Source organism: Amblyomma mixtum, chromosome 10 (assembly GCF_055824585.1).
Source record: "Amblyomma mixtum isolate Tamu chromosome 10, ASM5582458v1, whole genome shotgun sequence".
NCBI lineage: Eukaryota > Metazoa > Arthropoda > Arachnida > Ixodida > Ixodidae > Amblyomma > Amblyomma mixtum.
This window is the reverse complement of record NC_143021.1, coordinates 2,738,244-2,810,332: the sequence shown is the minus strand read 5'-3', so window position 1 is coordinate 2,810,332 and position 72,089 is coordinate 2,738,244. Positions and strand designations below refer to the sequence as shown.

Here is a 72,089-nt window from a genome sequence, read left to right as displayed (position 1 = left end):
ATGTGAGCATAGTCCACCAGAGAACAAAGGCGGCATTGCCATTAGCAGCTAATGTAATACAGGATGTTTCACCTAAGCTTTTGCATAATTTTTAAAAATCGGCTTTCTGAGTTAGATTAACGCTTTTTTCGGCATAGCATTGTCAGCGGTGTAATATAACAGAATACAGCTAAAATGCGCTAACTAGCAAGGTGGTTAAGTATATTTTGTAATGAACCTTTTAACTATTACTGATAGACGCCTTAATAACTGAGCGGCGTGTAGCCCGCCGTAAGTAATATCAATACCAGTTTTTGGGTTTCCCTCGGTGCTGTCGCCTAACAAATTTTTGCTGCATCGCGGCAAAATACATGATATTGATACGTGGCGGCTAGAAGCAGCAATAGAAACAGCAGAGGTAATCTGCTACGCAAGGGACCGACGGCTTGGAGTAGTCTCACAGCACACAAGCTCGCACCTCAGCGTCGTCTTCGTAACAAAACCACTTCGTCGTCCTCCCAGCGTCCGTAGCATGACCCCCCTCGCGAAAAAAAAGCACCGTCCCGGTGCGCACTACACACGCCAGCTAGACGGCGAGTTGTAAGGTTTGAGGCGGGACACATGGACGATGTCGGTGCGGGGTGCAGCGGCCGGGGATGGCGGATGTAGCGGGGTGATCTCGTAAGTCACCGCGGTCACCAGACGTACGACCCGATAAGGGCCTGTATATCGGGGGAGCAGTTTTTCACAAAGGCCCACACGGCGGGAAGGGACCCAGAGTAAAACAAGAGAGCCAGGAGAGTAGGTGACTTCACGACGGCGACAGTCATGACGTCGTTTCTGATTGACTTGGGAGGCCGACAGCCGCTGGCGGGCGACAAGACGGGCAGCGTCGGCGCGAGCGATGGCGTCCCGAGCGTAAGGACTCGTGGAGGCGGTGGCGGGCAGCACACTGTCGAAGGGCAGCAAAGGATCGCGGCCAAAGAGAAGATAAAAAGGGGAGAAACCGGCTGTATCGTGACGCGTAGAATTGTAGGCGAATGTAACAAATTGGAGGCTAATATCCCAGTCGCGGTGATGGTCGGAGACGTACATGGAAATCATGTTGGTGAGGGTATGGTTCAGACGTTCAGTGAGCCCGTTCGTCTGCGGATGGTAGGCCGTGGCGAATTGATGACGGACGGAGCAGAAGCGGAGCAGTTCGGCGACCACTTTGGAAAGAAAGCAGCGGCCGCGATCGGTGAGCAGGTGACGGGGAGCACCGTGGTGGAGTATGACGTCGTGCAGGAGAAAGTCAGCGACATCAGCTGCGCAGCTGGTTGGGATCGCTCGCGTAATAGCGTAGCGCGTGGAGTAGTCCGTCGCGACCGCGATCCATTTGTTTCCCATAGCAGACACCGGAAAAGGGCCGAGCAGGTCGAGGCCGACACGGGAAAATGGGTCTTCGGGGATGGAAATCGGCTGAAGGTGTCCGGGAGGGAGAACCGAGGGCGTCTTCCGTCGTTGGCACAGCTCGCGTAACAATATGTCCAGAAGCTAGCATGTAAAGCAGCCTCTCCAGCTCTCCAGGGCTCGTAACTCGTCGAAATAGCCAAATTTGTTGGGCCACAGCGTCGAGTGTAACCGTGTTTCTGAATTTCTAAAAACTACTGTGGTTATTATTTCCGATGGGCTACACGCCTCTCAGTAATTAAGGTGCCTATCAGTAATAGTTAAAAAGTTAACCATTCATTATTATTTAACAATCCTGCTAGTCAGCAAGTTTTCAGCTTTATTCTAATGTGCAGTGCTTGCCAAAACTAACCAGGCTGACCGTACTGCACGGTTTTCTTCTGGGTCATATATTAAAGCTGTTACGGCAGCCCTCAGGCTCTAAATCTCTGTATGGTAAGGAGAACCTATGTACTTACCTTCAAAGAAATTTTTAAGGCGAAAGCCTTTCTTTAATGGCTCATTCTCCCATCCTTCCGGCGTTACATCCAGAGCCTGGGGTGAATCATCGGCGAGCACAGCTGACGTCATCAAAGGGATGACGGGTGTCCACCGCGTTATGTGAGACAGTTATTGCGTCATTTCCTTTCCTCAAACACAATTTTCATTTTCTTCATTACGGCCCCTCTTTCTCTTTCTTCTTTGACTCCTACTTCCTCCCTTCCTCTACAAACAGATGACGAGTGTCCACTGAGATGTGTCAGACAGCTACTGCGTAATTTCCTTTCCTCGAATACGATTGCCATTTTCTTCATTACGGCTGCTCTTTCTTCTTTCACTCCCACTTCCTCCCTTCCAGTGCGGAGCGGTTCGGGTGCCCACCGAGATGACAAAGAATTACTGCGCCATTTGATTTCCTCAAAAAGCGTTGCGTTCAAAGGGCAACGCGACGCGCCGAACGCTTGGTGGCGTTCCGTGGACTCCCTGGCAGCGCCATAACACGCGGTCGCATTCCATTCCTCAAGGCGAAGCTTAAGCCTCATTAATTATTAGTTAATTAGTACTAGGAATTCATCAGAAATGAGCCATTAAGTAGTAATTTGTCATTACTTCTTAATTAGTCATTAACTATATATGTGATGTCATCCAGTGGTGACGTCACCATTGCCAAAGAGGCAGTAAAAGTGGTGCGGAAAACGCTTTCGCCTCTATGGCGACAGTTAAAGTGCACCGTGAATTTTTTTATCTTCATGGAAGCTGTAAAGGCTCCACTTGCGAATGAGAAGCACGCCATACAGCTTGATTATACTTTGTCAAAGGATGTGCTACATCACAGATAATACTGTGCCGAAAAAAGAACTCTTCCAACTCAAAAACCATATTTTTAGAAATTTCGTAAATTCTTCGGTTAAACATCCTGTATACCCCAAGAGCAAAGAATAACTAGGGGCTAGTTTGTGCGGCAGCCGCACCAATCACGCCGCTTAACATAGAACTGGTAGCTGTGAATTTACACCGATGGTCTGACCACTTTGATTGTTTAGAGCAGAGGTGCTTAAACTCGCTCCTGGCGTTTCGTGGGCTCCTTTTTTGAGTACCGCGGGCACCGCGTTCGCCTCTGCTGCCTTTCTGGAGGGTTGCGCGGAGGAGGCACAGTACCTGCTTTGTTAAAACTCATTTCATAATGTTAGCTCTTCTCAGCTTCTTCCTCGGTTTTGCGGTGTGGGCGTCGGCGCCGTCCGCAGCACAGACCATGGCAGCACGCCAAGATCTGGCGCGCCGGCAACATCTCTGCGTGTTTTTGTTTTGAGCCAGCGGCGGTGTCTCGCCCGGCAGACTTGGCAGCGCGGCAAGACCCTGCTGCGCCACTGCAAGTATTTACATCGCCGGCATTTCGCAGGTGCATATGGCGCACAAAGCGGCGCCGCGTGTTGGACTACTTGCACACATGCGCGTGGAGACCGAAGGCGTGGATCGTACCCCCAAGCTAGCCGGCCCAAGCCGAGGCAAAAGAAGTCGAGAGACATTGAAGGTTATCTGCCCCGCCGCGGTTGCTCAGAGGTTACGGCGCTCGGATGCTGACCCGAAAGACGCGGGTTCGATCCCGGCCGCGGCGGCCGAATTTCGATGGAGGCGAAATTCTAGAGGCCCGTGTACTGTGCGATGTCAGTGCACGTTAAAAAACCCCAGGTGGTCGAAATTTCCGGCGCCCTTCACTACGGCGTCCCTCAAAGCCTGAGTTGCTTCGGGACGTTCAACCTCAATAAACCAAACCAAACCAAACTTAACGTTATCTGTAAGGGTATGTCGCGATGGCGCTAATGGTCGCCTTCAGCTGCCTGTGGTCCTGCTTGCATATCATAAGTTGATGCTAAGAACGGCTCAGTACATGAAAGGTGCATGCAAATAACAGGTCAGGCGCCAACTTACAACCCTGGTTTAACCACCCACACGCTCCACCCACCACACACCCACACACCCACCAAGCCATATCACAGAATCCTTTCATATGGCTCTTGTGATATGGATCGGTTTGGTGAAAATCCTCGGCGTCTTTTCAACCACTCTGCTAAAGAATAAAATACGAAAGCAATTATTTTTATGTTCTGTACAGCTCAATGATGTTAAAAAAGTGTCTAAGGCTCTCCTTTCGATTTTCCCGCCAAAACGCTAGTTGGAACCGGCTCCATTGCTCTTATATGATAGGCAGAAATCATCACCTTCTGGAATGCCCCAGTACCTTCCATTTGATGGTCATATATCATTATACTAATCTCACTTATTAATCCAGCTTGTTACATTTTGTGGGGTGGACCTACTTGCAAAACATTTGGGGTCCTCAATAATTTTTGGCTGTGGCCCACCTCCAAATTCCGGTCACCCTCATAAATTCGACTTCGGCGCTGGCCTGTGAACGGTCCGCTGGTGGTCACGTGGTGTTGATGACGTCACGACGCTCTCAATCGCATTCATAGTTCAAAAGTATCTTCTGGCGGGCTAGTTGGTTTGAATCATTCATAATTAAAACTGCGCGAACAAAAACAAGGACACGAGCAAGAAAAACAGCAACACACACGCATTCATAGATCGCGGTGAATTTTCATACCCCTACTGGAGCAGTGGTGCAGCAGTTAAGACATGCGGTTTTTTAAAATATGAGCACACACGATACAGGACATGAAAGTGACAAACAAAGGCCCAGACTTCAGCTGGATTTTGTTGTGATCGCCAGAAATGTATGTGCTTTCACAATAATGATGGTTATTCTGACATGAAAAGTAGAAAAGATTCTTTGCCACGCGTGCCGAAAACCTGATGACACATGGTCATATCTGTTCCCCACAAAAGAATTTCTCTTCTTTATCGAGATCTTGCTGTTGGGCGAGTTGCTTTGTTTCCATGCTTGCAGGAGACACAGCGCAATAACGAACGAAACTATGAAACAAGCAGGACGAAAGTACGGAGCGCTCAACTAACAACTTCGAAAAGAGGCGAACCCGTATTTAAGGGATGCATATCAGGCCGCATGACCAAGACAAAAACGAATGCAAGAAACTAAAAACAATAATGACAAAGAATTTTCAGTTGTAATGAACCTGTGACTGGTTTGGTTTGGTTTATGGGGTTTAACGTAACAAAGCGACTAAGGCTATGAGAGACGCCGTAGTGGAGGGCTCCGGAAATTTCGACCACCTGGGGTTCTTTAACGTGCACTGACATCGCACACTACACGGGCCTCTAGAATTTCTCCTCCAAAGAAATTTCAACCGCGGCGGCCGGGATCGAACCCGCGTCTTTCGGGTCAGCAGCCGAGCACCATAACCACTGGGCCACCGCGGCGGGGCAATAAACCTGTGACTGAAGAGAAAGAAACTGTACAACAATAACTGATGGGCACGTTGGTCTGACATGATTTCTTGTGAAACAGCGCAAGGGCACACGGCCAGAGGAGAAGAAAGAACGATACACAATCCTGCTTTTGTCATACAGAGGCCTCTGTATGACAAAAGCAGGATTGTTGATAGACACAAAGATCAGCTGACTAGAGAAATTATCGAAGCGTCTGAGATCTTGAAGCTGGGTCAGAGGTGTGTAAGCACCCCTTCTGTCGCTATCTTGCAGAAAGAGCATGAATTTTTGCACACGTGTTAGCCTTGTGTTATCAAATACGTGCCTGGTCGGAGGGATATCTGTCACGGTTCTGTGTATTTTTCTGTTTTTCAGTGTCCCTGGCGCCTTTATAAGCATGGCTTACTGAATAAACATTCTGTTGTTAGTCAGCGCTGTGTATCGTCCTTTCTTCTCCTCTGGCCTTGTGGTGCCGTTGCGCTGTTTCACAAGAAAGAAATGTCATGACCGCAAGTAAACTATAATCTTAGCAGGGAGAAACTCAAAATCATTTTTTATGAAAGGAAAAGGTGAAGCTCTGCCAATGGATAAAAACTTCAGCTGACACGATAGCTCCAGAACAACCACCACTCCCACACAACGCAACCAACTTTTGAAGACATTTTTTTTTTCAAAGAGCAACCAAGAACGGATCAGTTCCACAAGAACATACACCCAAAGGAAGGAAAAGGATCATATTTGAAGGCTGAACCGTGAAGCAATAAAAATATTTTTATCTCAAGAAAGATAAAAAATGGCTAAAAATGCACAATGTTGTAACCGCAGTGGAATGAAGGGTAACATTGTGAACACGAAAAATGATCAGAGGATTAAAAGAGCATGGCTGAAATCAAAAACTGCGTTGACCGGGTAAAAGCCTCACTGGTAGGCATGACTATAAAAAGGATAAAAACCCAACGAAAAACACGGCCAAAAAAAAAAAAACGGTACACCATCGATGATCAACTCCAGAAAAAAAAAAACAAAAAAATAACTTGTAAGCAAAAATTAGCCTGCTAAGAAATGATGGTACAAACAAGAATTTGTTGAGAAGAAAGCTGCTTTTACTTCTGACAAGGAAAGTGTAGACATGCTCCCGCACTGATCATTCAAGTCTTTTACGCTGGTAGCCTCCATAACCTCGCATGTTAGCTTTTGAATCTCAGATTTCTTTTATGCGCACAGAAAGACGACACAATAAGACAAGGTAGACAGGACGGAGCGCAAACTTTCAACTGTTTTATTCCGGAAAAAGTACATGACATTTATACCAAAATGAATGGATAGTCATCAGTGCCACGTGCAAGCCAACACCCGGGAAAAACACATAGGAAGGGCACAGGTGACTTACCTCTTATGTAATTTATCAAAAAAGGCAAAATCTTTATCATATATTGTCACAGATGGTGCACTGACACATGAACTACCGCTTTTCCTTATATGATAGGTCTCAGCCAATTCTCGCGCAAGCGTGTCAGTGCTCCTGCACAAGATGCTGGTGCCTTGGAGCGTTGCATCACACAGTTTTCGTGCTTTCTGTTTTTTGTCGTTATCTTTTCCACACTCACTGATGTGCGCCGGCAGGTGCGAACCGGTACCGTTCTTCAAAGACAAATTGTGTTCCCTTAGCCGCTCATTAACACATCGGCGAGACTGCCCAATGTACACCTTTCCACACTTCAACGGAATTTTGTACACTACCCCTTTATCACACTTCACAAAATTATTAACATGTTTGGTTTAGTTTGGTTTATTGGGGTTTAACGTCCCAAAGCAACCTAGGCTATGAGGGACGCCGTAGTGAAGGTCTCCGGAAATTTCGACCACAGGGTTCTTTGACGTGCACTGACATCGCACAGTACACGGGCCTCTAGAAGTTCGCCTCCATCGAAATTCGGCCGCCGCGGCCGGGATCGAACCCTCGTCTTTCGGGCCAGCAGTCGAGCGCCGTTTGATTAACATGTTTGATTTCGCAGTCTGAGTTGTGGCTACCATCTTGCGAAACTAGACGACACAGTGTAGAGAGTTCCCTTGGGGCCGAGAAAACCAAGGGTACCTTAAACTTGTTAGCCACGCGCTTGAGGTTATGAGCCACTTTATGCTGATTTGGGATGACCACAGGTTTTACTTTCTTTTTTGCAACTGCAACCATTGTCTGGTTCCTATTCCTTTCTTGTTTGATCTTCTTGAGAAGAGCTTCAGCAACTGAACTCACTACTATCTGGGGAAAGCCTGCCTGTTTTAGCTTAGCGATCTGATCGTGAAAGCTTTCCTGCGCCATGTGACAATAGGACTTTCTTAGAGATGACTCAAGGCACATCAAAGCGATAGCACGTTTAACAGTTTTCGATTGCTTGGAATCAAAAGGCAACAATTTCTTCTGTGCACGCGGTTGGTACTTCCAGCAAAAGCCTTCGTCCTTGAGGGTTATTTTCAAATCTAAAAATTGCAAACAGCTGTCATTGGCGAGTTCAAAAGTAAAATTCAATCTTTTGGAGAGTCGTCTAAAATTAGTAAGTACGTCCTCCACGACTTGTGGATAGGTCAAAGGTGATAGTTTCTTCGAAACAATAAAAAAGTCGTCTACATATCTAAAAATCTTTAGCGTGCTACCGTTTTCAAGCGCCTCGGCCAATGATCTGTCCATACCTGGGAGAAAAATGTAGCAAAGCACCGGGGCCACGCACGATCCGATACAGATCCCATTTCTTTGTACATAATTATACCCTTTAAAAGAAACAGTGGTGTAACTGAGGTAAAACTCCAGGAGTGCAAGGAAGTTGTCAAACGACATACCAGGGCTGTTTTGAAAAGACACCGCTCCGTTCATTTCTATGCACAACCTGACAGCAGCCAACAGCTCGCTCTGTGGAATAGAATATAACAGGTCAACAACATCTACAGAACACATATGTCCTGAAGATTTTGTTTCATGCAAAAATTCAACAACCTCAAGACTATTTTTAATGGCAAACGGGTCTACTACAAGTCTGTTAAGTTCCTTTAGCAGGAACCGGCTTAGTAGGTTCTGCCAGGCACCCCTTTCGCTAACTATGCACCTAAACGGAACACTTTCTTTGTGGTTTTTTGCAGTGAAAAAAACATGCAAGCTATTACCTTTGGTGTTCTGAATACTACTGGCTAACTTCCGTAGACCAAGGTTTTCGCATAACGAAATGGCTCGGCTTTTTACCTTTGCTGGTTTTTGTTCAGTCTTCTCAAAATTCTTGCGGATAGCCTCCGAGCCTTTCTTGTCGTACGTTCCCGACAGCATAGCGACAAAGCCCCCTTCCTTATCCGCCTGAACGAGTTGCAGGTCGTTGTCCTTAAAGAAGCGCACAATTTTCTTGTTGGCGCCTATCCACAAGTCGTGGAGGACGTACTTACCAATTTTAGACGACTCTCCAAAGGATTGAATTTTACTTCTGAACTCGCCAATGACAGCTGTTTGCAATTTTTAGACTTGAAAATAACCCTCAAGGATGAAGGCTTTTGCTGGAAGTACCAACCGCGTGCACAGAAGAAATTGTTGCCTTTTGATTCCAAGCAATCGAAAACTGTTAAACGTGCTATCGCTTTGATGTGCCTTGAGTCATCTCTAAGAAAGTCCTATTGTCACATGGCGCAGGAAAGCTTTCACGATCAGATCGCTAAGCTAAAACAGGCAGGCTTTCCCCAGATAGTAGTGAGTTCAGTTGCTGAAGCTCTTCTCAAGAAGATCAAACAAGAAAGGAATAGGAACCAGACAATGGTTGCAGTTGCAAAAAAGAAAGTAAAACCTGTGGTCATCCCATATCAGCATAAAGTGGCTCATAACCTCAAGCGCGTGGCTAACAAGTTTAAGGTACCCGTGGTTTTCTCGGCCCCAAGGAAACTCTCTTCACTGTGTCGTCTAGTTTCGCAAGATGGTAGCCACAACTCAGATTGCGAAATCAAACATGTTAATAATTTTGTGAAGTGTGAAAAATGGGTAGTGTACAAAATTCCGTAGAAGTGCGGAAAGGTGTACATTGGGCAGTCGGGCCGATGTGTTAATGAGCGGCTAAGGGAACACAATTTGTCTTTGAAGAACGGTACCGGTTCGCACCTGCCGGCGCACATCAGTGAGTGTGGAAAAGATAACGACAAAAAACAGAAAGCACGAAAACTGTGTGATGCAACGCTCCAAGGCACCAGCATCTTGTACAGGAGCACTGACACTCTTGCGCGAGAATTTGCTGAGACCTATCATATAAGGAAAAGCGGTAGTTCATGTGTCAGTGCACCATCTGTGACAATATATGATAAAGATTTTGCCTTTTTAGATAAATTACATAAGAGGTGAGTCATCTGTGCCCTTCCTATGTGTTTTTTCCCGGGTGTTGGCTTGCACGTGGCACTGATGACTATCCATTCTTTTTGGTATAAATGTCATGTACTTTTTCCGGAATAAAACAGTTGAAAGTTTGCTCTCCGTCCTGTCTACCTTGTCTTATTGTGTCGTCATTCTGTGCGCATAAAAGAAATCTGAATATGAACCAACTAGCCCCACAACGCATATTATTAGCTTTTGAAGATTGTAAGGGATCAGTGGGCTTCTGCCGATCCCTAGAGGGCGTTAGTAACGATTGCTAGTACTCGTCGCCCATAGTTTACCAAAGTAGGAGGGGAGGCGGTTTGCAAACGCTTTTGGAGATCATTACGAGCACCCGTCCTTCTTTCTCCTGTGTCCCACCGCTGCCGGAGGCCCCCCAGTGGGAGGCGGCAAGTAGCGCTCAAGGCAGGCAGCAGCCAGAGAGGGAGCGGCCGGTTCGCCCAAGCCTCCCTTTGTCCCCTTGGGGGGAAAGGCACGAGAAGAGACACTGGTCGCGGGGTTTGTTTCGGCACGGCGCCGCTTCGCGTCAGACACTGTGTCGCACGCCGACGGCTCACCGCGTCTTGACGGATGCCAGGGGCTGTTCAATCTAGCCGCGAACGTTTCGTTCGGAGGTTCGACAGCTCTTTTGAACACGCAACACTGCTGGACGAAGCGGGGTAGGGCGCGTACAGATAAATGGGAGTTGTCGGCGACAGTGCGGCTGGCTGGTGTTCTGTGATAGCGCCAAAACAGTAAAGTCAGAACAACAGCGGTTCTCGAGAAACGGGCGTGCTCAGGAGACGCCACCGGACACAGCGAAGGCTGCCGCTTGCTTAAAGACAGTGACGTTCAGTTATGACACCGACCGGACCCCAGGGGGCGGCTGCTGGGTCAGCAGTCCAGGGTAGTTCTACTGGCATGGGGCGCGGTTCGGCGCTCCCGGTAGTTGTGCGCGACGGTCTCGGCTTGCGTTTGGGACCCATAATTACCCTAATTTCGAGAGCCGTCGAGGTAGTGGGTCCTGGAGAGACCAGCGCACCCGGGGAAGTGTTTTGCTAGGTTGTTTTTAAGTGTTTCGCTTATCTTTCCAGCGAGGAGAGAGTTTATGTAATACAGTGAAAGTGTGGGGCGTGGCACGTAACCCAGGGAGCCAATCCGTTTGTGTGTCCATTCTGGGAATGTACGACTTTGAAGTGAAAATGATGTCCTTATTACACTATGTATGTTTGAGAGAGGGTTATGTGCCTTAAGGAAATTTGAGGGCGGGTCACATGAATAATGACCAATCGTATTAAGAGTTTGACACGAATGGATGCTGAAGAATGTGGGCCGGGTCCATATGTCTTTAGAACTGGGTCCCGAAGCCCGGGAAAAAGGGTTCTGTGCTACGGGCAGATGTAACGCATCTTCGGCTATGCCGATTAAGGGCTTCCCCTAATGTTAGCCAGATCCATGCTCAACTTGTTGTATATATGTAAATTCACGTATATAAAACTTCAGTTTTTATCCCCTGCAAGTTCTGTGTTGGTGCCGAGTATTGTCTGGTAGACCTTCAGCCTTCAAGACAACAAGCCGTCTCCTACGGGGCACCCCTGATGCAAAGACGAAGGAAGAGGAAGCAAAGAACCTTCGTTTTTTTTTAAACTTTGCTGGCACAGCCGACAGGGCCCTGTTGCTGTGCGAAGAAAACACAGAAAAAAAGAGAAGGCAAGAAATAGAGACGTCTCTAATTAGTTCGCGTTAGGGGAATGAACCATTCATCGCGGTTTCTTACGGAATGAGTGCGTTCTGTTGGTGTTAGATGAGACAAAGTTTCAAAAAACTTACGGTAGGTATTACTTCTCCTATATCGTATTATTAAATTGAGATTATATACCTCGTGTATTGAAGTTATGTGGAGAACATTAAAGAGAGGTTTGGTCGTAACTTCGCGGGGTATGTTTTCAATGCTTCTTATCGCTCGTTTTTGAATGACTTGTAAGCTATTTAAATTTGGGAGCATAATAGTTCCCCGTACGGTGAAACAGTAGTTTAAAATGGAAGCGATCATGGAATTATAGAGAAATAATTTCACGTTTTGTGCCAGAAAATTGCGCAGATTAGTCAGGACATTAGTTACTTTTGATGAATTGGCAGTTATTTTATCAACATCTGTTGATCACGACAAATGCTTCTCAAACTATACTCCAAGGCTTTTTACGACGGAAACAACTTCCAAAGGAAGAGACCCAATCCGAAGTGAAATGTCGCTATCGCACAGTCTTATTTCTTGGCCTAAAAAGCACGGGTTTTGTTTTATTTATGTTTATAGATAGTGAGTTTACGATAGACCAATAATTTAAAGGATGTAAACACGTGTTTGCTTGTGCAGTCAGATTATGTGTACTGCCGGAGTTGAAGAATAGGCTCGTATCATCAGCATATATTATAAATGTTGCATGTGGGTCGATCAGAGCGATGTCGTTTATGTAGATAATAAAAAGTAGGGGCTCCAATATGCTTCCCTGTGGTATTCCTGCTGAAACTGATTTTGGGTCCGATAATTTATGGTTAATTACAACTTGCACTCGCGCTGATGCATAAGAGGTTAATATTGTTACGTGGCCCGAAGTCTATGTCGGCACAAGGACGACCGGAGCACAGGGTACAGATCACAGCTAGCCCCAAACGGCAAGCGCGCACACACCGGGCACTTCCTCTGCGTCGTCTTCACCGGTCGTCCTTGTGCCGACATAGACTTCGGGCCACGTAACATCTTATCAAGAAAAACGCCACGGAAGCCATAGAACTAGAGTTTAGCAAGCATTGTCTGGTGATTAATGAAATAAAACGACTTTGAGTAATCTACAAATATGCCTAGACTTAATTGGTGCTGTTCAAAAGATTTTAGGATCAGTTATTTTCGAGTTAAAAGCGCTGTGTCTGTGGAATGTCCTGTTGTGTGAACCCATGTTGATGAGGGGTCATTAAAGGGGTCGTGAAATGTTTTCCGAAAATTTTGAACGACGTGTGTATTTGGAATTCTGACCCTTCATTCTATAGTATACCTTGGTTCGTTTCATCGTCTGGGTTGATTGAATAGCGAAAAAAACTAAATTTCGGTTTCCCAGCGCGCGTGCCCCTCAACTCACAGCAAACGTCATTTTAAGAAGCCAATCAGAGGCTTCTGTCGTCAACACAACATGGCGGCCTAGCGAGGCCTGTTTAGCCATAGTTGACTGAGGTTACAACACGTATATTGACTCGAATGTGGCACCGTCGTCTGCTCAGAATGGAGTCTGCTAGCTGTCAAGCTGACGCATGTGCGAAAACTTGGCCGGCGCACCGCACCAGGCGCTGCTTGTGAACTGCCGCCGTGCCGCCTACTACAAGCAGGGACACGGAGCGGCAAGGATCTTTGCGCTGCTAGACTCATGCCCGGCCCACATCCGGTGTAACACCTTGCCACCGCACACCAGCGCCTGCGCGCTGCTTGGCTACTGAAGTTCGCACCAGAAAAGACAAAATAGCGATGTTATCAGAAAGGCTGCCGGCTGTACTCGGGCGGCGACAAAGCATGCCTGCCCACGTAACGCGCTTTCGGCAACGGCGCTGGACGCGGGCGCTCCGGGCGACGAACTGCACTGCTCTCCGGCTGCCCTGGTCGTCGCTAGGCCTGTTTCTCATCGAAGCCGCAGTGGACAGCGCTTCGGAAGTAGCCTGGGTTATAATAAAATGCCTGCTTTTGGCATCGCTTTACTGTCAACAGCATCGTCTCACAACAAAAAATATGGTCATTGTTAAGGTGCGCTCGGCAGCGGAGCTATATAGCGGACGCCAGGCGCGCAAGCCGGACAGCAACGGCCGGGCAGCGGCAGCTGAGCGGCGGTTGTGGCAAGAAATTTGCTCGTATTAAAGTTGCTGCTTCTACCAGCAACTCGGCATTATTCATTTCCACACTTCTTGCTCCCACAGTTTATTATTTACGTGAATAAAAATCTTTAGCTCGTTTTTATGACGCCAGCGGACGGGATCCAGGCTTGCCGGCCGGCCTGCTGACTCGCTGTATTTCACATTCGCACCAGAAAAGACAAAACAGCCATGCTATCAGAAAGGCTGCCTGTTATATTCGAGCAGTGGCAGCATGCCGAGCTCTCGGCAACGACGCCACCTGCGGACGCGCCGGGCGATGAACTGCGAGGCTTGTCGGCGGCCCTGGTCGTCGCTAAGCCTACCTGGTTTTGCATCGATACTATCGATGCCGCAGCTGAGGGAGCTTAGCAACTGGACAGCGCTGTAAAAGGTACTACTCTCGTCACCCCTTTAACTGTGAACCTGTCCCTTAATAAAATAAAGATATGCTCGATTTCCGCGACGCCAGCGGAGCTAGCAAATGCCAGCTATGCGAGCGGCGACCAGGCAGTAAATAAAGCGGTCATGGGATGAAATTTGCTTGTATAGCTGAATTAAATACTGCCAGCAACTCGGCATCAGCCAACGATCCTCAAAAATGATTCATTTTTGGCATTCATCTATTCCAGGCCTTGTTATGAGCGTGAACAAATAATACTAGCGTGTTTTTCTGACGCCGGCGGCCAGCATCCAGGCTGACAGGCCGGCTCCGAGAAACGCGCCCCCACGTCATTATGACGCTGGCGCTCTGCGCGCTCGCATTCTGCCCCTTGTCAGTGCGACGCGCCGCGTGCGGCCTGTCATTGACATCGGTTGGGCGCAGGCGGCGAGCTGCTGTCAGTCGTTGTTACGCCGCTCGCAACGGCACGTCGCGCGCCCGGCAAGTAGCAGTCATGCCGAGCGCCCGCGATACCTCTGCCTGCGGGAGCCCCAACCGTGAACCTCCGAACCCGGTCGTGGACTCGCGTCTTCATCTCTATCGCAAGGGGTGGGTTTACTCGGAGCCCCATCTGCAAATTATGTCTAACACGCTTCTGCAATATATTTTTCTGCAGCAAAGAACAGAAGCGTGGAGCCGATGCGCGCCGCGATAGCTGACTCGTTCGTATCGAGTTCATGTGAACAGAGTCGTCGAGATGGGCTGACCGTGCTCAGCTCGATTCTCTGACTCAAACCACCGCTGTCAAGGAACACCACCTAGATAGGTTCACGTAAGCAAGGCTATGTCGAACCGCTGATACTGAAGCCAAGGAGGATGGAGAAGCAGAACCGAAACCGAAACTGGTCCCAGGTCACTGATCGATGTATGACCACGCGCTGTAGGTTAACGGAGTGCAATAGACCCTTTAGAAAATTCAGTATGGCAACTCGGCAGGCATCATCATCAGCAACTTCCGTCGGCGCCGTGCGCCATTTTTTGGGCACCTTTGGCTGGAAGACGCGCGCTCTGCACAGCCTTTGCACTACTTTCCACCTTGTGGCATGTCTGGTTGCGTTTGTGAAAGCGGTGGCGGAAAATTTGTAGTGGTCGAGGGACCTCTGTCATCCCGGGCGGATTTTCGGAAAGGCTTTTGGACTCCTATGTCCGGCCGCACCTCTCAGCGAAGCTACAAGCCGGTATTACTGCGATCCGTCGACAGGCGGAAAATTTGCAGTGGTCGAGGGACCTGACTGTCATCCCGGGTGGATTTTCGGAAAGGCTTTTGAACTCTTATTGTCCGGCCGCACCTCTCAGCGAAGCTACAAGCCGGTATTACTGCGATCCGTCGACAGTGCGCGTTGCCGTGTCACCCTGCAGCTCGAATCTACTGTCGATAAAGGAGGGCTAACAACACTTGGACCGGACTCGACTACGAGCAGGCGCACTGCAGGGCGAAATGCGTGTGGATCCGTATATGGGCGCTCGATCGGCAGTGCCGGTGCGCTAGCCGTCGGTGCGAAATCAGTCGCGTTGTAGCTGTTCACCATCTAAGCCTAGCGACGACTAGGGCAGTCGGTGACCAGCGAGCAGTTTGTCGCCCGGCGTTGCCGCAGGTGGTGTCGTTGCCGAAAGCTCCACTATAGCACAGGCATGCTGTCGTTGCTAGAATCTAGGAAGCATCCTTTCTGGTAGCATGGCTGTTTTGTATTTTCTTGTGCGAACGTGAAGTAAGCCGAGCCTGCCGGCCGGCCAGCCTGGATCCCGTCTGCCGGCGTCATAAAAACGAGCTAATGAGTGTTCTCGACGTAAATAATAAACCCTGGGATAGGGAAATGAGAAAATATATCATTTTTCTGGGTCATTGCTCAATACCGAGTTGCTGGTAAAAGTGGCAACTGTGGTACGAGCGAATTTGTTGCGAGAACCGCCTCGCAGCTGCCGCTGGCCCGACGCTGGGGTCCGGCTCGACTGGCGCCCGCTATCTCCGCTGCTGAAGGCGCCGTAGAAATTGACCATACTTTTATTTTATTGTGAGATGATGCTGTCGACAGCAAAGCGGAGTGAAGAATAGGCCTTCAATTATAGCGCAGGCGACTTCCGAAGCGCCGGCCCCTGCTGCTTCGATGCGAAGCAGGCTATAGGCCTACCGACGACCACGGCAGACAGGCATCCGCAGAGCTCGTCGCCCGGAGCGCCCGCGAGCGGTGCTGTTGCCGAAAGCGCGCAACATCAGCAGGCATGCTTTGTCGTTAGGGGTGTGCGAATATTCGAAATTTTCGAATACAATTCGAATAGTATAATTTTAGTATTCGTATTCGATTCGAAATCCAAGTATTCGTGTTGTTTCGAATATTCGACACGACGCGAATATTCGTATCTAGCCGAATATTCTATTGCGAGCACCGGCGTTTATTTCGGTCCGCAAGTCCTATCGACAGAGACATAACATTGCGGCGCCCAGAGCAATGCGTAACGTAGGGCCGTGCAGTAGCTGACTGCGCTGGTGAGCTTTTTTGTGGCTATACCTGCGAAGGTGGTATAGTCAGAGCTGTGCACGAAATATCTCGCTATACGTGCCAGTTCAGTGCCAATTGAAAGGGCATTTTCTGTGGCTGGACAAGTCGTTTCAGCAAAGAGGGAACTACTTCTTCCTGACCACGTGGAGCAGCCGGTTTTCCTTCACGACAACCTTTTATGTTCATCCTAGCAACGCGCTTTTGTGCTTATGGTAAGCTAGCCTTGACCAATGCTGTGTACTAGTCATCTTCTCTGATATTTCCACTCTTCTAAGAGTGCTCGAGACTGATACTTTTTGTGCAGCCACACACACCTTTTGTGCTCATTACATCACTGATGGTTGAGCTGTGATGTTCTTGGGTGCTCAAACAAATGTTTTGTAGTGGTTAAATGCGTCTGTCCTTGATTATTCGATATTCGATTCGATATTCGGAACCAAGTATTCGTATTCGATTCGTATTCGAAAAATTTGATATTCGCACACCCCTATTTGTCGCCGCTCGAGTATAGCTGGCAGTCTTTCTGATAACAAGGCGATGCCGTGTTTTCTTGCAATATTTGTACACCAAGCCAAGCAGCGCTCAGGCTCTGCTGCGCTGCGGCGAAGTGCGACACCGGTTGCTTGCCGCTGCGTGTGTCCCTGCTTGCTGTGGTGTGGCAGTTCGGAAGCGGTGACCGGAGCGGCGCGCCGGACGTGTTGCCGGACATGTGTCTCCTGCTTTAGCCAGAGTGCACAGGCACTGACCGAACGAAAACACACAGCTGCTGCTGCTGCACTCCGCCTATGTCGCCGTCGTTTGCTGCATGTTCGCAACGGAGAGAACGACGGCGCTCCTCGCCACGCCGCATCGTCGTGCTCTTTTTCGCGCGCACGGAACTCTCTATGAATGGACGTGGATGCTTGAAAATCCAAAACAAGCGCGTTTGAGCTACGTTTTGATTTTGTGACGCGCCGAAATAGTCGCCAGCATCGTAATGCATGTCCTCGAATGCGCCGAAGGTGGCACCTTTATTTTTGTGCTCACTATACAGCGGAGCGGCTACACGGTAGAAGGAACTTTTCGCTGCTCTTTCAATACTTCCATGATTTATTTTAATGTGAAAACGAACAGGTCACGGACGAGAAGAAAGAAGCATGCAGCTACTCCATGCGCTTCGTGCTCTGGAAACAGCTTGTTTCCGTGCGCGTCTCTTCGCCGCGCTGGCTGCAGAAAGCCACACAGCAGCATGCCGGCATCGCGACTATAGCTTGGAGCAGAGAGCCAATGTCAAGGAACATGGCTAGGACACAGAAACAAGAAAATTGCGCTTGTTGTGGCTTCGCCGGGCGCCGTACTTTTCAATCTGGCCCGAGCGCATACCGGCAGGCGTATGCCCAAGTAATGGCGGAGGCACCGCGGTTTGCGCACCACACACCAGATGGCGCTGAATTTTCTAAACGGTCTATTGCGCGTGAAAATAATTGGAAAACCTTGTTTCACTTTCTGAATTTCTTATAAAGCTATTAGTTTAGGGCAAACGAAAGCTGAAGATATCTCTATGTTTCTAAAAAGATCTTAAAATGACGTAGTCGAGTAGTGCGTGTGCCAGCCGACGGCGGCGCATGGTCGTTCCATGAGCACAAAAAAGGCAGCGATTTCGAACGGGCTTTATTAAATGCAGACTCAATATTGAGTCGAAATATTTCGGAATCACCATGTCTAATGTTTACGGAAGCTGTAAAAATTAAAACCGGGCAGCTTCATTTCCTTTTCACAACCCCTTTAAGTTATGTTTGATACAAAAGCTAATGGTACTTTTGTGCAGCAGCTTCTCGAGGCATTTTGAAAAATTGGATAGGATTGATATGGTACGATAGTTAGACAAGTCATTTTTGTCGTCACTTTTAAAATTACTGTCACCTTAGCAACTTCCATGGCTTTGGGAAAACTCCCTGCAGAAAGCAAAGATTAAATATATGCTCTAAAAGAGGGCTATAAGATCTAAGGTATGTTTAATAGGTTGAATTTTTAGATCACTTACGTCCCGTGTGGTGCTCGTCCAGAGATCATGAAAACAGCTTTCAATTTCACTGCGATCCATTGGAGATAAGAATGCACTACTCTGAATTCTCGATTTGAGATAACTCAGGGAATCCGGACTATGTAGGCTGGTAACCAAAGACATGAAATAATTATTAAATGGATCTGCTAGATTTTTTTCCCGAAAGTTTCTGATTATGGAATAAAATTTCTAGCTCTACGGGATCCTGTTCTCCACGGCTTAGCACTTTGTTTATTTGCTTCCATATGAGGTCCCTTCGGTTTGGGCATTACCAGTAAATAATTTTTCCATGTATTCCTTCATGGTTTGTGGAAGAAATGGAGTTACTTTGTTGCGATATGATTGAAATTTGGCTAAGTCCTCTGAAGACTTAGTTTAAAGAAACCGTTTAAAAAGATATTTTTTCTTTTGAATCATGTTTCAGCAACAGTGATTTATCCAGAGCTTGCGCGCTTTACTAGGCCTCTTAGTTGTTTTGTAAGGGAAGCATTTGTGGTGTAAAAATTTTAGTGTCTGCATAAATGCGTCTTATGCTTTGCTGGGGTAAGTTATTTCGTAGACGAGATTCCACTCTGCCTTTCGTATTTCATTTCTGAAATTTTCTATAGTTTGATTTGTTAAGCATTGGTGCGTCGTATAGGACGGCTTACTCTGTCGAAATACTGTTGGCAACTCGACAAAAAGAAAAATCGGCAGATGATCACTAACTTGTGTTAACACCACTCCTGACTCGATAAATTCCTTTTGGCACATTGTTACAAAAGCATCAATGGATGTTTGTGTTAACGGTTACTTTGATTCTTTTATGAAGTCGGTTAGCGTGTAACATTCGAACAACCTGTTTGCTTCTTGTGTCTCGGGAGATGTGGACAGAAAGTCAATATTAAGGTCACCTTTAAGGTATTGCCTTTAATTCATTTTCGGTTACCGAAGATAGTATTTGATGTTCCGAGCTTGGGGACGGTATACTGCACAAAGTACAGTCTTTGTCGAAAGTTTAGAGCCCAGGGGGTTTGCTTCTAAGCCTCGCAGTGGGACTCCTGTAACATTCGTGGCAGTCCTACCCATTGGAGGAGACAGGACCAGAAATCATCTTACCTTCAGAAAATTTGGAGCGCTAGAGAACCAGACAGCGTGGCTCAGAAACAAACCCCCTGGGCTCCATCCAAACTTTTGACAAAGGCTGTGCATTGCGGCCAGATTTCAAAGAAATTATCTCATAATTTTCGTTCATTTTTGAGAATTCCGGAATAAGGCAGCATTGGAAACATTTCTTTGCAGCTATCAGTACGCCACCACTCTTTCTATTAGGGCTAGTTTGGAGATAAGTATTGTACTGTGGCAGTTTCAATGGGACCGTATTTTTTATACCTTGTTTCTGTTATCATAATAACGTCGAAGGCAAAGGTTAAAGCGTCCAAAAGGGTAACAACTTCATCTTCTGTGTTACATAGTGACTGTGCGTTCAGGTAAAAGAAAGTTGTGGCTTTTTTGTTGTTAGCATACAGAGATGAAACGTCGTTTGGTGAAAATAAACGAGATGCCATTGAAATAACAGAAATGTATATGGGAGGGTTCACCTAGTTTATCTTGTTTAAGTCTTTCCGGGAGGCAATCCTGACCACACCCTAACTTTCATCCCTTCTATTTAGAGTGTCTAGCTTTAGCTTCTAGGTAGAATGTCATAACCTTAATGTCTAACACGTAGCCATGACGATAAGGAAAACAACTAGACGTAACCAGGAATGTACCGTATCTCTCGCTACGCATATCCTGGCACAGCTTAGCTGAGTCTCGGCCAAGTTTTTAATAGCCCTTCGTTTAGTGCATGAGCCACCTCTGTAAGTCTTCCTCACATGGATCGATGTTTCTGATCACGTGTGCCGGCAGGCCAGTAAAATTGGTCGCCCATCAGGAGCATCGCATGATGCTACGAGTAAAAGATCTAGAGGATGCGCTTTAATTGCAGTGCAACGCGAAAGGGCAAAATGCATGATTGCTTTTTTTTTTGCTCATGAAACTAAGAGTACATATGACCCACACAGGGGCCAAAGTAAACGCCACTGTAGGAAAACGGAAACAATAATGGAACTTTGCCAACAGTAAGACATGGTATCTTGGACATAAAATGGCATCTCGAGATCATAAAGTGATCAGTAACATGCACATCACCTTTTTTGGCTGAAACGCAGTCTACAAAAAGCACATGAGCACACTGTACTGCTGCTAAAGAAAGAGCATTTACCGCTGTGTTGCTAGCCTTTTTTTTCTAAATATGTGTGTTCCATCTCTGTAGCTTGCTATTGTTTTTTATTGTAAATGCGTGTACTATGTTCATCCACTTGGCCTTTAATATACATTTCCTTCTTGGGCATGGAATCAACAAACAGTACAGTGATATGCACTGTTGGGGACAAAAGGCTCTAGGACAAACGAAAAGCATTATTCTTGGTGGCACGCCAGAGAACAAACATCTGCTTTTACTGCACTGCACTGCAATGCCCGAGTCCGACTACCAGTGCTACAAGTTGGCCTGGATCAACTGCCTAAAAATGAAGCTACCTGGTTTGGTTCCTGAATATATGACCCAGAGGCTTTTGTTCCCGATAGTACATGCTGTCTTTTTGATTTCTATGGTTCGCAGCTTCCAGAGTATTAAAAGGTGCATTTTGTTCTAGACACCTAGACGCATATTCCAGCAGTCTCAGTGTGCACACTCGTTAATTTTATTGAAATCTTGAATAAAGAAAAACAAACAATATTTTTCAGCGTCAAGTGTGGGTGCTTTCACTGGGCTGTGTCAACAGCATTCACAGCAGGGGTAAGTTGGTCGTTGAGCAGCCCTCACGGCTCCAGCCAAGATTTCAATGGCGCGTGCCTGGCGCTCACCTGTGGCTGTCACTGCTATTGCTAGCTACTGCAGTGCTGGCTTCAGTGCTGCTATCTGGCGGTCTGTAGCAAGCAGCCGTGAAAGTTTCGAATAAAAAAAATGTAATTGTGGAATGCATCAAGCACATATAAAACCAGAAATTAACTCTATTTACACAGACAAATATAACATCCAGTCAAGCTCAGCCATTGTACCAAGGTGTATTTCAATGCTGGGTTGTACACGCATGTCAAAATGTGTGGGTATGTCTCAATGTTGCTTAAATTTCTGATAAGTACTCCTGTCTTTGTTCAAGCCATATCTTCTTATCATAAACTGCGGCTTCAGGTGAGGCATTCCTATACCCTGATCTCGTAATATTTCTAGGTTAGTCTCCAAATTTCAGTTTTGTGCTCGATAGTACCGAGCAATGTGACTATTTGCTAGTGTGGGAACAGCTTGCGATAACTGCCCAGGTATATAAATGCAGTTAAGACAAGGTAATGTGTTACTAAGCTCAGAGCAATCTTCTCATTGCTCATTTAGACGTCACTAATCGACTAGTGTATATCAGACACTACTCTGCCGAGCAACAGCAAATGCAGAAGAAGGCCAACATAGTAGAAAGAAACTATATCAGTAATCGTAGTCACCAGCTGCATGAAGGCCTTGAATCAAGGCTTTAAAAACCAAACACATAGTTTGATTACAGATTCATTTGCAATATCGATCCACAGACTCTCCAAAGCCTCAGCCAATTCCTTCTCGCCTTCGACTGTTGTTTCCAAATTGTGTGCCCTTGTTGGGGTGGACGTGGCAGTCCGACAGCTCTTGCATGCCGTAGTGGCATTGCAGTTATCAAAAGCAGAAACAATGACCACACAGAATTGATACAACGGAAACGTTATGTTGCATGCACAGGCATTACTAGTCGCAGTTAGTTTGCACTAAAAGAGAAACAGAGAACCCTGGTGCTAGATTTTTGTGCGCAGACACAGAACATAAAGTCAATGTAAACACTAATGGTTTAGCAGTATGATCCTGCCACTGGCAGGCAACAAAGAATAGTGAGTTGTGGTTGGTCAGCTGTAACTCTTGATGCACTTGCATACAAAATTTCCTTGGCATACCAGAAATTGGCTACTGCAGTGGACTGCTAAAGTTCGACCCGTTGTCCGAGGGCTGTGATTCCTTCATAACCTTTTCATGGGAAGTTGCACGAAGAGATGTATACGTAGCAAGCTGTTTAAAGTATTATAAGCGCAAAGAAATGTATCATTTTTCTGTACAGCGCTAGCTGTGCAGTAATTCTGCACATTTGCACGTCATTACATTCAAAAAGATGATCACCTACGAAAAAATTAATCACCGACTATAGGCGAGGTAACTTCGATTCCATAAATAAGGAACTTTCATTCTTTTTCACCGACTTCCTGGGTTCTTATCTAACCAACACAGTTCACGAAAACTGGGAAAGTTACAAGTCAACAATGCTGCGACTAAAAAATAAGTACATCCCAACCATTGTCGTCAAATCGGATTCCAAAAATTTGGTTTAACAAGAACTTTAAGCACCTTCTTAGTAGGAAAAAACGACTTTGTCGTTCCGCTAAACTAAGCCAAAAACAAGAAGCATGGGAAAGATACCACGCCTGTGCGAGTAAATATTTAAATGAATTGACTGCTGCGAAAGATAAATTTATCTCTGTTGACTTGCTATCCATTCTCAGAACAAATGCCACCATGTTCTGGCATATCCTCTCCCCTAAGCATAAATCTAATCGGTTCGATCTTGTGGGACATGATAGCGAACCAGCTGATACTAATAAATGCGCAAAACTTTTAAATGACTACTTCTCATCTCTGTTTTCGCTTGTCAGATATTCTACACCCACAGTTTTGCAAACCCATGGTCAAAAAGAAATGCCAGAAATTCAAATTAGCCTCGAGGGAATCTCCAAATTAATCAGTTCACTCAAGCTCTCATCATCTGCAGGATGTGACCAAATGAACAGTAAACTACTTAAAAACACGCTATCGTTATCAAGCCAGATACTACACCTAATATTTACCCAATCTTTAGACACCGGAATCATTCCTGACGATTGGAAGATAGCCCAAATTGTTCCCATTTGCAAAACAGGTGATCGCGCATGCCCAGCTAACTATCGTCCAATATTCCTTGCTAGCATATCTTCTAAACTTCTAGAGCACATTATATCATCAAGCTTAATGTCCCACCTCAATTCAATTAATTTCTTTTGTCCTCATCAGCATGACTTCAGCAAATCATTTTCATGCGAAACCCAGCTGGCAGAGTTCACCCAAGACATCCTTAAAGCCATAAACGATAACCTCCAAATAGATGCAATTTTCTTAGACTTCTCGAAAGCATTTGATCGCGTACCTCATAATGATCTGCTTGCGAAACTTTCGTTCTTAGGAATTCCTGGGAATCTAATATGCTAGCTCGAACATTTTCTAAAGGGACGCTCACAGTTCACATCCGCCAATAACATCCAGTCACCCTTAACAGACGTAACATCTGGTGTCCCTCAAGGGGCCGGGTTATCACCATTACTCTTCTTAATATACGTCAACGACCTGCCCACTCTCTAATATTCAATGCAAATTGCGACTGTTTGCAGATGATTGTGTCATCTGTAATGCAATAAGTAGCCCAACCGATAACCTCACTTTGCAACAGCACCTTGACGTTATTGCATCATGGTGTGAAAAATGGCAGATGCCTTTAAATCTTACTAAGTGCTAATCATTGTCCTTCACTCACAAACGCACCTTGACGGATCACACTTACAGCATTTCATCAGTCCTTATAACCGTTGCAAAATCTTATAAATATCTAGGTGTACATCTCACATCAACTCTTTCTTGGGTCACCCACATTAGAACCATTCGCTCCGACGCTTCACGCACACTTGGATACCTGAGAAGAAATCTGAAATCTGCATGCCCTAACATAAAACAGCTCGCGTATGAAACATTGGTGTTCCCAAAATTAGAGTATGCATCATCCATCTGGCACCCATGGCAATCGTATCTCACCATCGAATTGGAATCGATCCAAAATCGTGCACCTCGGTTCCTCACTTCATGTTACTCAAGAGGAGCCAGTGTCACCGCCCTCAAGCAGTCCCTCCGTCTCTCAACACTAGAATCACGCCGCGTCGTTTCCCGCCTATGCTTACTTCATACATTTTATCATAACACAAGATCACGGCACGCTCTTTAACCGCCCCACTACGAACGTCCTCCCGGCTCAGTCACGGTAAACCGATAGCACGCATCAGTGGCCACGCGTCTGCTTACAACAACTCATTTCTTCCCAACGCAATAGAACTCTGGAATTCACTGCCTAACGGCATCGCTGCATGCACTGATCACAAAACATTCCGCGAGGAAATAAAAAATTCACCTCACATAGATCTTGATCACTTCTGCACTCTTTGTAGCGAATATTATCTAATATATCTTTAATGAATGATGTATCACCTGCTGGGGAACCCTGATATGACTACAACCCCTCTTATGATTGTTTGTATGTTTGTTATTTTCAATATTATGCATGTTCCCATCATCACCGTTGTAAACTAATATGTCCCCCCCTTATGTAATGCCTTCGGGCCTTTAAGGAAACAATAAATGAAATGAAATGAAATTGCAGATTACTTTCTGCATCTCTACGCAAGGCACTCTGTACATGAGTGAAAACGGAAAGAGTTCATGCTGTCTATTTATTGTGCCTACATGCGGCATTTTAAACAAAAAACGAAAATTGGGCAGCAGCATACCATCAGATCTAGTCTACGTCATGGGAAAGGTTAATGTTTCTGGGGACGACAACAATGACAACGATGACGAAGAAGACTGCTAACAGCCCATCGTTAATCTATATTCTGTCGTTCCATGCTCACAAGCCGCCATCGTCCCACCACTGCCGCATCCTCGTCCTCGCCAGGCCGATTTCATTACTGCAGTCATCAAATATTGGTGAATAACTCCCCGTGGAATGATCGACTGTAGTGCAATACTGAGCCAACCCATGGAAGAAGTCACGTCATTACCAAAAAGATTGCACTTCAACAGGCTAGGGACCAACTGGGCAAGCCCAAAGTGGAGATGCTTGCAGAAAACCTTGGGTGCGCAAGGTGAGTTCACGCATCATCTTATTGGTGCCACAATCAACGTCATAAAGTGGGACTTCAAATATGATGCAAGGGTGCTCAACTTTTGAAGGAGAGAATATAGCGCAGAGTCGGACAGGACACAAGAAGACACGGAAACACGAGCGCTAACTTCCAAAAAAATTTATTTCACACATGCAACATATTTATACACCAAAGACATGTCATCACTTGTGCTAACAATAATGTTGCCTCAGAAACGACAGTTCTTTATGACATAAAAAGATAGAGGGAGTGCTTACACATGTGCTTACACTTGGCAGTAGCGACGACGCACGGAAAACAACGCCTAACGCTCCGTTTGCCCGGTTCCGCAGGTCGTTCCCGCCCCTTTGCATCGACAGTTTCTAGCCGACCGAGCATTCCCTCCGCTTGGACGCGCAGCCCTTTACCTTACAACCGGCACCAGGGGACGTAATCGTCACCGACGAGGGGCGTCTGCTATCACCAGCAGCAGTGACGTGCCGCGACCCGGCTATAAAACCGCTATCGCTGGCTACCCTCATCACTTGGCAGTAGCGACAACGCACGGAAAACAACGCCTAACGCTCCATTTGCCCGGTTCCGCAGGTCGTTCCCGCCCCTTTGCATCGACAGTTTCTAGCCGACCGAGCATTCCCTCCGCTTGGACGCGCAGCCCTTTACCTTACAACCGGCACCAGGGGACGTAATCGTCACCGACGAAGGGCGTCTGCTATCACCAGCAGCAGTGACGTACCGCGACCCGGCTATAAAACCGCTATCGCTGGCTACCCTCATCACTTGGCAGTAGCGACGACGCACGGAAAACAACGCCTAACGCTCCGTTTGCCCGGTTCCGCAGGTAGTTCCCGCCCCTTTGCATCGACAGTTTCTAGCCGACCGAGCATTCCCTCCGCTTGGACGCGCTGCCCTTTACCGGACAACCGGCACCAGGGGACGTAATCGTCACCGACGAGGGGCGTCTGCTATCACCAGCAGCAGTGACGTACCGCGACCCGGCTATAAAACCGCTATCGCTGGCTACCCTCATCACTTGGCAGTAGCGACGACGCACGGAAAACAACGCCTAACGCTCCGTTTGCCCGGTTCCGCAGGTCGTTCCCGCCCCTTTGCATCGACAGTTTCTAGCCGACCGAGCATTCCCTCCGCTTGGACGCGCAGCCCTTTACCTTACAACCGGCACCAGGGGACGTAATCGTCACCGACGAGGGGCGTCTGCTATCACCAGCAGCAGTGACGTACCGCGACCCGGCTATAAAACCGCTATCGCTGGCTACCCTCATCACTTGGCAGTAGCGACGACGCACGGAAAACAACGCCTAACGCTCCGTTTGCCCGGTTCCGCAGGTCGTTCCCGCCCCTTTGCATCGACAGTTTCTAGACGACCGAGCATTCCCTCCGCTTGGACGCGCAGCCCTTTACCTTACAACCGGCACCAGGGGACGTAATCGTCACCGACGAGGGGCGTCTGCTATCACCAGCAGCAGTGACGTACCGCGACCCGGCTATAAAACCGCTATCGCTGGCTACCCTCATCACTTGGCAGTAGCGACGACGCACGGAAATCGACGCCTAACGCTCCGTTTGCCCGGTTCCGCAGGTCGTTCCCGCCCCTTTGCATCGACAGTTTCTAGCCGACCGAGCATTCCCTCCGCTTGGACGCGCAGCCCTTTACCTTACAACCGGCACCAGGGGACGTAATCGTCACCGACGAGGGGCGTCTACTATCACCAGCAGCAGTGACGTACCGCGACCCGGCTATAAAACCGCTATCGCTGGCTACCCTCATCACTTGGCAGTAGCGACGACGCACGGAAAACAACGCCTAACGCTCCGTTTGCCCGGTTCCGCAGGTCGTTCCCGCCCCTTTGCATCGACAGTTTCTAGCCGACCGAGCATTCCCTCCGCTTGGACGCGCTGCCCTTTACCGAACAACCGGCACCAGGGGACGTAATCGTCACCGACGAGGGGCGTCTGCTATCACCAGCAGCAGTGACGTACCGCGACCCGGCTATAAAACCGCTATCGCTGGCTACCCTCATCACTTGGCAGTAGCGACGACGCACGGAAAACAACGCCTAACGCTCCGTTTGCCCGGTTCCGCAGGTCGTTCCCGCCCCTTTGCATCGACAGTTTCTAGCCGACCGAGCATTCCCTCCGCTTGGACGCGCAGCCCTTTACCTTACAACCGGCACCAGGGGACGTAATCGTCACCGACGAGGGGCGTCTGCTATCACCAGCAGCAGTGACGTACCGCGACCCGGCTATAAAACCGCTATCGCTGGCTACCCTCATCACTTGGCAGTAGCTACGACGCACGGAAAATAACGCCGAACGCTCCGTTTGCCCGGTTCCGCATGTTAGTGCTTGGCATTTACACATCGAAATTTTGCATTTCTTGTCCGTCGCCGCTGCTGCCAACTGGTGTGTGCCCTGTTGTTCTGAAAATGTCAAAAGACGCGGCAAAAGTAAAGGATGAAATGCGAGCCGATCTGTCAAAGTTGAAAGAAGAGATAAAGCAGGAACTGAAAGCTTCATGAGAATCTGTCGAACGAAACCTGTGCAATGAAATCCGAATAGTTCGCAATGAGCAAACTGAGATGATTAAGAGCATTGACCACGCGCATGCTGAAATTGAGGACCTAAAAAATGAAAAGGAAAAGAACGCCAAGTTGGAGCAAGGAACCAACGAATTAAGCGTGGCGTGTGCTGCTCTGGAAAAGCAGACAAAGGAGCTTGAGAGAAAGCTTAATCATGCGGAACAGTATTCTCGAAGGTCGAACATTGAAATTAAAGGTGTCCTGAAGCAAGACGAGGAAAATGTTCTTAATCTTGTTACAAACCTTGGAGATACTATTCATGAACCTATCACTGAGTCGGACGTAGCGTGTTGCCACCGAGTGCCCACTCGTGACCCTAATAATTCAAACGTTGTTGTTCAATTTAAATCCCGTGTAAAAAGGGGACGCAGCGCTGGAAAAGGCGAAAAAAGTACGTCTGACAAATGAGGACATCAGTGTAGATTGTTCTTTGCCAACTTCACCACCGATTTATGCAAATGAACACTTGACACCAGACAACAAAAGGCTTCTAGGTGCTGCGATTGCGAGAAAGAAGGAGGTCTCGTGGAAATATGTGTGGACGAAGAACGGCACTATTCTAGCCCGCCAAACTGACGATTCTTCGGTGGTTCACATTTACTCACAAGCAGACTTATCGAAGATGAATTAGGGACGCCGTAAAGTAGCACACGTGGAAATGGCTCTTCTAACATTGCCAATGGAGGAATCGCCACATTTCACACCTTCACAGCTCAACGCATATTTTTCCCAAAACAAAGACAAATGCTGCCAAATCATACATTTGAATATGCAATCGGCCGTAAATAAAGCTGACCAACTAACATACTTTTTATGCAGCTTAACCTGTCCCTTCGATGTCATTCTATTGACGGAAACATGGTATCGCTCAGACGTTGACGTCATCCATCTTCCCGGGTACACATCATTTTTTCTTAATCGTACTACGAAGCGGGGCGGAGGCGTAGCAATATTGATCAAAGAAAACTATTCCTGTGACATTTTATCTGATCACTGCTTAAGTAACGATGACATAGAAATGCTGACAGTTAGGTGTGGCGGTCAAGCTTTTTGCGTTGTTTATCGTCCCCCACATTGCAATATAGCCAATTTTTTTGGCAGCTTCGAGCACGAGTTATCTTTTTTTTCTGAAAACATCTTGGCGTGCATCGGGGGCGATTTCAACATAGTTATGAGCACAAGCAGTTCAGTGCAAGAGCGCATGTTAGTCACCATACAAACAGCTGGCTTCCAAAATGAAATCCGCGGACCTACACGTGTTACCTCACATTCTTCTTCTTTGGATTTACTAATCACCAATCGCGAGGATGCGTCATTTGCCGGTCGTATTGCGGTAGACATTAGGGACCATCTTCCTATCTTCGTCCGTCTTCAAAAAGAACCTTCCGCAAAGACAGCCTTGAAAGTCCGTCGACAGCTACTTTCCCAAAGCCGCCTTCACCATTTTAGGAACAGTATTTTACTTGTGAACTGGAATCCTGTTTTCCAGCACACAACACCCGATGAATCATACAGTGAGCTCCTTCGGCTCTTTCTCCCAATTTATAATGAGTGTTTCCCTATCGTTGAGATAAAACCGTCAAAAAAAGCACGAAAGCCATGGACGACTGCTCGCTTGGTACGACCGGTAAAAAAGAAACACAAGCTCTTCGCGACTTTCATAAAAAGTAGAGCCCACGCAGTGTTAGCCACTTATAAGTCGCTAAGGAACCGCTTAAATAGCGAAATTAAATCATCCAGGACTGCCTACTATAATAACTTGTTTAATGCGCATCTCTCAGACCGCCCGAGAGAAAAGTGGAGACGCCTAAATACTCTGCTAAATCGAAATAACCAACATCAGGACCTCGCGAGCCTAGTTATGCATGGCAAGGAAATCGCTGGGCCGTCCCTTGCAAATGCCTTCAACCAATATTTCACTGAAGTTGGAAGCAGTCAGTACAATCCAGGTATGTCTAGATTTTTGGGCAACAGGCTAAACGAATCGATGTTTCTTGAACCAACCGACGAAGCTGAGGTGTGCAAAAGTTTAAAGAACACGACAAGTCTTGACCCAAGTAATATTCAAAGTTTACCTGTAAAATACGTACTACCTTTGATCGTGCCATGCCTTACACATATTTACAATACCGCGCTCCGCACAGGACTTTTTCCCGCTGCCATGCAGGTGGCCAAAGTTGTGGTTATTTATAAAAAAAGGCAATAAAAACGTTCTAGGAAATTACAGGCCAATATCTGTACTACCTTTTTTCTCCAAGGGACTAGAGCGAATAATGCATCGAAGTTACTACAATTTCCTACAGAAGCACTGTGTAATAGCCAACTGTCAGTATGGATTCACAAAGCACAGATCAACTGAGCATGCTCTGCTTGATCAAAAAGAATACCTAATAAATAACTTCGAAGCTCAACACCTCACCTTAGGCGTCTTTGTAGACTTTAGCAAAGCATTCGATACACTGAATCACGAAACTCTGTTTAAAAAACTCGACCACTACGGTATACGTGGCCACGCCCTCTGTCTCATTCAATCGTATCTCAGTGCTCGTCGCCAGTATGTTGCTTTAAATCACTGCTCTTCGGACTTGTTTGCAATCACAAACGGCGTGCCCCAGGGCAGCCTTCTGTGGCCGCTCCTATTCAACATATATATTAATGACGTATGCAACATCAGTAATTTAGTTAAATACATCATATATGCTGACGACACCAGTCTATTTTTGTCCTCACCTGACATCAAAGAACTAACTAGCACCGCAAATAAAGTTTTGTCATCATTATCTGAGTGGTCATCTTTGAACTCATTAAAAAAATTAGGGGGGCACTTTGACTGTCTAAAGTGGGTAGAGGCGGAAGCGTTTTCCGCACCACCTTCGCTGTTTCTGTGGCACTGGTGGCGTCACATATAATTGATTACTAATTACTAAGTTATGACAAATCATTAATTAATGATTAATTACTGATTAATGCCTGGATACTAATTAACTGCTAATTAATGACGCTTAAGCTTCGCCTTTAGGAGTGGAACGCGACAGCGCGTTGTAGCGCTGCCAGGGAGTCCACGGAACGCCACCACCCGTTCGGCGCGATGCCTTGCCCTTTGAACGCAACGCTTTTTGAGGAAAGGAAATGGCGCAGTAATTCTCTGTCATGTGGGCACAATTCTCTGTCAATTCTCTGTCATGTGGACACCTGAACCGCACCGTAGAGGAAGGGAGGAAGTGGGAGTGAAAGAAGATAGATAAAGAGGAGCCGTAATGAAGAAAATGAAAATTTTATTTGAGGAAAGGAAATTACGCAGTAACTGTCTCACAAAATTAAGGGGGGCACTTTTTGACCTAAAGTGTGGTCACTGAGGAGTGGTTAAGACGTTAAGCTTCGCCCCTAAGAGTGGAACGCGACAGCGTCTTGCAACGCTGCCAAGGAGTCCATAGAACGCCATCGCCCATTCGGTTCTACGCCTCGCTCGTCGGCAAATTGGTTTTTGAGGAAAGGAAATGTATCTGTCTCTCATTTGTCGGTGGACACCTAAACCTCGTCGGAAGGAAATGGAGGAGGATGAGAGTGAGTGAAGACACAGTATTCACTAGACGCGCCTTTGTTCATTCCAAACCATCGAGCTGGCATGGCGGAGTGGATAGCACGCTCGTCTCTCACGCCGAAGACCGGGGTTCGATTCCTGAGCTCGACCAATTTCTTAATCGGTTTGATTTATTTATATGACCTGACTAGTAAAGCTAATTAGGGTAATTGGGTAATTAAGCAATTAACTAACCTCTGTCCCACTTACTTGAAGCATCACTATACGACCCCTTCAATTGGTTGTACAAGGCAAAGTACAATTGGCCCCGTTTGAAATTCGCGCACTGTGACGTCACGATCGTTTCCACCAATTCAAAAGCGTGACATTTTCTGTCGACAACTGCTGCTTACAACGATGAGACATTAAAGGCTTCCGCCTTAAAATAAACAAACTAAAAACTAAAGCTTTATTGTTCCATCCGAAGGGGCAGCATATAAGCAGTGTGCCACCACTCTATTTCGACAGCGCCACCGTTGAGTAGGTGGAAACCTTCACATTACTCGGAGTGGTATTTACTGGTACTATGTCGTGGGACGCTCATGTAAGCAAAGTGTGCCTATCCCTTTCCAGATATATTGGGATAATTTCGCGGAATAAACATATTTTACCCGCCCAAACTAAGCTGAATCTGTACTATGCGTTCTTTTATTCTTATGTATCGTATTGCTTCCTTGTATGGGGAAAAACCACAGCATCTAACATCCAGAAGCTTCTAGTACTGCAAAAAAGAATACTTCGCGTAACTGCTAATGTACCGTATGATGCTCCGACACGTCCTATCTACCACCAATACAGAATGATACCCGTAACAAAAATGTTCGATTACAGGTTTGCATCCTTCTATAAAAAATAATAGCCGAAGACGACACATTTTTTTCTAGTATTGTGATACTTACACCGCATCGGACACCGTATATGACACGACAGCGTATCATCTATTCATTACCACGATGCAGAACAAACTATGGCTTTTCGACACTAAAATACATTCTTCCCAAATACTTGAACACGCCATTTCACGACACGTTGCTCAGCATGTCTGCCTCGGCTATTCGAAATGTGTTTGCAAGCTAGGTCCCACAGTATGCGTACCCATGCATAGAATTCTATTGCATTGAACCGTAAATGTTGTGTAAAACCTTTATTCTGTTGTGCGGAAATACTACATGTCCATGCAAAATAAAAACAGTTTCCTTTCATGCATGTATTTAAAAAAAAAGTTTCTTTTTATGCACGTATTAAAAAAAATGTTTCCTTTTATGCATATATTTACATGCCTTGTCTTTCCGTGTACCTTGCGTTGTTCGCAGTGTATGAAGTAACCATCATAGGCGCTACCAAACTGCCTCTTTGTAGGGGTGGCGAGGCTTGTCAAGCGGTCGTAATGACTGCTTTTTTCTTGCCGCCCTCAGTTTTTGTAATAAAAAAGCTGAAATAAAGTGATTGATTGATTGATTGATTGATTGATGTCTCTCCCGAAGAATTTATCCCTTAAGCTTTAATTATTAATCGCCTAGTCATGTCCCTACTTTTTGCTAGCTCAGCAGTTTTTTCATAAAATGTTTTGCACGTTTTAGATTCGCATGAACGAATGTGGTCAACACGAGATTTCTCTTTCCCGCTCTTGACGTCGCATGCCTGTTCCATCAATCGCTGATTGAGGCATCTCCCCGTCTGGCCGATGTAATGGCCCGCGCATGATAGCGGTATTTTATACACGAAGCTTGCAATGTATGGCACGTTCGGCTTCTGATGAGGAGTCGTACAGCCACGTGCTCTGTTGCTGTTGGTTGCTGTTGACCACTATCATGCGGTGGGCCATTACATCGGTCAGACGGGGAGATTCCTCAATCAGCGATTGATGGAACACGCACGCGACGTCACGAACGAGAAGAGAAATAACTTGTTGACCACTTTCGTTCATGCGAATCTAAAAAGAGTGAACTATTTTTTTGAAAAAACTGCTGTGCTAGCAAAATGTAGGGACATGACCACCACGCGATTAGTGATTGAATCTGAAAGGACAAATTTTCCGACAGAGACATGTGTAAGCCCATCCTTTATCTTTTTATGTGATAAAGAACTCTCGTTTCTGAGGAAACGTTACTGTTGGCACAAGTGATGACGTCTCTTTGGTGTGTAAATATGTTGCATGTGTGAAATAAAATTTGCTGGAAGTTAGCGCTCGTGTTGTTAGTGTCTTCTTGTGTCCTGTCCTACTGGTGCTATATTTTCTCGCTATGATCATGCACCAACAAGTCTCAAAAGCTACGCTTTTGATGCAAAGCAGGTTCTTAAGAGTTTTTTTAGCTACCGCTCTACGCACTTTGTCTTAATTTCATTCGTGCAGAAATGACTGGGCGCTCAGCGAATAAAACAACTGTACACTCGGCAAGAATAATTTGCATTAACCCATTAAGGACCAAGAAAAATTTAACGGAGAGATATTCTTCATTTTTAGCCCATAATCCTCCCTTATAAAGAAAATTAGATTACTGAAATTTCGGCACGATTGCTTCATTCGTTCCGAAGTTACATAGGGGTACTTTTTATAGTACGCTACGTCAATCCCATAGGACATGTGGCTACTTCGCTCCGCTCCTACTTGGTGGCGTGAAGTTTGTTAATATGTCCGTGATTTTCACGCGCGGTGATACAACACTTCGTGTAGGCCCTCATGAATCTTTTCTGTCTATACTAGCAGTGTAGTTACTCTAATTTGCGCGGGAAGCTTTCTCCTTTTCAAGGAAGCATCAGACACGATTGAGCCAGAGTGTCTGCGAACCGCTGGTTGCTGAATGTCAAGGCATAGGTAATGACGAGTAACGTTCTTCCGAAGCAAAAATAGTCAGCAGGCTCATCTGTAGCAATTGGGTAGATTGTTCAGGCGTTCAAAATTGCAAACATGAGCTCTTATGAAAAACAGCCTACCCCCCCCCCCCTCCCCTTTTTGTCCCTTATGCCGATTTAGCGGCAGTTGATGGCTTGAGCCTAAAGGTCGACACTTGCCATACTCTGAGGCTAAAAAACAGCGCAAACGGGGACGAAGCAGAGAGAGGGACAAGACGCTGTACTAAGAACCAAGTTTTATTGCACGTTCACCGGTTAAATACCTCTCGTTCGTGCAAAAAAAGGAAGGAAAAAGAAGGAAAAAAAGAGAAAGAGGGAAGGCTTGATAGACGAAAAACCACGTGGCATGAGATTATGCATTCATACATAGAGAGTTAATTTCGCTGTCGCGAAGTGAAATGGAAGGGATGCTGACGCACTCTTCACCATTTTGCCGAATGTTGATGGCTTCTTCAATTTCTCTCGTCCGTTGGTCTGGGTAGGTAGATATGATTGTGGTGTTGCCAAGTTGGGGAGCACATTCATGCTCTCGGCAATGTCTTGCCAGTTCACTGCTGATGGCGCCTTTCAAAGATCTTTTATGCTCTTGCAGCCTTTCATTTAAACAGCGCCCTGCTTGGCCGATGTAGGTGTGCCCGCATGACAGTGGTATCTGATAGACGACGTTTTTAATACATTTCACGTGCATGTTCTTGTGCTTCTTTTGGCACTGCTTCCTTCCCGTTCGCTCACTATTTACCTTGGCACACATGCTCCTTAACTTGTTAGGTGCTGACATCAGCACTTTTACGCCAACGCTTTCGCCTACCTTCTTGAGGTTGTGTGAAAAGCCATGAATGTTCCGTTATCTAGATGACTATCTAATTCTTTATAAAGAGGACGAGACAGCACGACAGCAACAGCACGTTGGCCAAATCATTGACGTTTTCAAAGAAGAACTAAAAGGACTAGAAATAACGAGCGAACTCCCAGAAAACAACGTTCTGCGATTCCTTGACTTGACGCTTACCTTTTTAGACAGTCATGTTTGTTGGCGGTACGGACCACGAAGCAAAAAGGGACTGCTTCCTTACACCTCAGCCCACTCCAAGATCATCATACGGGGAATAGTGAAAGCAGCAATGAAAGCCGCATTGACAAGATCTTGCCACCATGATGTACAAGCTAGTTTCGACGCCCAAATTTGTCGGCTGGAAGCAGCAGGTTACCCGACGCAGCTACTGTTCAGTGTCGCAGAAGGAGTACTGCAAGAGCTTAGAGGCAGGAAAAAGATCAAGGCCACATCACAAGAAAGGAAGCCGTATGCAGTAATTCCATACATTCATGGCTTTTCACACAACCTCAAGAAGGTAGGCGAAAACGTTGGCGTAAAAGTGCTGATCTCAGCACCTAACAAGTTAAGGAGCATGTGTGCCAAGGTAAATAGTGAGCGAACGGGAAGGAAGCAGTGCCAAAAGAAGCACAAGAACATGCACGTGAAATGTATTAAAAACGTCGTCTATCAGATACCGCTGTCATGCGGGCACACCTACATCGGCCAAACAGGGCGCTGTTTAAATGAAAGGCTGCAAGAGCATAAAAGAACTTTGAAAAGCGCCATCAGCAGTGAACTGGCAAGACATTGCCGAGAGCATGAATGTGCTCCCCAACTTGGCAACACCACAATCATATCTACCTACCCAGACCAACGGATGAGAGAAATTGAAGAAGCCATGAACATTCGGCAAAATGGTGAAGAGTGCGTCAGCATCCCTTCCATTTCACTTCGCGACAGCGAAATAAACTATCTATGTATGAATGTATAATCTCATGTCACGTGGTTTTTCTTCTATCACGCCTTCCCTCTTTCTCTTTTTTTCCTTCTTTTCCCTTCCTTTTTTGCACGAACGAGAGGTATTTAACCGGTGAACGTGCAATAAAACTTGGTTGTTAGTACAGCGTCGTGTCCTTCTCTCTGCTTCGTCCCCGTTTGCGCTGTTTTTTAGCCTCAGATCATGCACCAACCAGCCCAAAGTTCCACCTTTTTGAAGTACCTGCCATACCACTGTTGTAAAATAAAAGGAGTTGTGGCTTACAAAAGTTTTGTTTTTCATGAGCTGTAGCCAATCACCGCTTTACAAAACATGCAGGATCAATGCTGTTATAGTTGTACGACATACTGATCACACCGTACTCCTTAGACTTCAATAAAAGCACGTAAACTACACTATTGAAGCAACTGATTTGTCGAAGAAAACATACACTCGCCAAGGTTCAAAGAAAAATAAAAAGAATTGACGTTTCGTCGCCCGTACGGGTGCCTTGATCACAAAGAAGCGAAGAACTGGCAGGATAGCTATACGAGTATATGGGCGGTTTATTGAAGGGTGCGCAGGTATATCTCTGGGAGTTTGCCACGGATCCGGTTAATCGTGTTTGGCGTGGATTGAATGCACAATGATTCTATGAGAAGGCGTTTTGGTAATGATTTTTCCTTTGCAATTACACGTGCTGCGTCCCAGTCGATGGTATGGCCAGTTTGTTGATGATGTTGCGCTAAAGCGTTTGAGTTAGATTTTCCTTTGGCGACGTCATTTTGGTGCTGTTTGAGCCTTGTCTTGAATTTTCCTGTTTCTCCGATATAGGAGGCGTCACAATCACGGCAGCGGATCTTGTAGACCACACCTGGAAAGATATCGAGGTCAAGAGGATCCTTGACTCGCAAGAGTCGTTGCCGAAGTTTGCATGACGGAACGTGGGCCACATGAATGTCATAATCTGAAAAGATCCGAGCACGGTTCTCACTCACACCATGGGCATACGGAATAGGTACCCGCTTCTTTGCGCATGCGTCAGTTCGGATAGTCGGAGCAGAAGCGCGTCGTTCCTGGGATCGCAGTATTTGGGCTGGGTAGCCGTTCCGTATCAGGTCTTGCCTGACCTGTTTAACTTCTGCTGCTCTGCGCTTAGGACTTGAGCATAACCTAAATGCGCGGTTGAACAGAGACGCAGCGACTGAGCGCTTGTGCCCGATGGGATGAGATGACTGAAAGTTTAGGTACCTTCCGATATGAGTGGGCTTACGATAGACGGTGGTTTGCAGAGAATGCGGTGAGCGTTCCACGAGGACGTCGAGGAAAGCGATGTGGCCATCCACCTCCTCCTCTAGGGTGAACTGAATGCTTGTCTCAGTTACATTCTTTCGAACTGTTTGTTACGTATGTTGCACCGTTTTTTTTCCACTGCATCACTCCCCCTCTGTAATGCCCTCTGGGCCAAGAGGGTAACTTGAAATAAATAAATAAATAAATAAATAAATAAATAAATAAATAAATAAATAAATAAATAAATAAATAAATAAATAAATAAATAAATAAATAAATAAATAAATAAATAAATAAATAAATAAATAAATAAATAAATAAATAAATAAATAAACGTGTTGAGGTGCGCTAGAAACCTGTGTACGTCTGGCCGGTTGATGACACAGAAGCAGTCATCGACATAGCGTGCAAAATTTTCCTTTGAACCTTGGCGAGTGTATGTTTTCTTGGACAAATCAGTATGAATTTTCCTCGCGACGGGATTCCGTCGAACCTTAGACTTCACTATTGAAGCAAGAATATTTTTCCTGACTCCTTCTATTCCGGTGCTTTCTTTGGGCCGAGTAGACACTTTCTAAACGCGTTTTGGTGAACGGTTTCTGTAGCCTGAAATTCCTCCCGTCGGAGCGTTACGAAAATGTCTTGACTAGTAAAAGAATGCCAAAAAAATTGGCAGAGGTTCAGCTTGGTTAAGCCCGGAAATTGCGAAAGCAACTTCATCCGTTTCTTCAGCCCGCATCCACCGTGTCTACCGCCGCTCTGCGCCGACGGTTGTTGTTGTTGTGACTGGGAAAAAGATGAAAAGGAAAGTGCACGGGCCTGCCTACTGGCTCGAGCCGAGCCACCACCTCTTCATCTGTTTCTTAAGCGCGCCGGCGTTTCCTGGCTGCTGCATTTCGTTGGAGCTTTGCCTTATACACACACTCACTCAGCCACCCGCACGAACACACACGCGCGCACACACACAAACACACAGGCACGCCCGCACACACACATGCACGCACACACAAGTCGTCGCGCACACACATTAGCAACGCGTACGCACATACACGGAGACGCATACCCGCTCACAAACACACACACAGACACGCGCGCACACACACATATACACGCCATCACGAGCAGAGACGTACCGAGGTAGCTCCACTACGGCAACCGCCTTTATGACGATGATGATGATAACTTTATTTTCCGCCAGATAAGGAAGCCCCCTACTCCCCGTCCCCGGCACGAAGGCCTTGGTGACGGGTGCCGGGACCTCTGCGATTAGAAGCAGGCGAAGAGGTCTTGATTCCTCGCGGCTTCTTCCGCCTGGCGGATGGCTTGTTGCTGTGAAGCAGGGGCCTCGCTCCGCAGCAGTGCTTCCCAGGTTTCTCTACAATTTATGTTTTCGTTAGCTCCTGGGGAGCTAGCTCATTCCCAGATTATGTGGTCGAGGGCAACGTTTTTAGATCCCTTTCAGTTTGAAAGCTGCGGTGCGCGGATTGTCGCCTTTCCGTTTCCTTCCGTGCGGTGGCGCTCGCCACGCTGTTTGCCCGACCAGCGTGGCCCTTCGCGTCTACGCCATGGTCACCGCCGCCTGATTTGGAGCAGCCAGCAGATATCAGCCTGGAAGATATCAGCTGTCCTGTGTCAGTTGTTGGCAGTGACGCTTATCTTACAGTATACAAAAGCTTCAAGCAAGGGTGCGTAAAGCATCCCACCAAAAAGATGCTAGAGTTTACCAACATTGTAAACAAAGCAATCTTGATTTCTTTGAAGGAAGGTCCCGTTTTTGAAAGGGACGTTTTTTGGGAGCTGCTAGACGAGCTTGAATTGCAAAACCTTGTTCGGCTTGGATGCGCAGAGCATATGGCCACTTTTACATGCCAAGTGCTGTATTTTGTCATAGTGACACGCATCCACTTCTAGGCGAGAGACGTGAACCGTCGGCTAGAGAACAGAAAAATATTGTCATTGCAAATAAAAAAGCTCGCCTTCAAGTAGCCATTCCCTCCGTGCTTCCGACTTAGTGTGTCTGCATTTAATACTTGTCTGTGTTCAATGAAATTAACATTCTAAAAATGAAAGTGCAGTACGCTGCTCCTGTCTGTGCTATCATTGCAAATAAAAAGCTCTTCTATAGTTATTCCCTCCGTGCATCCAGCTAAGTGTGTCTGCATTTATACTTGGGTTCTCGGAAATTGGAATTCTAAAGAACGTGCAAAATGCTGCTCGCATGTGCGGTGCTTCGTTGATAATATAGCGCGGAATTTCGTGACTGATCTAGAAGCGGAACATCGCTAGTTTTATCCTTTCATTAATGTTTCGTGCATTCTCCCGAAGAAATATTGATAGCTCTACTCCAACATACGCATATCATCAGCGCTAAACGTTGCAAACGTGATGCGATAAAGCGCAATGCAAACGATTGGTTTTTTGCGAACTGGCATCAGCCTGCTCTTTATCTGACCCTTACTAGCCAGGTGAAACATTTCTTTAACCATGAGGCTGAAGTTTCAACGTGCCAGCTCCAAAAGTACAGCAAATTTGAGTTCGACGTGTTCGCTCCCAATGTTATCGCGGATGAGAACAGGCTGTCACAGCAACTGCCAAGCGCGAGTGCTCCGGCGCCTCCGGGCCGACAGCGACAGCAGCGCCGCGTGGTGAGTGGAAGCGGACAGGGGCCGCTTTCTCGGGCGCGGCGCGGGGGAGCTTGCAAACTGAAAGGGATCTAAAAACGTTGGTCGAGGGTCCCTCTCGCCCCACAGTGCTTGCACTTATCGTTTTCTTTGTTATCTATATGAACATGATATGCCCAGACCGGGTTTACGAAGTTCCCAGCTTAGAGGCGTCGCCATGCCATTGCCTCCCTATTGTTTAGACTTTTATCCGGTGGTGGCACCACACCTTTATCCTCCTGGTGTGACGTCATAGCAACGCGCGCCCTCTCTAACTGCGCGAGCTAGGGCCCTGTCTCTCTCGGTCTGGCGTGACGTCACCACAGGGATCAGCTAAAGGTCAATGGTGGAACGCCACGACCACGCTAATGGCTCGAAAGTGAGAGCAGTATTGCTTTCGGAATAAAAGAAGAAATGGTCACTAAGCGTTGATATCACCTCAGGCAACGACAGGACAACACGCGCTGCCAAAAGTTTATTTTCTTAACTCATGGAACTTTCCACGGTAGGCGTGAAATGCATAACAGTAACCGTCTGCTCTACAGAACATCCGGTTCTTATAACCAAAACTTTGTAATAACCAATTGAAGTCACGTCATCGTCATATTAAGGATAGCTAGTGACAAGTACCGCTGCCTCTGGGGCCTCGCTGAGCCGACAGAGTGGTTATTTTTACTTTATAGCGTACCGTGTCTGATAGCGTATCATATCGGTTTGTCAGGCCATGATTCTATTAGCACAACCTCGGTGTGCTTACTCGAGACAGAATTTGCTTTTTTAGGTCGATCACGGTAGATGAGATTTCTTCTCTCCTTTGCCCTGTGATTTGGGACGCTGCTGTTGCGCATGCTCTGCTGGCCTTGATGTGACTATGTATTTTCTAATAAATTTCAGTTGATATTCCAGTAATCATCATCATCAACATTAATTTTCTCTTAAAGGCCCCAATGGGGCATTACATAAGGGGGGGGGTTACAAATGGTAATAACGGGCCACAAAGCTAGTACAAGTACAAATAAGCATAGAAAACATATTAAAATTAACTAGGCAATAAATAAGCGATTAAAAGGCTTTCTACAGGAACTGAGAAAAATTAGCGATCAATAGGTGTTGAAATTTTACTGGGTAGGTTTCACTGACATTAGCGTCAGGAAGTAAATTCCACTCGGATATAACAGGTGGCAGAAATGAATTATTGGAAGCGTTAGTGGTACCATGAATGCGCTGAACACTACTGCAATTAAACAAACGTCGGGAGGATCTCCAGGGAGGCAGAAAAGGCTTTCACGTAAATGCGGGAAATTACGATAAAGTTTGTGAAATATGCAAAGTCTTGCTATCTTACGTTGCTATGACAGGGGAGTTCGACCAATGGAAGATTTATTATTAGTAACGCTCAGCGGAGAGTCATATTTGAATTTTATAAAACAAGCAGATCGGGTGAGAATTGCTTCTAACGCCTGAATTAGGTATTCTTGATTGGGGTTCTAAATAGACGATGCATATTCAAGATTCGTACGGATGAATGTTTCATACGTGATTAGTCTTACCCTGGGCGGAGAAAATATGAGTGATCGTCTAATGAAACCTAGTGATTTGGAAATGCATGCAGCAAGTGACTTGATGTGCTTTCACCAGTTCAGATTACTTGTTATTTCGATGCCAAGATACCTGTACGATTCAACTTGCGGTAGCCCGGTCGTGTTGAGCGACTAAGTGTAGAGCTAGTTATATCGTTTCCGGGACACGCGCATCAACTTAAATTTATTAACATTCAACTTCATGAATCAGGTAGAGCACCAGTTTTCTATTAAGTTTAAGTCGTCCTGCAGCAGAGACTGATCATTATTAGTACAAATAGGACGGTAGAGAACACAATCATCTGCGAACAGACGAATGGATGACGAAATTCCAGCACGAAGTTTATTAATATAGATTAAAAACAGAAGAGGGCCAAGAACTGATTCCTGAGGGACACTAGAGGTAACATTAGTAGCGGCGGAAGGATGACTATCAATGACGGTGTACAGCAAACGATTAGTTAAAAAGCAGTGGATCCCTGATAATATTAGTGGGTGCCGAGACAGGCAAAATGGTTTGATCATGAGGCGCTGGTGGGGAACGCGGTCAAAAGCCTTCGAAAAATTCAGGTAAATTATGTCTGTTTGAAATGATGAGTCTAGGTTTGAGTTGAGGTAAGTCGTGAATTCGAAAAGCTGAGTTTCGCAATTTATCGAGTTTCGCACAAGTCTCTTTAGCGTTTGACGCATACGTACTATTTTGTCTTAAAACTACGCGCTTCATATCTGCTCTCAATTGATTTTCGCCTGCGAACGGTCGTACAATGCTGCAGTAAGTGTTCTTATATAATGGACGACTAAAGCTCATCGGTAAAATTTTACATTTCTTGCGGCAGTTGAGCCATCTTCTGCCAAATTTATTCTTCCTTGAGAGCACTGCTTGATAATGAAAGGCAGGCCAAGTAGAGACTGCAGCCCATCTGAGCTGCACTCAGTTGTGGAAAGAGCCTATGCATTGCCATACGCAAAAATTTTGGACGCAAGAATATTTGTAGAGAAATAGTTTGAATGAAATTTTCTTTTTATATTGCAAGATTTCACTATAACAATCAATATATCCTCAAATCTCCAGACAGCAGGCATGGATTCCTTTGCTAATAACGTTTTTGCGCTCTTCAAAGGCGTTCCCCATTCGTTTCTAGCGGCCGTCTTCACTGCTCAATGCGAGCCATGGAAACGCCATAAAAGAGATTTCGCTAAATATCGGAAGAATTGAGCAGAACCTGCAATATTTCTATACCAGTAACTTAAAGTTTTTCAATATTCAACCCTTTTGTCCTCGAAAGTTGGTCATGGAATGCATAATTGTGTCCTCTATTCTCTTCCACTCACAAGGCGAATACAATATTAGTTGGGCTGACGTGGCTTACTTATATTCACACTATAAAAGCCATGAAGCAGTCATAAATGTATTAAAGCGCTTTTTATAGCAGCAGCTTTTGCTATAACCCCACATTGCTCATGCCGCTCCGTTGCCGCTTCGCACCTAGCGGCAGCTTCTGACCATATATCACACTTTCTGGTAAACTGCACGGCCAGTAAAATGGTATTACAGGAGTCTGGTTCCACTCATATTGCGCATTTTGCTCATATTACTTCAGTCGCCAACCTAAAAAGCAGCACAGCAACTGTGGAACCAAGATGCACAGTATTGGTCTGCTCTTCCTACACGTCACGTTATAGCATTCAAATGTTCTACTACTTTCGGGTGCGTTTTCTCACCGATCCTAATAAAATTAAAATAATATATTCCCTTTTTAGCACAATATGCGAAGATTTCGTTGCTCCTGACTGGTCCTTTCGTGCTTTGCGCTGACATGTTTTTTCATGCTTTGCTACACTCTGTGCAGGAGACATACGCGCAGGCTCCGCCCGGCGGGAGCTTGCTGAAGCTTCGCAGCGACGACGGTCCCTGCGCCCACGAGCCCGTCGTGCTGCGGGTGCGCGTCCCTCAATACGTCCACGAGCCGAGCGCCGCGCTCATCATGGCGTCGCTCACAAAGGGGCTCTGTCCCGTGGTGGGCGCCAGCGCCAGAGGGCAGGCCTCTTTCGGCGACGACACCCAGGAGTTCCCCCTCCACGACAGTGGCCTTGGTGAGTTGGAAGAAAATGTCCCTTTGCGTCGGTGACGGTTGGCCTCGAAAATTGTCCACAGCACGTCATCACGCTTGATTCATAAGAAAGCTCTCGAAGACACAGAAAGTTCGCGTCTGCATACACACTTCATCACCCAATAGAATGTAAACATTACGAGCAACTTTACCGGCTAAAGTGGTGAAAGGCGAAAACCTGACTGCTGCATTCTGCTACGCGATTGTTGCCTTCAGGTTCTGTTAGTGCACTAACTAACTGCCACTAAATGACGCTTAATCTTTGCCTTTAGGAGTGGAACGCGACAGCGTGTTGTTGCGCTGCCAGGGAGTCCACGAAACGCTACCACCCGTTCGGCGCGATGCGTTGCCCTTTGAACGCAACGCTTCTTGAGGAAAGCAAATGGCGCTGTAATTCTCTGCCATCTCGGTGGACACCTGAACTGCACTGTACAGGAAGGGAGGAAGTGGAGTGAAAGAAGAAACAGAAAGAGGGGCCAAATTGCGCAGTAACTCTCTCACATATTGCGGTGGACACCCGTCCAAATTCTCACGCAGTGACGTCACGACCATTTCGATCAATATGAAACACGGACAAATTTCCTAACACGTCTTGGTCACGACAGTATGAGCCATTAAAGGCTCTCGCCTTAAAAATAGTCATTCGTAATTTTACGGCAAGTTACGCACCCTTTTGGCCCCGAAAACCCACATGAGAAGGGTGCTAAGTCTTAATTCCTAGAGGGTGGAAAATGAGGGGCCTCGAGGGTGCTAAAACACAGGTTATGCGAATTTTTTTTAAAGGGGTTTAACGCACCAAAGCAACTCAGGCTATGAGAGACGCCGTAGTGAAGGCCTCCAGACAATTTCAACCACCTGGGGTTCATTAACGTGCACTGACACCGCACAGTAGACGGTTCTTTATCATTTCGCCTCCACCCAAATGTCAGCACTGTGGTGAGTGCTCTCTCTCTGGTGAGTATCCGAACATCATAACCATTGAGCCACGCTGGCGGCTGGAAGTTAAAGGTAGAAACAGTTTATGCGAGACTGCTCTGCATTCTCTGCATGTAGCAGCCGGAAGCATGAATATGCACATGAGCGCACCTGCGCAGTTTCGTATTTTAGAAAAAAATAACGCAAACCCAGGAGCTATATCTGGTGGTACGCTAACCCTCTACAGATGCTTAGCATATCGCGGGCCATAAAGTAATTACGCGTGATCGTTCAATGTTTTGGCGACGTTTGTGGTGGGCAGTTATTCCAGGTTTGGGCTAGTTGATTCATGCTGCTGGTTCATGCAGTGTGAAAAATGAAAAGTTCGTGGGCGTTGAAAGGTAAACTTATGAACAAGACAAGGAACAAATTGGTAGTCAGCGCCCATCTTCCCCGTAAGTAAATCGTGCCCTCAGCCTCTTTTTTTCGCTCTGATTGTCTAAGGAGCCCTGAATAGAAACATGTGACTATCGTGACAATGGCGTAAACAAAAAGTTCACAGAATGATGACAATATTCGTATGACCATATTACAAAGCAGGTTTTGTATGCTTTCTTGAATTAATGAAGTTTTCCTTTTATTCCAAAAAGAGTTGGCAGTTTTCATATAAACTTTTCAACCAAATTGAACATATTTAATGTGATGGCTTTTAGGCTGTAATCCTCCAAAACCACCCGGTTGCTCCTGAGCAACATTTTTTGATTGGTGGAGAGTTTTTCGATCTCATGGACACCACCAAATTTGAATATCTGTGGGCTTGAGTATCCTACAACCTTTCTTTGGATTATCATACGGGAGTATGCTAACCCGAAGCAGACTTGCCCCTGAATCCATCCACTTATCCTCAATAACGTACCTTAATACACAGGCGTGATCCCCAATAATCGAGAATAATTCATTTCCTGGGGTGGGCCTACTTCCAGTATTCTGGGCCTCCATTGGTATAATTTCAGGGGTGGGGGGGTGGGGAGGGTGCAAATTTTAAATCACCTAGGAATGTGGTTAGGAATGTGGTTAATAATCCTCCAGGCGTTATTCAAGAGTTTTTGTCAATTTTCGTATTTGCTTTATGCGATTTATATAGATTTCATTTGAAACGTTAATTTTAATCACATTTTACAGCAATGCAAAGGGGGAAAGTCAGGAGCAGATAACAGTATTATGCGGGACAAAAGTGGTGTACTTCCTCGAATACCTTGCCTCCCCCTTTTCACCTCACGTGGGCCCGATGGACCGCTCCACCAACCTCTCTGCAGCCCACCCTCTGGCCGCTCCTCGCCGCCCACATCCGACACATCCAAGGGACGCGTGGCCCCACTCCGCCACCGCCGATAAATAGCGCCCACCAAACGGGCAGATAAGAAGGCTCGGACTTGAGCTGAAAAATAAAAGTTATCTCTCTCTCTCTCTCTCTCCACGGGGCGGGAGCCGGAGCAACGAAAAACTGCGGCACGAAACATTGAAACTTGCCAACCGACATGCCTGCTGATAATAAAGGTCATGCACTGGCTGTCTCGATCCCAGATGCCGCTTTTAGATGTCGCTGCAACGCAGTTTTCCGTTGCTTCAGCTCCAGCCGCGTGGAGTATACCACTTTTGTCCCCAATAGTACATCTGTTGAAGGACGGAGGGCATATTATGCTAGAAAAACTAGCCGCCATGCATACAAAATGCCATATCAACTCACGCCTACCAGAAGTGTAGAAGAACGCTAGCATCATGTTAATTCTTAGAAGAACACGCTTCAAGGTCTCACAGACCGATCGGCCGGAAGACCGATCACAACTTACAGACCGACCGATTACAGACAGATCGGCGTCCTTAAAACACCGCCAGTTTACAGGAGGTATTCCAAGGCCTCAAATGGGAAGAGAGGGGGAAAAGATTTAATGGAAATAACCAATTACTCTGCGAGTCGCTGATGACATTGCCTTGCCAAGTCACTCAGGAGGTGAACTGCAAAGTATGATGAATGAGTTAGACAGGCAGAGCAGAATGGTGCGTCTAAAAATTAACAAGCAGAAAGCCAAAGTAATGTACAACAGTCTTGCAAGTCAGCACTGTTTGCAACTGGTAGTGATGTTCTGGAAGCGGTAAGGAAATACGACTTCTTATGGCTGGTAGTGACCGCTAATCCGGATCTTGAGAAGAAAAGAAGTAGAACAATAAGAATGGGGTTGAGTGTATATAGGTGCTCTCAGATCATGAATGGCAGTTTACCGACATCCCCCAAGAGAAAAGTGTAAAACAGCACTTTCTTACAGGTACTCGCCTATTGGCCAGAAACGTGGAGGCTAAGTAAATGGGTTCAGCTAAGTCAAGGACAATTAATGGAGGGAGATACGGAAAGGAGAATGATAGGTTTAAGGTTATGAAACCGGAAGCGGGAGAAGTAGGTGAGGGAACAAACGCGGGTTGACGACATTCCTGGTCGAAATCAAGGAGAAATAAATTGGCTTGGGCAGGGCTTGTAATGCGAAGGCAAGATAAACTGCTTGCGCACCAGACGCCAACTCGTCCTTTGTGCGCAGTTTAATTTGATCAGGATCGATGCTGCAGGCGAAGACGCCTATCCCAACGACGGCATCTACACGGGCCAGCTCACCAAGCTGCGCGGTAAGGGACGCTACCGGATCGTCATCGAAGTGAAGAACAAGTCGGACACCGTGTTCCTTGACTGGGCATCCGCCAAGGTTGCCCGAGCGAATTTTACAGGTATGACCATATGGCCCTTCACTCTCAGTTAAGCAATAATTTTTGTCAAATGTTTAGGGGAATATCCCGACATGGAGTGGGTTAATACTTGTAGACAGTTGCACTTCATACCCAATACGTAGACCACACCATCTAAAGACCGGCACAAAAACTAGTTACGAAGGGGTGACATTGAATTATTAAACAATTAATGTATTAAACAGTGATCGCTTTAATGTACGATATACACAATTCTTCCAGAACTCAAAAAGGACGATAAAAAGCTATTAGTGGGCAGCGACACTGCATTCTCATTTTGTTAACTTGCGCTCATCCCTGATAACACATGTAACATCAGCTATGTTGCATTATGCTATGTTATTTTTATGTTATTATTTATGTTATGTTATATTATGTTATGTTATTTCTCTTTCGCTGCGCATGCTCGAAGTGCACTCTTTTGCTTTCAAATATGTGCTGTGTCCATTGAATAAAATCCGTTGTAAGTTTGCGCCCGTCCCGTACCTTGTCTCGCGTGTGTGTGTGAATTATTTCTATCAGCTCTTGTAAAATATATTAGCCATTGTTTCAGCATTTACGCTGCACATCAGTCTAAACCTGTTTGTTTCTCTAAAATGTTTCCATGTAATGATCTGTTTACTGCATATGCTATCTATTTTTCTAATCAATAAATTCTATGGTTTTTCTTTTCTTTGTTAACTGTGATGTAAGCTAATTTTGCTTTTACATAATACTTACTGTTTATGTATCTTCTGCCTTTTCAAGATCTATCATGTTCAAGAAAAAGTAATTCTTTGAAGACATGCGATCTGAATAATTGAATTTTTGTTGCTGTCTGCTGTGTGTTAAAGATATGTTTGGCAAATATGTGTGTGTGAATGATATGTTATGCTGCCTTGAACTGTGGGGGCACAGAGACACTGTCAGGCATTTTGGCGGCTGGAAGTTAAAGTTATCTGCCCCCACACGGAGAGAATCCGTGAAATAATAAACATTCAAATCAAATAAAAAATCTCCTAAGGCGACGCGGGATTCCCATTTGACCAACCATGGTCCCATCTCTAGTTATTGATCAATTCGCTCTCGCCCTACAATATGATAGCCGCCCCGGTTATCTTATTGAGCAGAACGACTGCTCCGGTGTAGCGATTGCCCCGAGTTGGAACCCCGGGCCTGGACAAATTTTTCAATAACCACGACATTTTTGAGAAAGCTGTATTATTTTCGTTTGTAGCCGTACGGCTGTGGTTGGGAGGATGGAAATTAGTAATTACTCCTTTATTGCGCAATACTCGAAGTTAACTGCTTTATAACAAGGTCCAACGTGAAAGTAACATTTTGTGACCAAAGGACTCCCAGTGGGGATTTGGCCGAAAAAGCTCGAGTCACGTGGTTTTTAAGCCATGCTGGTTAACGCAACTTTGAAGCCCTGAAGCCATCTAGTGCGAGAACCCTCGACCTCCCCCTTCAAATTCTTTTGGTCTTTACTGGTGCTTCGCTGCCTGCAGAAATCTTCCATATAGCTCGGGAGCATCGCGCCGATATGATACGAAAAAAGTATACGGAAATCCACACGTTTCAAAATTTGCAATGTGGTAGCGGACGCAAATTAGCAAGAGACGGTACTGGACCATCACAGAAATGAACAAGTCGGAAACCGTGTTCTTCGCCGGGACATCCGCCAAGATGGCCCAAGCAAATTCTGCAGGTATGACCGGAGGTATGAGCGCATGGTTTCTGTAACACGGGATACAACAGAAGAGCAAACATACGTCACCAAAACGAGCTCTTGATTGGGGCCATACTAGCGCCCAGAGAGAACTGGACAACTTGTTGGCAACGATAGCAACTTACTTGGCAGTCGTCGAACAGAATGCCAGCTGGTATTAGCCGCGTTAATTTTAAAACTGAAAAAGAACATTAAACGAAAAGTAACCACAATAGCCTCGACAGGAGTAGAATCATTTTGGCATGGGTGCAGTCATTCGAGATAGATGTGGCCCCAACTCGTCGAAAACAGTCATATAGAGGAGTGTCGGCACCATTGAGAATGAACAAACTTTACGAATTGAGATTTGCTGCATTACCAGGCTTATAATTTCATCGACCTAAAGCTTTACAATGCCGGGAAATGTGGGAAGAAACGAATGCAGACAATGCAAGTCAGTCGGTGAGAATAGAAAAACAGCGTCCCTGAACACTAATAAAAAGGATTGAGGCGCAAATATCAGTTCCTGGCGCCGCTGTAGTCCTGTCGCTTCGTCGGATGCCACTCTGAAGTCTTCCCCAAGTCGACGAATGGTTTTGTACACGCTGAAGAATCGGAGCTAAAGCTTTCCACTAAGTCCACGGCAGCGAATACGCGTCCGCAGCCACGCTGCGCGTCGTGCTCCTTCCCAGCGCTGTAGGTAGACGGCAACATCAAGGTTATGTTATTCTGTAACCCTAGCCATCAATACGTCGAGTGTGTTCGTGTTCTGCCGGCCATGGGCAGGCTAAGAGGCCTCATCTTTCTGGTCTCTTGTACTGGGGTACTGTAGGAGAAGACGACGTTAGGCAGAATGACAACCTAAGTGCTGTATTTAGCATCGACAAACACAATGCAACCATGTATGCCATGATCTTGTTCACACGCTCTGTAGGCCCTTAGTCAGCAGGTCGTACGCAGTTTTCCTCCGACGGCTTGTTTGAATGTAGCACAAGATATCCAGACCCCGCTCAGCCGTAAACGGTCCATCCTTGTTCGTTATGAGTATCTTAGGGCGCCGTGTCACAGAAGAATGAAAATTCAACGACAAAATTTGAGAAACTTGAGCGATAGCGCTACGTGATAATGCCCATATATGCGCAATTGGTCTTCCTCGACTTTCCATTCATAGATCCTGGTAGTCCTGATACCACCATGGCGCCGTGCTGTAGCGGTTGACCAATGCGCCACTGCCGCACGATTGGAAGTGCTGCCTCCGGTGAAGCTTTGAGACCCCGGCTTCTCTTGGCAACCAGTCTCTCGCAGTCAGTCATTATTTGAAATACCAGTTGCCATGGAGGGCAGTTTTCTCACAATCCGTTGGGCATGCTGTGAAGGAGTCACAAGAACACCTGACCTAGGTGCCCACCTTGGTTGCTTCTATGGGAATTTTTCGCTAAACGACGGCGACATTAATAGCAACGCCCGCTTTGCTTCCTCACGGGCTCCTCTGCGCTATCGCGTCAGAATTTCGCGCCATCGGCAGGACTTCTTGCCTCAGCGTAGAAGATCCAGTATTTGGTCGCTACCAAGGTCCACAAACCAAACTTCCACAAGTTCACTTCCGAAAAGGACCAAGCACGTCCATGCCGATCTCTTCACGGGGATTTCTATAGCGTTCAGGAATCTTGCTGGTAGGGTGCGAGGCGTCTTTTGTCGCTGGCAGTCCGGCACGCTGTTTTCACTTAAAGTGCGCCAATGGTCGTTACTTCCGGCCAGTAGTACTTGTAGTAGTACTTGATGGCGGCTGAGGCTGCAAGAAACTCGAGGTACCCAGTTGCCGGCTCGTCGTTTATAGGCTCTAAAAATTCTTCGCGAAGACTTGCAGGTACAACAAGGAGCTAGGCAAGCGGTTTTGTTTGTTGCGGAAATATTCTTAAAAGGGACCTCATTCTTTATGCAGAAGGAACCAAATTGCCTCGTTAACAAGGCTGGGAGTGCGTTAGCCTCGCCTTCCAAGTATTCTATGCGCAATTGGATGTCGGGGTTCAAGCGTTGCCGCTGCGCGAAAGTGATGGCACTGATATTTATTTATACTGTAAAGAGGAAGATGCTTAGCAGTCGCAGCAACAGAACCGATGCGCGGCGCTAGGCGAGAAGAAGACGATCGGCAGCTGAAGCATCAGGACCCGTCCTTGCCCGCTCTAACCGGCCTTCACAAACAGTCATCTCTTGCCAATAAAGGCCGTTACATCTTGGTGGAGGTTGCGGGATCCCGTCCTGGAGCTACGTAACCGGACTATCACTACCCCCATGCCTGCCAACGCCAACCAGCCAGCCAGCTCTTCACCGGCACCCGTCGCTTGCCATGAGGCGCTCCGCCAGCGCGACCCTGCCGTCTTCAGCGGCACGGACGATCACGATGTGGAAGACTGGTTGTCCTCTTACGACAGGGTGAGCGCACATAACCGTCGGGACGACACTATGAAACTTACCAATGTAATCTTCTACCTAACCGGCGTTGCCCACCTTTGGTACCAGAACCACGAATCGGACTTTACCACCTGGACCGCATTTAAAACCAGCTTCTCCGACATCTTCAGCCGTCCTGCAGTACGCAAACTTCGCGCCGAGCAGCGTCTTCGCGTTCGCGCACAGCAGAGTGGTGAATCATACACCAGCTACATAGAAGATGTCGTCAATCTCTGCAAGCGCGTCAATGCGTCCATGGCGGAGGCCGATAAAGTTAAACACATTCTGAAAGGAATCGAAGATGACGCTTTCAATATGCTTGTGGGCAAAAACGTCACATCTGTCACCGAAATCTTCGACCACTGCCAAAGCTACGATGAGCTCCGCCGACAGCGCGTTTTCACTCGGCAGCCCTCTGCACAGACAGACACAGTAACTAGCCTCAGCATGACGACAGAGGACAGCTCGCTACTGCTCCAGATCAAGCAGTTTGTCCGTGAGGAGGTTGCGCGGCAGCTGTCGCTTCTTCCGACTGTTTCGGGTCCATCTACCCTGACTCCGACACTTCAGCACGTGATCCGGGAGCAAGTGTCCGAAGCCCTGCCACCGGTTTCCTCCCAGCCTCCCGTCGCTGCGCCACTTACCTACGCCGAAGCAGTCAGGCGTCCCCGCCCAGACACGTTAGTTTCATACCAGCGTCCACCGCAGTCGACACCATTTCGTCCTGCCCGGCCACCACCGCAACGTTTCCGTCCATGGCGGACACCGGACAACCTACCCATCTGTTATGCCTGCGGCATTCCTGGCCACGTGATGCGTCACTGCCGCCGCCATGTTTTGCCCCCTGCTGCCGATACCGACCCTCATGTTTTGTCCCCTGCTGCCGATACCGACCCTCGTGGTTACGCCTACGGCCCTCCCCAGCATTTTGATCGCACTTCGTCTTCTGAGACCACTGGTTCCTCCGGTCACAGCCCCTCTATTCGCCGCCGCTCTCCATCTCCGCGTCGCCGCTCGGTTTCCCCGATGCGCCGTCGTCCCTCTTCCCCTTTGGAAAACTAGTGCCCGCAGTTCCGGAGGCAAGAACTGCGTGCTCGTCGCCAAGCTCAAGACCTCGACTTTCTCCGGCCAATTTGATCACCGTTTCTGTGGAGGGCACCGATGCTTTTGCGCTTGTTGACACCGGTGCTGCTGTATCTGTACTCAGTGCAAAATTATGCCGCCAGTTACGAAAAGTGATGACTCCGCTATCTGGTTTTATGCTTCGCGCCACTAATTCGCAAATTATCGCGCCTTTGGGGGCCTGTACAGCCCGAGTTGCTATTCAGGACGTTGTGTACATTGTTGAATTCATCGTCTTCGCATCGCCGTCTCACGACGTCATCTTAGGCTGGGACTTTCCCAACATGAAGCTGTCATCGACTGCACTCGTTCCGAAGTCACCCTTCTTCCCTTCGGCGACGCCTCTGTAAACGCTTCCATTAATCCGTGCTCCAAGTTGACTGTGGCTGATGACGTCGTGATCCCGCCGTGCTCTGCTGTCCTCGTCTCTGTTCATTGCGACTCTGCATCCAACGGCCCTGTCATCTTCATCCCGTCCGACTCCTTCGCTTCTCGTCACTGTCTACCCCTGCCATTCGCCGTGCTTACCGTCTCAGCCGGCTGCAGCGCCATGCCCCTGACGAATCCATTCATGTGCCCCTCTACTCTTCTTCGCGGTGAATGCCTGGGACGTGTCCAGCCTTTCGCCTCCGTCGTCGCCTGGGACCCTTATGAGGATGACTCCTGCCGCATGCAAGTGTCTTCGCTTACTTCTTCCCCACCGTCTCCTGATTCCGCTCCCGAAGCCGCCTTTGCGCGCTCAATCGACGCGAATCTTTCGCCACCGGAGAAGACCCAGCTTGCGGCCCTGCTATATAAGTTTCGGTCATCGTTTGACTTCTCTCACCACCGTTTGGGCCGCACCTCAGCTGTTACCCATCGGATCGACACTGGTGCCCACTCGCCGTTGCGCCAACGCCCATATCGCGTCTCGGCCACCGAACGCCAGGTTATCGACGCCCAGGTAAATGACATGCTGCAACGTGGCGTCATACAGCCATCGCACAGTCCTTGGGCTTCCCCCGTCGTCCTTGTCACCAAGAAAGATGGCTCTATACGCTTTTGCGTTGACTACCGGCGCCTGAACAAAATCACCCGCAAAGACGTCTATCCGCTGCCTCGCATTGATGACGCACTTGACTGCTTGCAGGGAGCTGAATTCTTTTCTTCTTTAGATCTACGTTCGGGTTATTGGCAAGTCCCGATGGCCGACGCTGACCGCTCCAAGACAGCCTTTGTGACGCCTGAAGGGCTGTATGAATTCAACGTGATGCCCTTCGGACTATGCAATGCCCCTGCCACTTTTGAGCGGATGATGGACACAATACTGCGCGGCCTGAAATGGAAAACATGCTTATGTTACTTGCACGATATCGTTGTTTTCTCCCCAGATCTCCAGACTTACCTCGTTCGCCTGGAGCAAGTTTTGAGATGCCTCGCGACAGCCGGGCTTCAACTCAATTTAAAGAAATGTCGCTTCGCCGCTCGCCAGCTGACTATTTTGGGCCACGTCCTGTCGAAACAGGGTGTCCTTCCTGACCCAGCAAAGCTTCGTGCTGTCTCTGAGTTCCCAAAGCCCTCTACAATGAAGGAACTTCGCAGTTTTATCGGCTTATGTTCTTACTTCCGACGCTTTATCCGAAATTTCGCTTCTATCATCGCGCCTCTGACTGCCCTTCTTCGTGGCAGTAGCGACCTATCAAGCTGGAGTCCTGCCTGTGACGAAGCGTTCATCACGTTGCGCCGTCTACTTACCTCTCCGCCCATACTGCGCCACTTTGACCCTGCTTCTCCAACTGAAATCCACACTGATGCCAGTGGCGTTGGTATCGGTGCTGTTCTTGCTCAACGCAAACCGGGGTATGCGGAGTATGTTGTTGCATACGCGAGCCGCACCCTGACGAAGGCAGATTAAAACTACTCAGTCACCGAAAAAGAGTGCTTGGCGATCGTTTGGGCGATCGGGAAATTTCGGCCTTACGTATACGGCCGGCCTTTCGAGGTCGTCACGGACCACCATGCCCTATGTTGGCTGTCCTCCCTAAAAGACCCAAATGGCCGCCTTGCCCGATGGGCCTTACGCCTTCAAGAGTACGATATTCGTGTCATCTATCGCTCTGGAAGGAAGCATAACGACGCCGACGCTTTGTCTCGTTCACCTCTAGCCAATGAAAGTGCCTCTCCTCCCGCCATCGACTGCGCCTCCTTGTCATTGGACGATATGCTCAACGAGCAGTCTAAGGACCCTTGGATCACTTCTCTTGTACGCTATCTTTCAGACCGTTCTGCCGTGTCGGTACCGCGCGCACTCCGCCGTCAGGCTGCCCACTTCACTATTCATGATGGGATTTTGTACCGCCGAAATTATCTCTCTGATGGCCGCAAAGCACCGCCGTGACCCGCAAGCTGGTCACGGCGGTGCTTTCAAGACCTACAACCGGCTTCGCCTCCGCTATTACTGGCGCGGCATGTATAACTACGTTCGAAAATTCGTCCGTTCCTGCCCCGATTGCCAGCGCCCCAAGCCGGGTCATCACCATTCGACCGGCCCTATGCAGCCTTTGCCTTGCCCATTCAGGCCATTTGAACGAGTTGGCATTGACCTGTATGGACCACTTCCCTACACTGCCGCAGGCAACCGCTGGGTCATCGTCGCTGTTGACCACCTAACCCGGTACGCCGAAACAGCTGCCCTCCCAGCTGCTACGGCGCGGGATGTTGCAGCCTTCCTTTTGCACCATTCCATACTTCGGCACGGAGCCCCGCGTGAACTGTTGAGCGACCGTGGGCGGGTGTTCCTGTCAGACGTCGTTTCATCTCTTCTGCAGCAATGCAACATTACTCGCCGCACCACTACTGCCTATCATCCCCAGACGAACGGCTTGACAGAACGTTTCAATCGAACGCTAGGTGACATGTTGTCAATGTACGTGGCGGCAGACCATTCTAACTGGGACGTCATCCTCCCCTTCGTCACATATGCCTACAACACCGCTACGCTGAGCACTACTGGTTTCTCACCATTCTTCCTTCTATACGGCTGTGAACCATCCTCGCCGCTCGACACTATTCTTCCGTACAATCCTGATTCGTCGGAAACCACAACCGTATCTGAAGCCTCCCGCCACGCTGAAGAGTGCCGCCAGCTCGCCCGGTCATTCACGTCCGACGACCAAGGGAGCCACAAATACCGCTTCGACCACTCCCATGGCACAGACACTTTTCAGCCGCAATCCCTTGTTTGGCTCCGTGTGCCTTCTGCTGCACCAGGTCTCTCTACCAAATTGCTGCCAAACTACCACGGACCCTACCGTGTCCTTGAGCGCACTTCTCCCGTCAATTACGTTGTTGAGCCCGTGACGCCATCATCCGATCTCCGACGACGTGGGCGTGAGACCGTCCACATTTCGCGTTTGAAGCCATACTACGACCCCTGCGTCCTGTTGACCCCCTAAATCGCCAGGATGGCTCTTTTTCCCCCGGGGCCAAATGTAAAGAGGAAGATGCTTAGCAGTCGCAGCAACAGAACCGATGCGCGGCGCGAGGCGAGAAGAAGACTATCGGCAGCTGAAGCAGCAGGACCCGTCCTTGCCCGCTCTAACCGGCCTTCACAAACAGTCATCTCTTGCCAATAAAGGCCGTTACAATACATTAAAGCCCCTCTTGGGATATTACTTGAGGGGTGGGTCGTTACGACCTCTCGGTAATTGTTTTCAGTGAATGCCTTGAAGTGAGTTGTATGGGTGTGGTGAGCTGCGTCGGCAAAAACGCGATTCCAGTCCTTGGATGTCTGAGGAAAGAAAACGTTAAGATGCGCAATATCATGTATGGATGATGGGTAAACGGCTTTTCCTTCATTATGTCGAACAGGAACGCGGTGACCTGGTATGATAACTGAACGTGCAGTAGATCAATGATAAAATTTATTGAAGAAACAGTCTGGTAGTTTCACGGCTTGAAACGAGGGACGAAAGATTAGATTCTGCTTTCAGTTTGGTGACGCGTCAATTGAAAGAATAATCCGAGTGAATGAATCTCGCCGCAGTATTTTTAACAGATTCAAGGGTGGAAGAAAGATTCGACTGGTGAGCGTGCCAAACTACGCTTGCGTATGCCAGTTTCGGACAAACGAGGGTGTATAGCGGGAGGAGATAGTCGCATGTTACTGCGTAAGAAACCAAGCATTCGGTTAGCATCGTTAGTAGTGTTTAAAATGGGGGGGGGGGGGCGTAACTGGTTACATCAAGGTATTTGTAGAAAATTACTGCGAAAATTCCTGAATGGAACATATAGCATTTTGTCGACTGCCTACAGTGAAATTAAGAAAAGTTTTATTAGCATTTAGATGCATCAGCCATTTGTTGCACCACACTTCAATGTAATTTAAGTCTGTTTGCAGGATGAGAATATCGTGGTTGTTAGTGACAGGTCGATAGAGAACGCAGTCATCGACAAAGAATCGAATATTAGAAGTGATACGACCCATATTTAAACATGAGAGGCCTTAACATGAGAGGCAAAGGCCTTTTGTGGGGAATTTCGTCAAAAGCTTTCTTAAAATCAAGAAATAATGCTTCCCGTGGTATGAAGGTCTAAATTATACCTCATGTCATTGATGAATAGAGCCAGTTGTGGCTCTAGAAAGGTGTCGCCATCGTCACCTTGGGGAGACGCATCGAGAAGGGCGTGTGACACGGACTTTAAAGGCTTGTAAAATGTGGTATCGTAAAACTCTTTGAGTTGTAGGCTCCAACGTGCGAGGCGGCCTGAAGAGTGTTTCAAGTTGCCAAGCCAGCATAACACCCGACGGTCACTTACAACTTTGCATGGCCTTCCCTAAATGTAGAGGCACAATATTTATGTGGCCTAAACGAGAGCGAGGCGCTGTTTTGCCGTCGTTTTCTGTCAATGGAGTGCTGGACTTAGTTAGGACCCCACCCACGATCCGCTCCGGTCTTTTTTTATACAATAAAAATTTAGGCACACTCTCTCTGTCGTCTTTATTGAATGGTGACCCTCTCCATTTGTCAGCGAGACCCGCGTAGGCGATAACCTGCTCTGCTTCGTTCTTTCTCTGGACGAGCAGCACGCCGAGGCCCGAGCTACTGTCGTAATCGTGAAGCTCAGTTTCTTCTTCTTGTTTAATGTGAGCCTGAGCAGACGGTTTCTGAGAGCGATGTTATAGTTTCTTGAGGCGTTGCGTTGTTTCCCATCGGAGCGCTACATATGCTTTTGTCAGGCGTCAAGCAAATAGTCCCAAAAATCATCGAACAGCTTTTTTTGTCCGCGGAATGTGCAAATTGTGTGCTAGCAGCTATTTTCTATAGGTCCGGGCGTACTCCATCCTTGCTTAAAAATTCACTCAGAAGCAGCACCTTCTGCTACGCAAAGGCGCACTTCTCTGGTTTCAGTGTTACCCCAGGCGACTTGATTGCCTCCAGCACTATGGGAAGCTTTTTCAGGTGCTCATAGACGCTTGATGCCAAGACAGTGATGCTATCGAGGTATACTAGCCAAATGTGCACCTTCAGCAGGACCTCCAGGACATCCATCAGGACAAATCTGCACCTCCAGTGCGACCTTTGACGAAGACGAAAGCTGCTAGCTCTAACGGTGAAGGCTTAATATATATTCGAGCCTCTTCCTTGGCAGTGCCTGGTTGTGGTTGAAAGTGGACCCGTATTCTTGGTTTGGCGAGTATTTTGAAGATGGGTCGATAATGGCGAAGGAGTCTCGAAAGCCGGTGAGTCCGTCAAGGAAGCCAATCGTCGTGCACTTCAGCCTGTATATTCCTGAAATGCGCAATGACGATTGCAGTGCAATGTCCTCGATCTAAACTCCAATGCGTGTTACGCTCTATGATACATTCAGTGTTCTTGTTATCCCCGGTAACCACGGGCGCGATGACGCTTGACCTAGGTGGTGCATCCTCTCTCTCATCGACTTCTCTCAGGACTGCGTGATGGTAATGGGCTGATGAGGATTGCTGGTCACTGGCCAAAGTCAATAAAGAAAGACGTTTCGGGAGCGCTACGGCTCCCTTGTTCACTATGAAGCAATCGGCGCACGGATCCGTCCTTTTGTAGCACTCAGTAGCGTCTTTAATGATTTAGCATAGATAGGATGTAGAGTCCAGTCATTCCTGTTTAGTGTATTAGACGATGTCTGTATGATAAGCGACTCAAGATTCTGCCGTGCTGATGTGTTCTTTTCTGTTGTCAATATCTTTACTTGAACCCAGTTAATCTCGTGGCCGGATTCTTGCACATGCTCGGCGATGGCGTTAGATGTTACTTTCTGGCTTCGGACGTCGTTCTGGTGCTCTCTCAGGCGTCTCCTAAACTCCTTTGTCTCACCAATATATATTTTGATGAGAAATCGGCGCAGTCAATTTCATACACTACGCCTGGAAACCTTTCACGAGGGAGCCTGTCCTTCACATTCACCAGTTCTGTTCGCACCTTGCCAGCGGAGACGTGCGCGATGTCTGTCTCGCTAACACCTATTTTACGTATAATGGCACCTTTTACCAACAGACTTTCGGCACAGCAATGGGAGCAGCAATTTCGGTGACAGCGGCGAACATCACGACGGAAGTCATCGAAAAGAAAGCTTTAACTACTTTCCAACCGCGACCAAAAATATTTCTAAGATACGTGGACGACTGTTTTTTGTGTCCTGGAGCGCAAGCACATGGCCCTTTTCTGGACCACCTGAACGCCATTGAACCCTCAATCAAGTTCACTGTTGAGGAGGAAACCGACGGCTGCCTCCCATTTCTGGACACCACGGTAACCCGTACTCCGACTGGCCTTTCATTTAATGTTTACCGCAAACCTACGCACTCCGGAAGATACCTACATTTCAGTTCTGTGCACACAGTGGCTCACAAACGGTCTGTGGTTGTCTCCCTGATCAACCGTGCCAGACAAGTCTGCAGTAAAGACGGCAATCTAAAGAGCGAAATGAAAATAATAGAATCCGACCTGCGAAGAAAAGGCTATCCTCTTTCCTTCATCAGGAACACCGAAAGAAGAATGCCAGCGAATCAGCCTGCCTCCGAAGAAATCGAGAGCACAGAAAAACCAAAAGAAAAACGAGCTGCTGTCCCATACGTAGCGGGAATTAGCGAAGCGCTTGCACGTATTTTCCGCAAGCATGGTGTCAACATCGCACACGTCCCCGCTGGCAAGGTACGAACAGAACTGGTGAATGTGAAGGACAGGCTTCCTCGTGAAAGGTTTCCAGGCGTAGTGTATAAAATTGACTGCGCCGATTGCTCATCAATATATATTGGTGAGACAAAGGACTTTAGGAGACGCCTGAGAGAGCACCAGAACGACGTTCGAAACCAGAAAATAACATCTAACGCCATCGCCGAGCATGTGCAAGAATCCGGCCACGAGATTAACTGGGATCAAGTAAAGATATTGACAACAGAAAAGAACACATCAGCACGGCAGAATCTTGAGTCGCTTATCATACAGACATCGTCTAACCCACTAAACAGGAATGACGGGACTCTACATCCTATCTATGCTAAATCGTTAAAAACGCTACTGAGTGCTACAAAAGGACGGATCCGTGCGCTGATTGCTTCATAGTGAACAAGAGAGCCGTAGCGCTCCCGAAACGTCTTTCTTTATTGACTTTGGCCAGTGACCAGCAATCCTCATCACCATGATTCCCGACCAGACGGTATGCCGTCAAACCCTCGACTACATCAATTTGCGCCATCAGTGTGGACAACCGGCCATCACCGGAATTCGTCGTTTTGTAAGCATCTCGGCCAGCCTCGCTGCATTTCGCACGCATTTGCACTTCAACCTCAATTGCAAGTTTTCTAAAGTTATCCCGAAATTATTGTGTCTGAAGAAACCCGTCAAAACCCGCTTCGGTCTCCAGGTCGTCGCAAAGGCCCAACGTCAACTGCTTCAAGCACGCATAGAAGAATGCAAGCTAACAAAGAAACGCCTGGAAACGGACTTGTTCTTCGCAAAACGCCAGCTGAAGGTCATCGCTCCCGACATTCTTGCCAGCGTTCAATTAGTCGCCAACCAGGAAGTACGCAGAAGAGAGGAAAAGCACTCGAAATCACAAGAACAGAATATGCAAGCGTTACTTGCTGAAAAAGAAACAAGCACTGGGTCAACAACGATCTTCGAGACAAAGAACTTGTCATCCTACAATCTGAAACCTGCTGAAGCCAAGCTACTCAGCCGAGGTTTGAACTTCAACCAAGGGAAAGTACCGAACCCACGAAAGGTTGCTTGCGCCGTCGAAAGAGCGGTGCGACTTCTCGACCGAGACGTTCAAGATGAAGTAAGGACGAAGGCGATAGGTGTGCTGTCTCGTATGAAGACGTCACCAGACTACTCCCTGCCTCAAGACGAACGCAAAGCAATTCGTAGCCTACAGGCCAACGATGAAATTGCAATTCTTCCTGCGGATAAAGGCAATGTCACTGTAATCCTTGACCGCTCTTCGTACCGGGAAAAAATGGAAACCTTGTTGCAGGACGAGAATACCTATCGCCGACTACCAAAAGACCCCACATCAAAGGTGCAGACGTCTCTTCAGAAAATGCTTGCAAAAATCTTCGAGGGCCTTCCACCATCCATGAAACGCCTCTACTATCAGCTGCTATGTACGAACGGCTCGGCACCCGCCATTTACGGGCTTCCAAAGGTTCACAAAGAAGGCACCCCTCTACGCCCAATACTAGACTTCAGGAGGTCTCCTGTGCACTCGCTGTCACAGTACCTTCACGGTGTTTTGGCTCCACTGGTTGGAAAGACAGAAACAAACGTCAAAAACTCGTCCGATTTTATCAACAAGGTAAAAGCCATCGTCCCTGAAGACAGCGACATGCTCGTGTCTTTCGACGTCTGCTCACTATTCACCAGCGTTCCGGTCAATCTGGCCGTTGAAGCTTGCAGGCAACGCCTTGAAGATGATGACTCGTGGCAAGACCGGACCCCTTTCGACGCAGCAGAGCTATGCGAGCTATTGCGCTTCTGTCTCGCTAACACCTCTTTTACGTATAATGGCACCTTTTACCAACAGACTTTCGGCACAGCAATGGGAGCAGCAATTTCGGTGACAGCGGAGAACATCACGATGGAAGTCATCGAAAAGAAAGCTTTAACTACTTTCCAGCCGCGACCAAAAATATTTCTAAGATACGGGGACGACTGTTTCTGTGTCCTGGAGCGCAAGCACATGGCCTGGACCACCTGAACGCCATTGAACCCTCAATCAAGTTCACTGTTGAGGAGGAAACCGACGGCTGCCTCCCATTTCTGGACACCACGGTAACCCGTACTCCGACTGGCCTTTCATTTAATGTTTACCGCAAACCTACGCACTCCGGAAGATACTTACCTTTCAGTTCTGTGCACCCAGTCGCTCACAAACGGTCTGTGATTGTCTCCCTGATCAACCGTGCCAGACAAGTCTGCAATAAAGATGGCAATCTAAAGAGCGAAATGAAAATAATAGAATCCGACCTGCGAAGAAACGGCTATCCTCTTTCCTTCATCAGGAACACCGAAAGAAGAATGCCAGCGAATCAGCCTGCCTCCGAAGAAATCGAGAGCACGGAAAATCCAAAAGAAAAACGAGCTGCTGTCCCATACGTAGCGGGAATTAGCGAAGCGCTTGCACGTATTTTCCGCAAGCATGGTGTCAACATCGCGCGTCCCCGCCGGCAAGGTACGAACAGAACTGGTGAATGTGAAGGACAGGCTCCCTCGTGAAAGGTTTTCAGGCGTAGTGTATGAAATTGACTGCGCCGATTGCTCATCAATATATATTGGTGAGACAAAGGACTTTAGGAGACGCCTGAGAGAGCACCAGAACGACGTCTGAAACCAGAAAGTAACATCTAACGCCATCGCCAAGCATGTGCAAGAATCCGGCCACGAGATTAACTGGGATAAAGTAAATATATTGACAACAGAAAAGAACACATCAGCACGGCAGAATCTTGAGTCGCTTATCATACGGACATCGTCTAACACACTAAACAGGAATGACAGGACTCTACATCCTATCTATGCTAAATCATTAAAAACGCTACTGAGTGCTACAAAAGGACGGATCCGTGCGCCGATTGCTTCATAGTGAACAAGGGAGCCGTAGCGCTCCCGAAACGTCTTTCTTTATTGACTTTGGCCAGTGACCAGCAATCCTCATCACCATGATTCCCGAGCAGACGGTATGCCGTCAACCTCTCGACTACACAATTTGTGAAATGCGCCACGGGCGTTGTGTATCTCATCCCGCTCAAGTGTGGTCGCGTGTTTGTGGGCCAGACAGGACGCTGCGTGAATGAACGCGCAGGGGAGCATCAGCGTTCAATTAGGAACAAAGAAGGAGCGAATTTGCCTGCTCATTGCATTGCATGCAACGGTTGTGAGCCACTGCTAAAAAGTATCAGAATTCTGGGCAGGAGCAAGGACAAAGTTTCCCGTGAACTTCTAGAGGCAAATCACATCAAGGCAAGAGGTGATAACTGTGTGAGTGACACATCCGTTTCTCTGTACAACGCGGAAAAGAATTTTTTGGAGCGTTTCTGATGGTTTGTCGCGCAGGGTTTGATTTGCCTCCTTATCCTCTCCTTGCCCTCTTTGTAGGCACGTGTGCACACTGCCTATAAAGCGGCACTGAATCTAATAAACACCAGTTGATAGTTTGCGCTCTTTCAGTCTCTCTCGTGTGTTTTCCTGTGTGTGTCTTTTGTGCGCAGTTCGAACCTACAAAAGAAAGCGCTGAACACACAGTGGGCAGGGCAGGAACATTAAAAAAGAAGTCGCTATTTCGGTAATGATGATTACATCTGAAATCACAAATCTTAATATTGAAAATAGTCTATATTCACACAATCATTCAGGTGATACCAAAAGGCGCAGAGTATATCCAATCCCTTTATAAATTACGAGAAAGCATTTGACTCCCTTAAAACCTCAGCAGCCATGCAGCCATTGCAGTCAGGGTATAGAAAAGCCTTATGTAAAAATACTGTAACAGCAGCCGCATCCATTAAGGATCTTACACCCAACTTTTCTGAGTTCCTGCCCTGGTTTGAATCACCGCTGTCAGGAGCCCTCCACCCTGAGGGGACGAGCAGTCAACCTGGGCCACATATTTCCGTGTGGGTGCACATCTACATAGTACTCCACGAAGTCTGCAACTAAATTCTAATAAGAAAAGGGTGTCAGACAGGGAGACACCATATCACCAATGCTATTCACCGCCTGTTTACAGCAGGTGTTCCGAAGAGTGGATTGGGAACAGTTGGGAATAACAGCTATGGAAGAATACCTACGTAATCTGCGATTTCCTCATGACATTGTCTTGCTAAGTTACTCAGGAGGTGAGCTGCAAAGCATGATTACTGAGTTGGGCAGAGCAGAACGGTGGGTCCAAAGTGAACATGCAGAAAACCAAAGTAATGTTCACTGATCTCGCAAGAGAATAGCAATTGATAACTGGTTGCTAGGTGTTGAAAGTGGTTAGGGAATAGGTCTACTTACGGGAGGTAGTGACGGCTCATGACAGGAAAATAACTGCAAGGATAAGAATGGGATGGGCGCATATGGTAGGTTCTATTAGTTCAGAAGTAGCAGTTTGCCAATAATACAACAGCTGTGTCTTACCTGTACTCCCCTGTGGAGCAGAAACGTGGAGGCTAGCGGAACGGGTCCAGCTTAAGTTCATGACACCGCAGGGAGCTATGGGAATAAAAATGATAGGCGTAAAGTTAGGAGACCGGAAGAGGCCAGAGGGTTTGGGAACCGACTCTGGTTAATGACATCCTAGTCGAAATCAAGAGGAAGAAATGGGCTTGGGCAGGGCATGTAATGCCAGCGCAAGATAACTAGAGAATGAAAACTTAGCAGGGGGCGGCAGAAACTTAGTTGGGCCGATGACATTAAACTTGCAGAGATATGGTGGCCGCAGCTGGAAAAGGACGGCGTTGATTGGAGAGACATGGGAGAAGCCTTTGACCTGTAGTGTTCATAGTCAGACATGATGAAGACTAGCGGCAACTGCAGCAGTGGCGTGTGCGATCCGAAGTGGTGGGTGCCGGTTCGAGTGTGGGCGGATGAGATAATGTTTGCCAGGATGCGGTGGCCGCAGCTGGCAAAGGACCGGTTTAATTGGGGACACATGGGGGAGGCCTTTGCCCAGCAGTTGGCATAGTCAGGCTGATGATGATGACGACGACTTGGTGTCAACTTCATTAAAACTTCCTGTTGGGCGAGTTGGTAGTTCATATTGAATTAGAAATATTATAGCGCAAACAAAGACACGGCGTGTGTCTTGACGCTTGTGTGTGTGTTTCCTCTCTTTTTTGTCCGTGTCTTTGTTTGCCCAATAATATTTCTAATTGGTGTCAACTGCAGCGGCGGTGTGTGCGGGCCGAAGTGGTGGTTGCCCGTTATAAGAGTCCGGTAGAATGGAGGCGGCGTGGCCAAGTCGCTTGCGCCTTGTCAGAATTGAGCAGGGGAACCGCTGTCAGACATCCTATTATGTGTTTCCCCGTCAGACAGGTGTACCCAGAAGTACGCCACCCTAACAGCCTGCACTCGCTGTTTTATGCTCTGTTCCTTTTTCCCCGCTTGCCCCGTTGCCGCTCGAGCTGGGGCTTCGGCGCCAATCCTGTCTGAGGCACTTTTGGTCACGTAGCCATGAGTGGACATGGCTAGTTTCCATGCCGTGCTTTCGGGTGTGTAGCTGCAGAGAATGCTGAGTCTATCGCAACATATGGAACCATCATGTTCCACATGCTTTCTATATGAGCCATACGGAAAGTTTATGTAATCGGAAGCGTTATAGCGGCTGAGGTGCCTTTGTGGTTATGGTGCTCGGCTGCTGACCTCGAAGAGGGGGGTTCGATCACAGCCGTGGCGGTCGCATTTCAGTTTGAGCGAAATGCTATAGGCCCGTCTACTGTGTGATGTCAGTGCACGTTAAAGACCCGAAGTGGTCGACATAATACGGAGCCCTCCACTGTGGTGTCCCTGATAGCATCCGTCGTTTTGGATACCTAAACCCCAATTATCGAAGCCAAACATGCGATGACACACTACAGGGATCGGATCAACGTATCGCGCACAGCAAGCAGACATGTAATATGCGCACTCTTCGCTGTCAGTATGTGAAACGTGAATTGAAGGCCTCAAAGCAATCAACCACGGCGTACTTCTACGCATACGCTTCTAGGCCAGGCTGGTATCTCTAAGACAAAGAGTTCGCTGCTGCTCCTTTTTACTCAAAAACAGTAAAAAGCGGAAGACTGGATTAGTTGGTTTCCCATAATTAAGGAGCAGCGCACCTGTGTATTGCTCTTCAATTTTTTAAGAATGCCGAAAGTCAGCGCGTGAAGCAAAGGACTATCGTCTTCTAAGGTGAACATTGCTTTTAGTGGTGCATCACCCCATCGTCTTCCTAATCGTTTGTCCGTTTTGCGCCTTTACATCGCGGCGAGCATGTAAATATTTTGTAGCAACGCGTGGAGAGCTCTGCTCTTCAGGCAGCGGCATTTCTCAGGGTCTACGGAGAACCGTTCGACGGGCGCTTTCCTGGAGACCTCGGCGGGGCACCCGCTCGTCGTTCAGAGGGTGCTGAAGGAGGCTGACGTTCCACCCGGCAGGATTCGTGACCTGACGGCCGCCTTCCATCTGACCAGAAACCGGCCAGCAGCCCGCCTCTCCTGGACGGCTCCCGGTTCGCACGCCTTCCAGGGCTCCGGTAATTTTAAGCTCTCTAAGCCTCACGCTGCAGTCTACGGATCATGCCGCTGAAAAAGACAACTCTAACAGCTCATTTCTTAGAAATTGTATACTGCATTGAAAAAGCTTTTAATTCTGAATGCATCCGGCTCTCAGTAATGAATATTGACTAAACTTGTCCTTGAAAAATTTTCAAGTGTTTTTTACACGGCCGTTTTTGTTCCGCAAGTGCGGTCTCTACGGCGCGCCTGCCTGTCCCTGTTTAGATATTAAAGAAAACCCCACCCTTCGGTTTCGAACCCGTGCAGAGCCTACTCGACAATAGCGGTCGCTCATGTGAACATTTACATACATTTCCAGGGCGCAGCAATCCGAAAGTTTAGCTGGATATGGCCAATGTGGCTAAGTGAGAAGGCAGCAAAAATTTCAGGAGCCCTCCACTACGGCGTCTCTCATAGCCTTAGTCGCTTTGGGACGTTAAACCCCATAAACCAAACCAAACCAAGCAACACAGCTAAAGCGGCGTCTCCACGGAGATCTGAGGTACATGCACGCCCACCCAGCGCCGCCCCGTGCGAGGTGTCAAAAAGGGGCATGCATCTCTACCGGCCTGCTGCTGGCTGGCTTCCCCATCTCAAGCCCACTGAAAGAATTTCCAGCCGTGAAGAAAAGAGTCCGCGAGAACTAAGCGCACTATCGCTTAATGAACATCGCGAGAAGATTCCAACATTTGAGCGTGCGCGGGCTCAAATGTTATGTAATGATGTGAAGAAAGAAATGTTATGTAAAGAATTTTGTTATGTAAAGATCTGCTCGCCATGCTCGTGACTCACGCCGCGCACATGCGCTGGCTGGCTCCGGTATACGCGCGTGCATGCTAGATGGCGCAGGCGCACAGCGAATATTTTCGAAGCGAAAAGCTCCACTTCTCGCATGCAAAGCTGAAGGTGAAATCGCGCCTATATTTGATCTCTAACTGGAGGCTCGCTGGAGGTTTGGCTGGGCCGTCATACCACGCGACTTGTCGCAGCTGTTACCGCTCATTCTGCTGCTGCGCCGACCGCCGCTCCGACCGCTCGCTCTTGCCAGTTGTGTCACGTGATTTACCACATGATTCGCTCTTTGCTGAATAAAAGCAAGCGCTCGCTGTCTAGACACCGCTGAGACATGGAGCCATAACCGGCCACCGAGACGAGTTGATGGACTGAGAATTGCAGGCGCCGGGCTGCTTCCAGCGACCCCTATGATAGAGAGCGTCACGAAGGCGCGTTGGCTGGAGTTAAGTCCCGAAAGCGGGCTTGTCTAGTTGATGAAACCGATGAAGATAGGGAGGTGCAGTGGTAAGCGATATGAGAAGGAACAAACATTTCGCACAGAATTCTAAATTATGGACATATCTCTTGATGAATTTTTAAATAACCTTTGGATACTACACGCAAGAGGAAAAATAGCTAGAAAACAGAAAAGGCTGGGCTTTTCACACATATTTATGTAGTCAAAAATAAATTACTGCTGAAACCTTGTTCTTTCTCATATTTCTCACGACTGCACATCTGAAGAAGCAGCGGCACAGGCAACAAGAGTATCTCTAGCGGAAAAGGGCAGCGGATTCTGCCAACGTCTCCGCGTCGACATCGGCCACTGGTTCGGTTGCGTTTCGCTCCGTGTAACCTGGGTGAGCCGAGTTGATCGACACCGTTTTTTTGGAGGCGGGGTTAGAGCACGGCAAGGGCCACATTCCCAGGCCTGAGCCCGGGCCTGGCACAAGCTTGCCACTCCTAGCGCTGACTCGACCCGGGCCCGCTACATTACCACTGTACTGAGCCCGCACCCGGCCCGGATACGGGCTCATTACGGGAGCAATTGAATAGATAAATTGCGGCGCGCAAGCCGTCTCGCGGTGCAAACGAAGTGGCCAGCAAAGGCGCTCATAACGCAATAACATATGGAATAAAATTGCTTCGTAAGCACAAAGTAAAAAAAGAAGATAATGCGTATCGTGCGCTTGGCTTCTTCAAAAGTGGTCTGTGAATAGCCCCGAAGTCCTGAGGTGCTAATAAAAGGGATTGCATACGCAGCAAACTCTATTACCGGTGGATTTTTAACCAGTCATGTTTTTTACGACCTCGAAGCCATAGTAATTACTTTTCTTATCTTTTTAATGTGCAGCATTTTGCGCATTTAGTTTACGGTCGGAGTGGTCCCGTTTCTATGGATTAAAATAAATTAAGCCTTTACTGCAAGAGGCGAATGGCTCTGACTGAAATAGCAAACGCATCTGTTTGTTGTGTAGACAAATGTGTTTGAAGACCCAAAAAGTGCAGAACCAGTACGCTCTGTGCAGGTGGCGTTTCCCAGAGCTCGGGTATGTGTTTACAGGAAGTAAAGGCACACTGTCCAATATTATCCTGAAACGCACCACTACGCTTCGAGCAATCAAAGGAAGGTCCTTCTCTAGCGGTTCTTCTGAGAATTGAAATGTCGAGTAATGAGGAGCAACCAAGAAACGACCTAATGCTCAGCGCCTTCTTATAGATCCGATTGCGTATGCATCCTGGTAGCAGAAGCAGCATGATTCAATGGCGCTCTGTGTGTGCCGCCGCGGTGGCTCAGTGGCTATGGTGCTCGGCTGCTGACCCAAAAGACGCGGGTTCGATCCCGGCCGCGGCGGCTGGAATTTCTTTGGAGGAGAAATTCTAGAGGCCCGTGTACTGTGCGATGTCAGTGCACGTTAAAGAACCCCAGGTGGTCGAAATTTCCGGAGCCCTTCACTACGGCGTCTCTCATAGCCTCAGTCGCTTTGGGACGTTAAACCCCCCAAAACCAAACCAAAACCAATGGCGCTGTGCATTTTATTAGGCAAACGCACTACTGAAACGAGCCGCGTGTCAATCATTACAATGCTTCACTAGAAAGGCCGATGTAGTGTTGCCGGCTGCAGGATTTTGCGCCTTTTGTGACTTCTTTCCTATAGTCCAACGCAGCCAGGCATGCTCGTCCGAAATTTCTTGGAGACTGCACTTTCAGCGGCGCTGACTAAATATAGTCCACAACTGAGTTGTCTGTCATTCCGTATGCGACAAAAGAAAGATTCTAGTACCGGGGTTCCTTCGTTTTTCTGGCGTTCGGGGCAACAGCAAAAAAAATGGGCGGGGTTCTACGTGGTTTGAACCTAGTTATATGAGCGAAAGGTCGGTCAAGGATAATGTCCACTGTCTCCGATCATATTTCAAGGTCAAGGGTCAAAGGTCAAGGACAGGTACCCAATGGTCGTAGTCACAGGATCACGTGGTCGTGCTACCATATCTGGGGCCATACCACCACGCAGCTAAGTTCGGTTTAACCGCGTGAGGCATTGAAGGTCATCCTTTCATACACATCGAAAAGAGAAGTTATGCCCCGAGGAGTAGATCTCTCGCTCGAAAAACTGCTGCGTGCAAGTTCTTTAGGGTTTGTAGTGTCAGATGACTCTGATGTAAAAAAATGCGTGTTTTTTATAAAAACTGGTTGTAAATTAAGGCTGGCCCGTGTCGTCTTCTACTCTGTCTTTCGTTGGTTTCGCACCGTAGCACCCACAGTAAACTACTTTAGCAATTCGCCCAGCTATCCATCCTTCTTCAGTGTATTGTTTCATTTGCTTCGTAGGTATCGAAAAGGGCGCAGATGATAACGCCATGTTCCATTGCCGTTCATCTAATTCACTGTCGAGGCTTCAAATCCCGCCTAGAGCACTGCACGGGCTACCGTGGGCCCCGGAAAATATGCCCGGGTGTAGATTCATTATTGCGGAGTGAAATACATGTGTGGAGCAGCGACGTGGCTGAATCAGGGCCATGGTTTTGTCTGAGAAAGAACTACTCAGTTCTTGTGTACATCTCTTTTGGTGCCTGCTGCAGGTCCATTTTCTTACAAACCAGGAATTTCCTGCTTGTGTAATATTAGCAACTTGCAAGAACCTTGTGCGAATGGTAAGAGAGGGGTTTGTAAAGCCAGAAGTAGATAAGAGGGACAAGAAAGGGACGTTATTTCATACATGCAGAGAATAGCGCACAATGTGAAAGATGTGGCGGGATGTTTTGAGCTTGGCGTTGTGTACACTGCGCCTTACGTATTGATCGGGCTCTGCCGCGCCGTTATCAACCTTCATGAGAGCGTAATAAATCCTTTCAAATGCCCTCCTTGACACATGTCAAGGCTTGTCGATTGCGCCTGCGCAGTTGAGCTCCCCCAGTCATGGAAGAAAGTATATATATAGGCCAAACCGGCCGATGCATTAGCATTCGCCTGCTCAACACCTCAATTCACTCTCAAATTCAAGCTGTTCTCATTCAAAATATCACTGCCAAGATTGCGGAAAAGGAGGGAGGCGCCGCCGTTTGGTTACTAACACAAATATTCTGTTTGGCCTCCGGGATAAGAAAACTTGAGAAATAACGGAAGCATATTTCATCAGAAAGTAACAGCTACAATATGCCGGCGCGGTGGCTCGGTGGTTGTAGTACTCAGCTGGTGGCACGAAAGACGCGGGTTCGATTCCGGCCGAGGTGGTCTCGTTCCGATGGAGGCGAAATGCTTGAGGTCCGTGTACTGTGCGATGTCATTGCTATTGAAGCACCGCAGGCCGGTAGAAATTTCCGGAGCCTTCTACTACGGTGCCCCTCACAGCCTGAGTAACTTTGGGACGTTAAACCCCATGAAACGACACGAACGAAACATACAGTATGTAATCCAGCCTTCTTTATTCCTAAATGTCTTTTATTATTATTTTTCATTTTATTTTTTTATTTCAAGATACCCCTTAAGGCCCTCTTCACGAGGGTATTACATAGGGGGTTGTAAAATTCGAACATGATTGTATAGAAGGAACATCTAAAAAACAAAGAGGTTTCTTTTTAATAATTCATCATGACGACATCAATTATCAAGAGGTAGAAATTGTCATCCGTGGGGCAGAAAGAGGAGAGGTTGAGTGAATGGCTCGCTTGGTGACAGGGGTCCACCACGTGGTGGATGAGTTCATCATGTTATATCTGTGAAAAGTGTTGTGCGCAAGTGCTCAAGGCTTGGTAGTGCCACATGATTCTGAAGTATAAAATGCGTGTTGTTCCTAATAAACTCTGCATATATGGGGATTGGCATCGCTATCCGAACAGCTTCCATCAGTGAACAGTGGAAAGCGAAGTGCTGACCCACTTAATTCGCCTTTGGGCTAACTACGGAAATCGACCGTTATTTTTTTTTCACGCTAATATGCTCTCGGAATATTAGGCCTTAATGAGGGGCCCAGCTTCAGTGAGAGGGCAATTCCGGTCTGTCGCAGTCTGGATCAAAAATAAGAAGAGAAGCGCATTAGTATCGAAGAGATGCGGAT

The 72,089-nt window shown here is 47.4% G+C and overlaps 1 protein-coding gene and 1 pseudogene across 1 annotated transcript; both read left to right on the top strand.

The window, feature by feature from the left end:
• Nucleotides 1–32,268: 32,268 nt before the first annotated feature.
• On the top strand, nucleotides 32,269–32,819 carry LOC149324994 (uncharacterized; annotated as a pseudogene).
• A 10,789-nt stretch (nucleotides 32,820–43,608) lies between these two features.
• On the top strand, nucleotides 43,609–66,790 carry LOC149324993 (calcium-activated chloride channel regulator 1-like). The gene is made up of 4 exons (XM_089564160.1): nucleotides 43,609–43,626; nucleotides 43,769–44,012; nucleotides 47,564–47,719; nucleotides 66,537–66,790. Exons 1-4 carry the CDS (start codon nucleotides 43,609–43,611, stop codon nucleotides 66,788–66,790), a joined length of 672 nt encoding a protein of 223 aa, XP_089420286.1.
• Nucleotides 66,791–72,089: the final 5,299 nt, after the last annotated feature.

Coding starts and splice junctions, on each gene's coding strand:
- LOC149324993 (XM_089564160.1), top strand. Junction 44,013..47,563: donor CCTCCACGACAGTGGCCTTG/GTGAGTTGGAAG, acceptor TCGATGCTGCAG/GCGAAGACGCCTATCCCAAC. Junction 47,720..66,536: donor TGCCCGAGCGAATTTTACAG/GTATGACCATAT, acceptor GGCATTTCTCAG/GGTCTACGGAGAACCGTTCG.